Genomic DNA, 72089 nt, shown 5'->3' with positions numbered 1-72089 from the left:
TTGTTATTTTATTTTATTTATTTATTTATTTATTATAATTATTATTATTATTATTATTATTTTTTTTTTTTTTTTGAATGCCGAGAAAATGTGCGTGAAAGCATACGGTAATCAGGTTGTAGTGGAGTGAAGAGAACTTAATTCTGGCAATTGAATAAGTAAAGAATGGAGAAATAACGAAAAATAAAGCTCAAAAACTTTATCGAATGCCGTGGAAAATGATAAATCAGGTTTTACAGCTTCTGGAATATTTTCACTCAATCCTAATACTATTCGAAATCATTTCTTTGCTATATCTGATTTAGGTGAAGTAACTACTCCTGACATTCCTTTTGAAAGTGCCCCCAGCTCTGTCTCCACAAAACCCATCAACTTCCAGACAAACTTCCACTAGTATACTAGTAAAAAAAAATAAAATTGCAAAGATTCTTGAGAAATCATATCCAATCCCAAAACTACCTAGCTAGACAGTGAAGCGAAAACAAGTTGCTTGTGTGCGCGGAATGTTGGAAAAACTATTATTTAATTTAAAAAAAAAATGACTGGATTAAATGTTCCTTATGATTAAAATGGTTCAATGAGTCATGTAAAATGTACTGTAATAGTTGTGGTAGGGAAATAATCAGCAAAAAAGATCCTAAGCAAGGACTAATAACATAGATGGCATCTCTCCCACACTATATGACGTTTTCTCCACACGTTATGGAAGAGATGCCCTGTTATTAACTTACAATTTTTATTTTTTATTTCTTTTTTGTTTAAGTCTAAAGCTCGTTGATGGTAATTTTAGTACTTAATAATAGTGTAACTTCAAACGAAAACATAAAGGGTTGATTTATATTGCATTTTCATTGTTTTATCTAATTTCTACAAAAAGTATGGCGTCCTATTGCATAAATTAGTTTTCATGTAAATGTATTTATATTTATAATGGAACATAAATATTTTAGCACATCAAATTTTGTTTGATGGTCTCAACTAAAAAATCATTATTTTTTTTTAGTTTCTTCGCTTGTTTATTTTTCCAGTGCGTACTTAAATTATTATGATTGAAAATCATTACATAAATTAGTTACAGCTTGGCTTGTATTGTACAATTTATTCTTAAAAAAAAAAAAAAAAAACTATTAGCTGCTTAGCATATCTGTACGTTTTCTTAAAAAGTTAAAGATCAAAGTGAGAGTTTAGTTTAGAGTTTACTTAATTTTTTATTTAATTACTTATTAGTCTTACTGCTTCATTTAAATTGAAAAATATACAATTTAGTTCATAAACTAATTGATTTGTAATTGTCTTCATGTTTGTGAGTATATTTTTAACAATCCGCTTAATAAACAGTAAGTTCGTCAATAATTTATCTTCCAACTTAGAAAACAACTATCTCCAACATGACGCTGGCTATTGTTTTTCTGTCTGAAATCTATGAAAAAAGCTGTCTTCTTCTTCTTTTTTTTTTTGAAAATTTATTTTAATTAAGTTTAATTTTTCATTTTGTTCTCCTATGAATTGATGTAATGTCCCTTTTTGTCAATAAATCAAATGATTTAAAATGTTGCGTAATTTTCTTACAACTTCTTTCTTATTTTTGAAAGTGACTCGTATTAATTGTCCGCAGCTGTCTTGTACATTGAAAAACACACCAATAAAAACATGATAAATGCTGTTGGCAAATTCAATATTCTTTCTTTTTTAAGTGTCTATACATATTAATAATTTTTCATCTGAGTGCTTTGAGTTAGATAAAAAATACTCCAAAACATTGTATAAATTAATTGATTTGAAATTTTCTTCATAGTTTGGAAGACATTTCTTTCTAATATACTTACTCAATAACAATTAGTGTGCCTGTATCTTCCCTTATTTCCCGGGGGGGGGGGCTGTAGCCCCCCCTACAAGAAAGTCTATCATGTTAAATTTTGTCTTTTGGCCTCAAATCAAATAGTAATGTAATTTTTTATAAATAAAATTTATGTATCTAAGTTGTCCCTAAATATTTTACCTTAATTAATAAATAGCGCTACTGTAAACGTGTTCATAGTTTCGAATCCTTATATATTATTTTTGTAGCCTGTTTTTGGTTTCTACGCCAGATTTTCCTCAATTCTTGATCGATTTCTTTGATTTACACCTTATTTTAAAGCTTATGGTGCTGGCTACTGACGAAAAATAGACCCACGGTCTAAAAATTGTTTTTTTTTAGCCGAAAAACCTGTTTTAAAGAACCAGAATGAGTTTTTCGGTTAAACTTATAACTTTAATTTGCGCTATGACAGACAGAGCTGAATAGCTTGAGAGCGTTCTCTTCGTAACCAGGAGAATGCGTGTTCGGGCCCCCGTCCGGACAATCTGCAACAAAAAAATAGAGAAATATCGCGCATTACATGAACGCTTAATTAAGTGCGTAACGACTATGAAGGAATAGAATAATTGAGAAGGAAACGCTCCTTGCTGATATGAAAATTCGAAGTGACTTTGTGCTAAATTACTTCTGAATTGTACGTTTTTTTTTTTTTTTTAAAGCTTTGGCTCTGGTAAGAAAATTAAAGCATAATGTAAGCGAAAATATAAGTAACAGGTTTAAGATTTCAGACTACAAATTGTTTTTTGTTCAGAAAAAAATAATAAATGGTATATTGAACTATATATTCTTCTATATAATGAGTTTTTGACTCTTTGTACAAATAAAAAAATTACTACCTCAGTTTGAAGGGTAAAATATATATTTTTTCGTCTTTTTGCAAAAAATACAAATAGCTTATTACATTTTTACTACATTCGAAAAGCTACGCTTAAAAAAGAGCATAGTTCAATTTATTTTGTATTTTAACCGTGCTGTTAAATGATGAACACGTGCTGCCATCTAAGTTATAACGGTTCAAGCAGCCTGCGGTAACAAATTATAAAAATTTTCAAGAATAAAAAAATGTTTCTTCAATATCTTATCTTATATATTATTCTCTTCTCATTTTAAAACTTATCAGGCTGGCTAATGAAGAAAAATAGACTTACGGTCGAAAAATCAAGTTTTCGAAAACGCCCCTTGCTGATTCAAAACCTTGGTGCTGCCTGTAGTTCTTATGCATTTTTTAAAAGCAAAGTCCTAATGCAGTTTTGCATTTTTTACGTCGATTTCGGCAAAAAAAAATAATAAAAAAATAGCCTGTGTGTGTGTGTTCATATTTTAATAAAGCTTAAAAGCACTGGACTTAGTCGTTCGGTTAAAATGATAAGTTTTTTTCGGTAGAGCGTTCGGCTATAAACTATCTGAACTTCGGGCAAGTTTGGGCTGTCCGATATAATATCAAATTTATATTAGTATTACGCATTACATGTACTCATAACATACAAACGTAATAAAATAAATGCAGCGGGAATGCTACTTGGTGTTTCGACTCCTTTATGCAGGCTACAGTTATCATTCGGATAAATTGACTGTTAATCGAAGGGTGTTCTTCCTTTTTTTTAAGCTTTGACTACATCCAGACCACTCAGCATAATGTATTAGATTTACCTAAAGGAAATCCTTTTTGTGCAGAAAAACATTTTCATTGTATGCTGAAAGGTAGATGTTTCTAACAGCAGTGTTCGACCTTTTGTACAAATGAAAAAATACTACGTCAAATTAAAACTACGAGTTTCACCCAGTAAACCTTTAATTTTTTATTCGCGCGAATACGATATAAAGCATTAAAATTATTATCAACTTCATTAGCAAGAAATCATTTTCTACTCCTATGCTTTCTGCTGAAAAAAAAAAAACATTTTGTCTACGTTCGAAAAATTACACTTAAAAAACCTACTCAGTTCAACTGGTTTTGGTTTTGAATTTTAAGTGTTCTGTTAAAAGAGAAACATGTGCAGGCATTTAAGCCGTTACTGTTAAAGAAACCTTCTATGTGAAGTAGTTCAATATTCAAAGATAAAAACACTTATTTTCAATCTAATTTATTACTTTTCTAGAATGTTCGTTTCAATCGCTACGTGAGATCTTCGTCATTCTTGAATCAAATTCCATGCTTTTCGAATAATTTTAAATCGTATCATGCTGGTTAATGACAAAACATAGAAGCATGATCTTATTATTATTATTATTATTATTATTATTTTGGCAAAAAGCTTTTTTGCGGTTTTTTACTATGCATTCCTTCAATGAATAGCTTTCGAAAAGGAAGGCGCAATTGCTAGGTTTGTTGGGGTTTCGGGGTGTTAATCAGAATGGCGCCAATTCGAATCCGTGCGAATAAAAATCTCTTTAATGTTTCTTTTTTCCCGTCAGATGCTCATATGGGCAGGACTGTATTTGCCACAACCTGTTTTTTTACATGCACAATTATTGCTTTTTCACGAGTCACTCACTGCTCAGCCACACTTTTAATGATATTTATGTTTGAATTGAAAATATGTAGGACCAAAAGGTGAGCGATGATCAAGTTATCACAACGTTGTATTTAACGAGGTTTTGTTACTGATGTCTTTAAATTACATGCCTTCTCTTCTGCGCTTACTTTTTTTCGGTTCTTTTTCATATTGTTCTTCCTTTGAAATTCTTAAATAGCGAAATACCTTATGAAACGATTCGAAGCACAGTGCGGAGTTCCGCACGGGTCGACTAGTACAATACTTATTATCGAAGTAATTACAATAGGTATTTTCTCATAGGCTTTTCTCCGCATCACCCCACCTCTTAGCGTTGGGACATTCTTTAAAAAGTGTAACTTCTTTCACACGTCTTTTACAGTAAAAATTTTAAGGAACAATTCATTTAACAATGATTTTTTAATTCATCAAAAATATATCTATTTAAACCTGCCACCAATGTTTTAATAATAATTTTTATTTTAGTATATTTTTGGTTCACAACATGTGAATTCTCACCTCCGTGGCATGTCACACACTTTGTGTGGCAGTTTATGTTGCTTAATAACTTGTTTAACTAAAAGTATGTACTTATTTATTGATTGTTCCTTTCACAAGTGTCTCAAATACAAATTGTTTAAGTACATTTAACTTTTTAATATTGTGTTTTAGTTCGTTTTAGTAGGACAAGAAGTCATGTCACACAATAAAGTCTCACCTCCGTTACCTAAACCAAAATGCCATTCCTCGTTAACTCATGGCAGTAATGAAATCAAATTTTATTTTCCATGATACAGGGAAGCTCCCTTGTTTATTTTCAGCCGAAGTTGACGTTGTGAGATTTTTGTCGAAAAACAAAAAGGTAGATTTTGCTTCAAAAACTTAGTATGGTTATTCTGACTTCTCACCTCCGTTAACTTGAATTTCAGGGATGTAAATTAATGTTAAAAAAAGTGAACATGTTTTCATATGCCTATAATGTGCAGATTGTAGCAACGAAGAAAACGTTTTTCCCCTGAAAAATATATCTATTATACCTATATTAATGGAAAATTCCTCACTTCCGTGAATCTCACCTCCGTGAGACCTTATCAATGAAATTATTTCTGAGGTGAAAATAAATGATGGAGGAGAAATACATCAATAACAGGCATTCTACCAAAATTATAAACTGCCAGTATTTCCTCAAATTTACGAAATTACTATTCTTTTAACTTATATTTGAAACTACTAATTTAGCCGTACTTTAATTAAGAGAGCTGAATATTATGTTCCAAATAATCATTGAAATATCCGATTGTTTGCAAAATTAACAAAACTACTACTTTGATATTAAATTGGCCTCGATTTTTAAATATTAAAAGTTTTTTTTTTTTATTTCCATGAACAAGGCATTTTTTATTTATTTTTTTTTATTTATGAGTAAAATAATTGGAACTTAGCTGGGCCATTGTTTATGGTTACTTCTAGTAGGTAACACTTTCATGTAAGAAAGAAAAAAAAAGAAAACAAATTTCGAAATGGAGGAAGGTTTCGAAATGGAAAAATATTTGTGTTCAAAAGTTACGTTTTCTGCAGAATGACCCTGTTAGCTTCGTTTAATTTTCCTCATAGGCTAGAAAACATAAAAAAAAAGTATATCTAAATTTCTAACACGTTAAGCTTTGTTTATTGCTATCAAATCAAATGGAAAATAATGTTTTTCTTTATCTTGCGTTCTCCCCCCCCCCTCTCTTTCTTATTATTATTTTTAGTAAGTATGCCCTTTATTTATTTTTAGCCTACTTTCTCGTGATTTTTTTTAAGAAAGAAAAAACACACGAAACAAGGTTCAATTTATAGCTAAAATTAAGTTTAAAACAAAGGGTTTTAAACTTAAATTATTAAATACATTTTAATAAAATTTAAAATAAAATTACTTAATTAAAATACTTACTAAAAGTTATTAAATAAATTTTAAAAAATAAAAAAAGTAGAAAGCAAGGCATTGAGATGGAGAAATGCATGTCTATCAACATATGCTCTCTCGTTCTAATAACTTTAGAGTGAATAACCCGATTTGAAGGACTCATTTATGTATAGGACTAAAAAGTGGATTTGCTTTGAAGGATCTCCATTGGAAGGAACTTTTGATGGAATAACATGTAGTGGAGACCGGAGCATGATGACGAGCCGGACAAGATGACGAATGTCTTAATTTTTCCGTTTTTCACCATGAAGCAGGACCAACTGAATACTACTGGCTCTCCTATCGGCTGGCCGTTCAGCAATAATATAAAGACGTTGAAATAGCCATTTTTTTGTTACTTCTGAAGCTCTGATTGTTTACCGCTGCCACATTATAACTTTTATGCATATGTAAATAAGCTCTGCTACTGATAGAGGCATGATAGATCGTTTCACTTTAGTATTTTTTAGTAACTAGTAACTTAGTTAATATACTGCCTACTACCATGAATGAAAGTCAATTTATCGCCTTCCTTTATAGCAAAAAAGGCGAATCTTTTCAAACATACAGTCCGGGGCAAGATGGCGGGCCGAAACATGGGACAAAATGACAAGACTCTGAACGAGATTTGCTTGTAAAGAGGTGCATTGTGACTCTCCAGCAGAAAAATGGATCTAATGCTACAATGCTAAGAGTGGTAGCATGAGGAATGTTCCAATTAATGAAAATGGCATTTTTATTTGTAACAATTGGTAGCTACACAACTAAACGCTTCACCATTACGCTACAATGCATTACGCATAATTTGATACTTTGTAAGACGTAAAAACACAGTTATTATTTGTTAAACTATGTAATATATTCAAAAGATAAAATATGTTCAACCTTTTTAAGTGTTGTCATCTTGCCCCAAGGCCAAAGTCATCTTGCCCCAGTACTGGGGCAAGATGACGATTTGTTAAGGATATGAAAAAATAAAAATATCCTTCATTTATTTTATTCGAAAAATTAAATGGTAATATATTTAACACTACAAAGGACTATTCTAACAGCTCATGTAAAATTAGTTTTATTTTGCTTAAAAATAAATTAATAAACAACAAAAAATGTTAGCATAGTCATCTTGCTCCGGTCTCCCCTACTTTCTTTTTTCTGATTTGGCTTGTTGAAAAGATGTTTTGATCGATTCAAATTTTTTAACATTAACCACTTCGGGATAAATTAAAACATTTTAATCGAGGAAACGAACTGACATAAATATTTTTTTTATTGTGAAAAATTGAAAAAAAATATGTACATTTTGGATTTGTTCTTAATTTTTGGTTTCAAGAAAAAGAGAAACAAAAATTAATAATAAAAATCTAAACGCAATTATTCGTGGACTTAACAGTGACAAAAGTTAGATTTATTAATTCAAAATGAATTAAATTCAAAGCACGATAAATCAGCAACCCAATTTTAGTTGCGATGAAATTAATTTTATTGATTTGTATCAGTATTTTTATAATAAATTTCAAAATTGCTGATATTCACTTTTTGCCAACAATTAAAAAGTGAAAACAAAATATTTTTATGATTTTTTTTTAATTTTAATGCTTTCCCTCCCCCTCCCCAGCGATAAAAAAATAAACTTATTAAATAAATCATCAGTAATAAGGTGTTTCTTAAAAAAAAAAATTACCTCGTTAAGTTAGCTCTTTTGTAAAGCAAATAAATATAAATTGTTAAAGATTTTTTTTTGTTTCAACTCTTGCGTATAGTTTCTTTCTCCTTTCTCCCCCCCCCCCCCCTTCTTCCATCTTTCATGTTGAAACTGAAAAAGGTCCTTAATTATAAATAATTCTGCTTAAAAGAAATAAAATATTTGGAAATTTCTGAAAATTGACGACAAAGGATTTGAGAGAATGAATTTGGTGTCATTTTAATATTATATGTTTGGTTTCTCACTTAAGTCATACATAGTTGTAATTGTCGCTCTTAAAAAGATATACTTAAGAGAGTAGAGTCGTTAAGTTTAATACGAACGTCTTGTCTCTTTTAAGTAAAAAAAAAAAGAGTTTAATTTATAATTTAAAAAAAATGCCGTGAATTTGTCTTAACATTTTTGCAGGAAATTTTAACTCATCAATTTGATAACATTTAGATTGTTTCCAATGGAAAACAGAATGTAGCAAACACATTAAGTTTGATTTATTAACCTAAAATCAAATGAGATTTTTTTTTTAAAAGTTTAGAGTTGAAGTGTTTATTTTTTTCTCTTCTAAATGTTCTAGCTGGAAAAAAGGATTCAAAACCAGTTTATGCATTAGATGTCATGTTATTATCTTTATATTTTTAAAGGTAATGCCTAATTGTTGCGTAGCAACAATTCATTTCCCTGTGAGTTTCCTTAACTATAAAAAAAAACAAACGCAGTTAACAGCTTTTCCTGTTAATCTGAAGTCAAGTATAATTAAAGTATTCTTCATCTTTTTCAATTTCATGCAGCAATTGTATTTTCTGAAAGTACATAAATTTGAGCAAAAAGACACTGCATAACTTGGTCTTCATGTTTCGGAAGATAATATTTGGTACAGTATAGCCTCGTATGCCCCGCCCTTGTTTATCTGGATCTCCGTAAATCCGGATTAAATTCGTAGATTGAGAGAGAGTTTTATATTCATACAAATAATAATTTTAAATTATGATAGCTTAACTGTAAGTACGCCTAACATTTGCTTTTTATTTTGGTTAATTGTTCAACTCCTGCTTAGACCACGTAGTAAATAGCAATCAAACATCACGGCGTACTTGAGACGTCACTCCGACATCACTGCAGCTGAACTATAAATGATAGTGTTTGGAGTGAAAAATCTAAATGATAAAATGTAAATTGTGTGAAACAATTCTATGTAATTTTGTTACGAAACATTGCTTTTTATGTAATAATAGGTACTTCTGCTTATTTAAGGATTTGTTTTGCTAGTTATTAATACTACTCGGATTATCGGGATTTTTGTTTATCCGGATTACCTTTGGTTTCAAGGTTCTCCCGTAATTACTTTTTCTGAGAGATATTTTATATATTTTAGAGTCAGCTATCAGTCCATTGATTTTCATATATTAGGCTCAATTCAAATACGATTACATATTAAATATATTCGCATTAAAACATGAATTATTTTCTGAACACGTTTTTCTTTTACAGAATTCTGCTTTCTTGTGGACTTTGTATAGTTATTTTTTTTTCCTGCGAGTACTTCAGGGTATGCATAAATGATTCTAAAGCATTACATGAATTAGCCTTCATATTTTGGAAGACAATCCTGTACCACAGGAACAGACTAACTTAAGTCAAAAAATGGTTATTTTAAAGTTATTAATGCATTGTATGTTGAATCCTATTCCTCTTTGAGCCATATCAAAGTAATTATATTTAAAAAATACTTCAGAAATATTTACCAGGGTTAACGAGACCTAAGCTTTGTATGCCCGAGACAATCGTTTTTATGCTCTCCTGAAAAGTAGTGAAAAGGTACAGAATTTTTAGTTACTTATTTGCTTTAAAAATTTCTTACGTATTGAGAAACAAATATAATGAACAATCTGAATTTTATCCATTTGTTTCAAACAGAATGAAAAGCACACAGCGTTCATTTTATCCTTAGAATTGATGTATTCATTTATTTTATCTTAGCACGCCAGCTTTTATATAAATCATTCAAAAACTTTGCATGTATTAGTCTTCATATTTTAGAAGATAATTCTCACAAGACCGCCTAATAGCAATTAGTTTGCCTCAAAGTTTCCTCAGCTTTAGAGCAGTAACTGCGCCTCCAACAATAGCAGAGGCATCGGGACCGAGAAAACAGAACGTTGATGAAATAATCGTTGGGGCCCTCGACATCTGTTCCCAGCGAAACCGAGACGGAAATTCGCAAGGACGGAAGGACGGAATTAAATAGCCATTTGAAAACAATTTGCATCGGCTGTTCTATTGACACGGACATTAGAGCTCTTCGCCGATCGCTCGGTGAGCCAGGACGGATGCAGGGGTGGGTTCTTGGACCCACTGGTGGGTCATTAGTGGGGGTGAGCCGCCGCCTCCGTGATTCATCGCTCTTTCTTTCGCATTTTGCTCCCGTCTGAGTTGGCTTTACTCTACTGTCTTTTTTACCGTTATGCTTTTGTATTTATTTCTTATTTCTCAACCTTCTTGACCCCGAGGTTGACCAGACGGAACTTTATTTTCAAAGACTATGAATACCACTTGAACGGACAGGTTTTGAATTTTTCTTGCAGTTTAATGTTAAAACGGACATTTTCTCCATATGTAACAGGAGAAGTAATCAAAAGATTATGAAGATAATGGCTGAGGATAAGAAAATATTTCAGCTTCGTTTTAAAATTTAACACATAAAAGAAAAAAAATAGCACCTTTGAGTTTTTTGCCATAATGTTTTCGCAGTTTTGTAGTTCAACGTATGGACGTGACGCGTTAATCAAAATAAACTAAAGGGCATGAAGTATGAAGAACGGAGAGGTTTTATTTTATCTATCCAATTGTTTAATGCAAGAAGAGGGTGGGGGAGGAAGACGAATGTTTTCATAGATACACAAAATAAATCATTTATTCATTTATTTATCTGAGTTAGCTTACTCTGCTGTCTTTATTACCGTCAAGCTTTTGTATTTATTTCTTGTTTCTCAACCTTCTTGAACGCGAGTTTGACGGACGTACCTATACTTTCACAGATTAAGGAATACCGTTTAAACGTACTAGCTTTGACTTTTTCTTGGAGTTAAAACGGATATTTTCTCCATATATAAAAGAAGAAGTAGTTAAAAGTTTATGAAGTTGTTGAGAGAAAAAAAATAATATTTCATCTTCGTTTGAAAAATCTTAGCACCTTTAAACTTTTTCATCATACCATTTTTAAAGTTTTGCGGTTCAACCTTTTGACGTAATTATAATCTAAATAAGCTAAAAAGCATGAAGTATTAGGAATGAAGAGATTTGACTTTATGTATTTGTTTAATGCAACAGGAGGGGGAAGTGTCGGCGCTAGTAGTTTTACCGCCCCAGGTTATGTTTGCAAGTGCCGCCACTCCTGTTAAAAGTGATATATATTTTTTTTAAACCATCGAACATACTCTCGCGTAGTTCTGCAATTAGAACTGGAGAAAAAAAACAGCTGTGTCACAAGTTCGTTTTTTTTTCCTACTCTATTTGCAGTTTCATATCAAAATCGAAAACGGGAGAAATCGAGACGTAAATATTTTGCTTTTTTTTGTTGAAGAATATTTATTAATAATTTTAATAGCAGTAACTTATTGTTACTGTTATTAAAATAATAAAAAATTGACTTTTGCATTTATTTTTCAATAAATTAATTATTAAAATGCTTTTAACAATTTGAGCCTTTAAAGTTTTATTATTTTGTTCATTCGATCTACTAAATCTCCTATTTTACTTTTAAGGAGCACAATATCGCATAACGACAATCAATAGGCATCTTGAAAATGGATGACAAATATAGAATGCAATTTTACAAAAAAAAATATTAGGGTGATAAAATGCAGCGTTTTTTTCTTTATTTTTTGTTAAAATGCAGGTTTAAATGAAAAAAGGAAAGAGTTGATCTTTAAAATTGTTTGTGACACAGACAAGTTACACTATCTTTCTTTAGCTATTATACGTCTACATTTTTTAAATGATCCTTTTCAACTTGAGATCAGTGGAAAAATATAGCCTGTTTTGAAATATATTACCTGTTTCTTACAGAATGATTGGGTAATTAAATCAGCCACTTTTTAAAATTAAGTGTGAATATCAGAAGAATTACTGCAATGTCGAAAAAAGGAAGAAATTATGCGTATAAATTCAAGCTTTCGGCGACATATTGTTGAAATTCAAAAAGGAAAAATTATTATATGTTGAAAATTACAAAAGACACAATAAATTTCAAAGCTATTTCACACCAGTAAAGGGGATATCAGATGATGAGAATCTCGCAGTGCAAAATTTTCCCTCTTCTAAAGACGTTAGAAAAGCCCTTCATATGATACGATGCGTTTCAGAGCAAAGAGAAGGTAATGTTGAAAGTTACGAAAACTTTATGAACTTTTCAAACGATGTCTTTACTTTCAAGCTCTATTAATCGAACAAAAATATGCAACTATTTTGACCCTCGAGTACCAAAATATCCTTCATGTTTATTTAAAATATCAAACGTATTTTTTTTTCTTTTTTACATTTTGCAATTTTTATTTTGTATTTAGAGAAGGACAATGTTGCTCTTTTTAATAATCCGTTCATCAAAAGATCGTTCATTTTTTTTACCTATTCATTGAAATCGTTCATGTGAACGACTTCGTTCATTCAAAGCAAAATGCAGGTGACATATCTGCGAGAGTTACTCACGTACATTAAAGCTGTTTCACATGATCAGTAATATTACTTTAAGGAAAAGCAAGTAAAATTACCAAACAGTAAGAAACTATGCCAACAAAAAGTAAATCGAAAAATAATTTTTTTAGTTTAAGATGCATAAAGAACTTATGGCAAAGGTAAGATATTTCTTGGCTACCAAGTGGCAGTCAGGTAGGACGTGATATATGTTTTTCTGTCCAAAGGTCCCAGGTTTGATTGAAACAATGTAAAAAGAAGGATAATACAGTAGGATATAACTGCATTTAATTTGAAAAAATAATTAAGTTGACATGACGTCAGAAAATTTCTTTTTTAAATAATCACCGAATGACGTCCCATGGAATATTTTAAGTGTTAAATAAAAACAAAAAATGAACTTGCTTGACATAGTGTATTATTTGTAAATAGAAATATCTTATCTCCAAGTATTTGTAGTGAATTAAATGAACACAAAAAAAAATATTTTCGATGTGTATAAAAGAAAAGTTATATCAAAAGACATTTAAAAAAAATCCAAAAATTTAAATAACTGAAAGTGAACTATAAAGAAAATACCATTGTTCAGAAGAACGAGCGTTAATTTTTAGAAGGTCGTACTGAATCGTTCATTTTAAGGAATCAGTCTTTTGGACTCATTCGTTCGTGAACGACACATCCCTATTAATAATGTAAATTACAGATGTGCACAAATCGGTATACAGTCGAGCCCGCTTATTAGAATATCGGTTAATAGAATATCCCGCTTGTTGTAATACATTTTCAATGTACCAAGCCAATGTAATGTGTTAATTTTATCCGGTTAATGGAATATCCCGCTTATTAGAATATTTTTTCGTGGCAAAATGGCAATTCCATTAAGCGGGATCCACTGTATTTTCAATTGATAAAATCGTTTTTTCCCTCTAAACTGAAACAACTCTTCCTTAAACTGTTCTCTTGGTAGAATAAATTACAAACTAGTCGTAAAACTCTCATTGTTTTTTTCTATTTTTTGCAATCTTTAGCTCATCACGTAATTCATAGCTGTATGTACAGATTATAACATTTTATATTAATAAATGTTTATTTGTGTGCTTACGAACAACAAACAATTAACAGAAGCTGTTTTTACGTTTTCGACGGTAACGTTCCTTCTCTACTGCACCCCAGCTAGTGTGAAATGAAAATCCCTCATGTAACTTAGCCTATTGGACACAAGTTTAATTCAACAGCCTCAAAAAATGTCGTCATTATTACAGTGAAATGAAAATTTAACGTATTTTTCACAGAGAGGAACGTTTTTTTTTGTAATGTTTTTCATAGTTTTTTGAGGAGTGAAAGTATTAGCAAATTAATTTTTACTTGTATCTAATTTTGATAAATAAGCTTTATATAGATTAACTCAAATAAATGTTATTTTTAGTTTTAACACTTCTTGCAGTCAACGTCTGTTCATTATCCCATTTGAAATTCACTATCTACTCAAAAATCGATAATGCTTGCATTAAATTTCCGGCACATTTAATTTTCCGCCTGACAATAAAAGAAGCAGTTGACAAAAATTTAAAACTCTTCTTTCCAACATGATGTAGTGAAAGCGCCTTTTAAATTCGAAATTCTTACCAATTCTGGGCAATTGCTTCCTCACCATCTTTACGCAGATCACTAATGAAATTTTCATATGAAAGAGTCCCCTTGGGATCCGATACAGAAGATGATTGCCGCCGCCAAATATCATATGCGAATCGGGTGGGTTGAATGATTTGAATGAATTGATTTGACATAAGTAGGCCTCTCCAACCGTTTGATTACTGGGCCCGAGATGATTGCCAACGAGCAGGAGAGGGAGTTTTAATGTTATATTGGTCTCTGGAAGTAAAAGTACGAAATGATCGGAACCTAGACATTTGCTTCGGGGGAAAAAAGAAAAGATGAGTCTTAAACGTTTAATGACGTAGTTTGATGCTTTTTCAATTACTGAGCTGTAATAAAATTATGCTCTTTGTATGGTACTGATTGACGGAAAAGTTAAATTATTATGAACTGAAGGTAAAATCATTACTTTTAAATAAGAATCTAGTTAAAAATATTTTCTTTCGGGGAAAAAAACGAAATAAAAGATGAGTCAAAAACGCTTAATGACGCAACGAGCTTGATGTTTTTTGAATCACTGAGCTGTAATAAAGTTATATGCTTTGTATGGTCGTGATTGACAAGAAAGTTGAATTATTTGAACTGGAAGTGAAATTATTTCTTTTAAATAAGATTCCAAAACCAAGATATTTGCTTCTGGGGGTAAAAAAATATGAGTAATAAACGTTTAATGACGTAAAGAGCTTCATGCCTTTTCAATTACTGAGCTGTAATAAAATTATACGCTTTGCACGGTCTTAATCGACGAAAAATTGAAATTTTTTTGAATTAGAGGTAAAATTGCTTTCTTTCAATAAGAATCTAAAACAAGCACATTTGCTTTCGGAAAAAATAATATAAGATATCAGTCATAAACATTTAATGGTACAATGAGCTAAATACTTTTTCAATTACTGAGCTATAATGAAACTATCAGCTTTGTATGGTTATTGTTGACGAAAAAGTTGAAGTTTTTTGAAAAGGAGGTAATATTATTATTTTCAAAATGTAAAAATAAATTGCATAAAATAATAAATAATTTTTCCATTTTTTGAAATTGGGATAATTTTGAAAAAATATATAAATGCATAAATACATGTATTTATTTATATCTAACCTATCTATCGATCTATCTACATGTATATACATATATGTGTGGGAAGTGCAGAAGAAAAGTTTATTTCGAAATTATGCAACATTTGCCGCGTTTGAACCATTTATTCATTCCCTATCATAGTTAATGGAGCTTTTACTGTCAGTATTTCAAGATAAGTATTTCGAAACTCTTTGGTTCTTACAAGTTATTCTAAAAAAAATGATTATTTTTAGTTTCACAGTTGGGTTAAAAAAAAAAGACTCGGTCTACTTATACTCGATTTTTTTTTACCGCATTAAATCCAACTATAATTTAGGGGGTATAAAATAACGCAATAAAATTAACTTTAAAACATTTTTTATAAAAAATAATATTATGAAATTTTTAAAAAATCGTCATTTATCAAATGCAAATTTTTAATTTAACAAAATTTTGCTTATTTAAAAAACAAAGAAGCACATAAAAACCCTAGACTAATTGCGTACGGATATCATTTTTAATGGGTATTACGTTGCACAACTTCTGGATAAATGTGTACCGATTTTAAGAAAACTCTAATTATTGGAGGAATCTTTCTAATTTAATTTTATGCTTTCCGTTTACAACAAAAAAAAAGAGAAGTTATTACGCGATTTAATAGCTTTTTATTATTAAAATCATCGAATAGTTAATTTGAAATACAAGTCAACTTACACTTAAAAAAAGGTAACGTTTCTAGAGAGTCTGGTGAAAGCTTATTTTTTGCTTAAGTGCAAACTTTCAAACAATTTCTCTGTAAGATTACAGAGCACTTTGGCCTAACCTTGCACATAAATTAGTGACACGTTAAAACATTGTAACATTACTAGTGTGTTATTTTTCTAAAGTTTTGCGTTACTTCACACCAATATATCAGTTAAATTACTCTAGAAAATTGGAGGCAGCAATGATATCACCAATTTTATGGAGTATCATGTTCTTTATTGCCATTATACTCCTTTTGGAACTTCACTTTGCCTGATGTTGCTTTGAAGTGGTACAGTGGCCACCGCTTATATGAATCACGTTTGTTCAAAACCGTTTTGATTCCACCTAGCGACTGATTCCATAAAGCGGTTAGTTCAATAAAGCTGGACTTTTTCTGCTTTTGACGATTTCATTCATTAAAAATGTTGATTCAATTAACCACTGATTCAAATAACCAGTGTCCACTGTAATGACTTTTAAATGCTTGGGTGAAAAGGTGGGGTGGAAGAAAGTAATGAAATCATATACGTTTCTCTAATATCGGTTACAAGGCGCCTTAAATTGTAGAGTTGTTTTTGTTTTACTGATGGGCAATGACGATCAATTTCTACCATTTCTTTTCTTTTTTTTACGTTGATTTCTTAAATGGAGGAAAATAACCTGCTGTGTGGTCATAATATATGAAAAATGTGTGTCCTTGTCTTAATTCGTTGAATAATCAAACAATTTACGGGATCCTTGTTCATATTTAACTTTCTATTAAAGATGGAGTTCTTCTATGAGAAAAAATTACCTATTTAATGCTCAAGTACCTTACTCGAATTTATTCTAAAAGTAAAAATGCAACAATCAAAGCTAGTCCGGTTCTTCAATTCACCAATTAATGCTGATGATAATGAAAATGATAAGTATTCAAAGAAATGTTTTCACAGCCTCTTGTTTGATAGAAGTATCAGATTGACAATTGATAAATGTAAGAATATTTTTCTAATAATCTGCTGCATGCATATTTTCATAGAATCTTTAGTTGTTTCTGATAAATTCTTGTTTATGGAGCCGGAAATAAGAGTTTGCAGTGGCGGCGATTCGGGGGAGGGGCAAGGGGGGGGGGGAGGCGATTGCCCCCGCACTTTTTTCATCAAAGAGTGCCTCAACGTTAAGATTTAAACGTCACCAAATATTGTTTAAAATTTCAGTTTTATAACTGAACCGGGAGAAAACACCCAAGCGCACTCCTTCCCTGCTTTAAATTTAAACATGACCTAAATTTGCGTTATTAAGACTCCAATTTGAGGAAAAAAATTCAGGAGAATCCCCCTAGATAGCAAAAAACTGCGTTTTTAAAACTTCAATTTAGAAAAAAAATCCGGAGGTCTTATTCTGAAGTCCCCAAAGAAAGTTTAAGACTGAGGTTTTAGGATTTCAACAGTTAGAAAAAAAAATACTACCTCCGAACCCTTTCGTTCCTCCTTAAGTCAATAAAAGCGAAGTCTGAAATAACGTTTTAAAAGATGTTTGAAAAATGTTTTAATGTTATTATTATTATTAACAAGACTTTATTTAAAAAAAAAAAAAAAACATTGCGAGGACAACCCTGGAAACTCCTCCTCATTCCCCAAACGTTGACAAAACTCTACTAAAACGGCGTTTTTAAAACTACTATTCCAAAACACTTACTCGAGAGAACATCAGAAGCCCCCCCCCCCCCCCCCCCCCACCCTTCACTCAAGATAGCCTTAAATAGTCTTCAACTTCCTAAAAAAAATTGCCCCCGCACTTATAAGCTCCATTTGCCGCCTCTGAGAGTTTGTATAAACTTGAACAAATAACGATTTATTCTTTTCAAACTATTTCATTCATCAAATACTAAGTATGTATATAATAAATAAATTTAACAAAACGAAATCAATGTATATGTTACAAGATTTTATGAAGTAGATTATCTTACTTTTTATTTGTTTTTGATGTTAAGAAACTCAAAAAAATTCCCTATTTTATGTTCCCTATTTTATGTTCTTTTTAGTTATTGAAAGCATGTTTTTAACTTCAATGAAGATTTGCTGAAAAACAACTACAAAGGCTTTAAATGAGCTATGGGATTGTAATAGTCCAGAGATCACAGTTCAGTGTTGATTTGCGATGTTAGAAAACTCGACGTATTCAGAAAGTAGTAAGAAACACATAATCAGAAAGTAACTTAAACAAACAGAAACTTTATTCGAAGAACAGAAAACATAAAAGCTCTGACAGAAAAAAAGGGAGACGAGAAAGTCAACAGGGTCGTTTAGGGAGATTTAGACATTTTAAGGTGGAGGGGAGAGAAATTACGAATAACTAGTTAATGTTTGACTTGGTTTTTTTGGAAACTATTTGTTAGTGTTATATTGTAAAAATTGTTTTCTCTTGAAAACACCACAAATCATATCAGCACTGATATGGAAAATAAAAACAGCCAAATAAACATTTCTCCCTGAACTGCGATAGACCTTAACAAGTATGAACATGACAAAATCCTATAGAAATCTAAAACCGGATAAAGATATTTAATAAATGTCTCATCTTACTTGACACCAGTCACTTGAAAATCTCCAAAAGCTGATGATTTTCTTATCGTTTGTAAACTATGAATAACTTGCCTCAAACAGCTATTTTCTTCAACAATCGATAATTTTCAAGAGCTTGGATTCACAACAACAGACAATTCTTTTAGGTTACTTAAATACAAGGGTTTTCATACGCTTCTAAAGGGCTTTTTATTTTAAACATGTCAAGAGATCTCGAAATGACCCTATCATCAGAAAATAACAAGAAAAATATATATATATATATATATATACCGTCAAAAATGCACTGAATTTTAAGTCATAAGAAATTACGAAATAAATCAGAATCTAAAATAACTGTGATGAACATAGAGTCTTAATTTAAAATCATCAAAAAAGAAAAAAGAAACTCAACACTTTAACATTATCGGAAAGAACAAAGAGAAAAAGAGCATGAAATCATCGAAAAAGAAATGATTTTTTTTTAAATAGCGTCTAGATAGCGAAAGTCAAAATATGACTGCGATAATTGAGTTATCTCTTGATTATAGCAGTTCCATTTCAGAAAGATAAAAAATGAATAATTATACATGTTTAAATTAAACATAAAGTTACCACTCGCTTCACCCTAAAACATATGCAAAAGCATTGGTGAATAAAACTATAAACTTTTTATCAAAGCCACAGCAGTTAATGTTTGGTAAAAAGCTGCGTGACTATTTGAATTCGCTTTATAAAATGATTTTTAATGCTATGCTATAAAAGGATTTGTTTGGTTGCAAAAGTATGTAAAGGATACTATCAACGTTTTTAAGTTTTGCTAATACTTCTCAAATTCATGAAATTTCTCTCCAGGATGTTAGAAAAGATGTTACTGGGGCATTTAAAATTTCGATCTGGTAATAATCTCTGTTTCCACTGTATCTCATCAGAAAAATCATTCCCAACACCAATCGACAAAAATAGTTCTAACAGTACAATAACATACTCTTCATTCGAATTTCTAATCGTAAATTGATTCTTCTCAGTTTTAAAGAGAGAACAGCATCGAATGTCCGCTCTAAATATTCGGGCAATTTTTATACTTCACTGTACACTAAAGATCAAGGTGTATGGATTATAGCACAAATCTGTTTTTGAAACTCGATTTTTGGGGCCATCATATATTATTCAACGTTTCTTCCGTGGCATTGCGAATGGCTCTCAACGGGCTGAATATTTTTCTTTCCTTTTTTTTTTCAGAAGCACTCTTTCTTATGTTTTGTTGAAGAGGTGGGGAAAATTCAGAAAGAAAGAACAAACGAAAAGGCAGAAGAAGAAAAATTCACCTCGACAGAATAAGTTTATAAATCGTCCATCTCATCAGAATCGGCAAATAAAATACAAAGAAGAAACTTCTTCGCGTTGCTCGGAAAAACGGAAAACTAACATATTCAGCTTGAAGAATAAAACACTTCCTTCAAGTGCATTTGTAAGTCTCGCCGATGAACATAGGTTATACTCCTCCCCACACTCCTACCAGTAAACGACACATTTCGCAAGTTTAAAAACAGAGTCTTTTCCACTCCTCCGCTCCAGAATCTGTTTCTCCTACCCCGCTGCGAAAGCCGGCGACATAGAATTGGATTTTATAATGTGCCCGTCGCCAGATGTTGTCTTTCGCACTTTTAAACGAGGGATTTATCCCAAAGCCTTCACCGATTTCTCCCTCCGCCTCCTCCTCCAAACCCCTGATGACGCTTTACTTCTCCCCTTTCCCCATCTGACGTCACGGGTTAAATGTAGATATAAAGATGAACGCGGACAGTCTCGGTCACTTACAGCATGGATGGTCAGATTTTCATACTTCTTATTGTGGATATCCGGGGCAAAGGTTCAAAAAATACTTTTGTTTCTGACACCTGTTTTCCGCGGCTTCAAAACGTCTGCTATGGTTCAGATTTTGCCTCTTCCCCGACAGTTCTTTTTCTTTTTTTCACAAAAATATCCTACAGAACAAATTTATCAATTTTCATTTTCACCTCATTTTTGCTTTACTTTCCTTTTTTGTTCTTTTTCTGTCTGTTTTTTCTTTTTTTTTTCACCTTTTTTTGTCTCTTTTTTTTTTCATCTTTTTTTTGATATTATTTTTGTTAGGCACACTGCTGCTGCCGTGGGAAGGTAAAGCGCAGTATCTGCAAATTTTTCGTTTCTTTCTTTCTTTCTTTTTTTTTTTTTGTCATCTATTGTACTTTGATTTCATTGTACAAGCCTGCCTATTTGGTTTCAGCTGAAAGTTAGGCACGAAAAAAACTTCCAATTCCAGATTTCGCTATTGTTACAAGGATTCCAAATTGCGTTTCTTCAACTATACAAAACCTTATTTTTGCAGATACTGCTCTTTAGCTTCCCACGGCAGACTGCACTTAAGCAGCAAAACGTGTACACTTACGCAGAAAAAACTAATGGTCAAACTAATGTAGTTATAGAAAATTAAAAATAACATTGCTACACATATTTCGGCGTTACAAGTAAAGAAAATGCTTTGTCAATGGATAAAGTTTGAAACTTCAGGGTGTAAGTTGGCGTGACGTTGGTTATTTATGTCGCAAAGCTCACTATTTAATGCATTAATGAAAAGTTTCCCTTAAAATCGTGTGTGCAATATTTTTTGCGACTGGGTTTGTTCATTCATTCACGCTGTGATCTTCCCCTTTCAAAATTATATGGCAACATTAATCCGAAATTGAAATTTTAGATTTGTTAAAAGCACAAATTTAGTATGTTCTCACTGATATTTTTGGAAATGTCCTTATTTTTATCGACTGATAGCACACGTATATATTATAGTATCCCACTCTCATTTGCTGTTTATACTTTTTTCAATCGATTGAAAATATTGCTCCTCTTAACATAGCTACAGCTGTTGAGTTTTGGTAAGGCGAATGAATAGCCTGGTCATCATTTTATAACTTCCGAGAAACAGTTAAAACAAAATATTAATTTGCGCATTCAATTTCATAGTATCAAATGCAACTGAATACCTTTTCACTGCAACAGTTTGATTTTAAAAGTCGGTTTTATCTCTCTTTAATGCATTCAGTAAATAAATTTTGCTTTAAATTTGGCCTCAGCAAATTTCTAAGCATTTTTCATAAACATTTTTTCTAACTAAATTATGATCTTATAGGAGAAACTTAGTATTTCTCAACTCAATAAAAGCATCATATTAAACTATAATAATGAAAAACTACATCGAACAAGAAATAAAATGCTTAATGAAGCAATAACAAGTGCTATTAATTATAAAATAGATAACTATAAAATAACAGAAATAAGCAGTAGAATTTTAATTAGCATATTTTAAAAAAGAAAAACTCAATAGTGTTTGAAAAATTTGTATCAACAGTTATCAGTAATATTTTCACTGAAGAGCAATTATGCTTTCACATCAAATTAACCTTCTAAAAACGTTACAAATTCTAATTTATTAAATTTTCACACTTAACTAAATTGTATATGAACAAACAATTAAGTTTAATTAGCTTGAATTGCCATCCTGAAAACTACCATTAATTAGAAAATTATATGAGGGCTAAACAGCGTTAATTGATGAACAAATCTTTGACCCAGTCGCTTTTAGTCTTGTGTTAAACCTCCCTTTAAGGCCCCAGTGGTTTTAAGAACACTCAGCACATTTTATCCTACTTCTCTCAAAAATAAGAAAATAGCAGGAATAGAGAACAGCTACTAGGTGTTACTGCTGCGACATCGATGAAAAAGCATCGATGTTTCTAAAACAACCGATGTTCAAAATTTAAACATCTACGATATCGATACATCGACTCCAAAATATCGATGCTTTGAAACATCGATGTTCTGAGACATTGAATTTTTCTGCATAATGAATTCTAACGAATGTTTTAATGCTAGAACTAAATTCACTACTAGTATTGATTAATTAATAACTGAGATTTTCAACTTTCAATGAAAAGTTGATAATAATAAGTAAATTAAATTATTAACATTTCCCACAAGAAAATATATAACTTTCAAAAAACACGAAACACCAATACGAGTTAATAGGAATGATTTCGTAATATCTTTTAATTTTCCTCCTGAATGATTAAAAACTGAAAGTAAGTTATTTAGTAATTAATGCAAATCAATTATAAAATGTTGCATTTTTTTTTCAAACTGGATAACACACACAAAAAAATAAAGAGAGATAGATTGAAAGAAAAGAAAGAAAAAGAAATTTTCATAATAAAATATTATTTTGATAATTATATAATACTCTTTTAGTAAAATATAATTTTAATATTTTTTTTAATTTATAAATACTGATTTAAAAGTTTTAAATATTAAACTTATGAGGTGAAAACATTTGTGTATTTCGGTTAGTTATTCTGTCTTTCTGTCTGTTAGTGGGGGAAGTCGTTCATTACTAACCTTTTAAGAACTATTTCGATTCGAAAAAAAAAATTTTTTTCTTACCTTTTTTTTCGACCCGATACATCAATCTGTGCTCTGTAAAAAACAAAATGTGCGACCATAATCCATAAAATTGGTGGAGGCTTAGCTGCCTCCACTACTCTGGAGTAACTTAACTGATATAACTGGCGTAAAGTTACATATCGTTTGTGGAAGGTTACACCATGGTTATGTATATAACTATAGCGTAACGTCTCACTAACTTCTGTGTAAGGTTACACCAGAATTTTCTGTATGCTTACAGAGAAATTGCTAGAGAGGTTACACATCAGCAGAAATTAAGCTATCATAAGACTTTTTTGAAAGGGTACTCATTTTGAATAGTAAGTAGACTTAAGCTTCAAGTTAACTATTTCATGGTTGAGATTATCCAGATATATTAAATGATTAAGTAATAATTTCTTTTTTACACGTTTTAAATTGAAAGTACAAAAATATATTAGTGGGTTGATGTACTTGAAAATTTCTTATATCAGTTATAAAAAAATCACCCTAAAAACTTTCGTAGAATTTCTTTACAGCTTTTGCTTTTGATTAGTCGTTAATTCAATATTTATCAAGTTCCTGATTTTCACAACCAATACATACCAATTATTTATTTGTTTTAATATACATAAAGGACATTTTCTAAACTTAGGTAAGAAATAAGATGAGTGGTGTCCGAACCCACAACGCAATTCTCACTGAAAGATCGAAAGCAAGAGCTTTTACCTCTCTTCCATAAAGACTGGTTTCATTTCGTTAATAATATTTTACCTGCTCTGCGGTGATTCTGATTTTTATGCATTTTTACTTGATTTCTACTGAAACCACAGTGCAAGGTTTTTCCAACAATTTGAGTTTTTAAAACAATCATACTACACTTCAGAATTCGTGTAATGTTGATAGTCCAGTCATTTAAGTTTAAATTAGGTAAGAATCTCGGAATTCGAGATACCCAGCTGTAAGTCTGTAAATACTTGTATATTGATACCCTAAAAGTTGTCTCAAAACCTACATATGGTAGGGTGTACGCAACTATTAAATTTCCAGGTCAAAGATCACAAAAATCGTTTTTTTTTTGCGCTTTTTTTGTAAATATCTCATTTCCTATGGGTTTTTTGCTATTTGTATTTATTATCAATATTGTAGAAAACAAAATTTTCTACAAATTTTGTTTAAAATTTTTTTTTTATACGGTGAACCGTTTTCGAGATAGAGGGTGGAGAGCGAGCGGTCACAGGATCACTTCAGGTCAACCGGTGCCTCGGTCGAAAACGCACCATATATATAGTTGATGAACTATCGATAAATCAATAATTATAAATATTTGTCAATTTTTAATTAATATGTTAATTGAAAAATTAAAGCTGCAAATATTACTACTAAAAAAGCAAGAAATGATGCGGATGTTCTTATTGTTGAAACTGCAATTGAAGAATCAAAGTCTGAAAAAACTGCAGTTATAATAAGACATGATATTGATTTACTTGTCATTTTAATTGGGCGTACACTGTCTTACGAACAAGAAATTTTCTTTAAAAAAGTTGGGAAAGGAAAAGTAAAAACGGAGACATACTCCACTAAAAGTTTTGATAATTATCCTCCCTCCAAAACACATATTTTATTTCTGGACGCATTAAGTGGCTGTGACACAACTTCTGCGCTTTTTGAAAAGGATAAAAAATCATTTTTAAAAGTTTTTGAGAAACTGACAAATTTGGATGAACTAGCTGCAGCATTTGAAGAAGAAAATTGTTCGGCCCAGAGATTAGTAGAGAGTGGAACTTAAACTTTATTGGCAGTCTATAATGCATCGAAATCTGCGAAAAGTCTCGATCATCTCTTTGTTACATGCATTACGTCAAGTCTACAAAACTTTATAAACCTGTGCAGCTTTCAAATATTCCACCAACAAGTGCAGCTGCTCATCAACACTTCAAAAACGTGTATATTATCAAGTTCAAACTTGGTTAGGGCATGATTTGGAACCCCAGGTATGGGGTTGGGCAATTCGAAACGATTTTCTGGAGCCTATCATGACAATTTTACCACCTGCTCCAGAAGATTTGCTAAATACAATTTTCTGCAACTGCAAGAGTGGTTGTGGTTCGCAATGCGGATGAAGAAAAGCGGGCTTTCAATGCTCTTTAGCTTGTGGCCAATGTAATGGGCAAGCTTGTCTCAATGCTCTACCATATCAGAGCGACATTAACGAAGATGGAACCTTTGACCCCGAAATCATGGAAGAACTTGAGACAAATGTGGTTGAAGACTATAATGAAGACCAGTTTGAAATTTACCAGCAGCCGGAAGACGACAATGAAGAGGAAGAAGATGATTAAAATTATAAACTGTAGTTTTTATACTCTTTATTCCATTTTTTTACTTTTAATAAAAATAAATGTATTGAATGATATTTTTTAATAAAAAGATCAATTCATAATTTATTTGTTTTTTTTCATCATGTAAGAAGTTATTAATATTAATTAGGTTAAAATTCAAATATAATTCCTATATTTTCATTAACAATTCTGCAATTACATGGGCAGGTAAGTGTTGTTAAGTAAATTAATACTGAAATAGTTAATAAAAATTGACAAATATTTAAAATCATTGATTTATCGATAGTTCATCAACTATATATGGCGCGTTTTCGACCGGAGGCTCTCTTTCTATCTCGAAAACGGTTCACCATATAAAAAAAAAATTTAAACAAAATTTGTAGAGAATTTTGTATTCTACTATATTGATAATAAATACAAGTAGCAAAAAATCCATAGGAAATGAGATATTTAAAACAAAAAAGCGCAAAAAAAAAAAAAAAAAAAAAAAAAAAACGATGTTTGTGACCTTTGACCTTGAAATTTAATAGTTGCGTACACCCTACTATATGTAGGTTTTGAGACAACTTTTAGAGTGTCAATATACAAGTACTTACAGACTTACAGCTGGGTATCTCGAATTCCGAGGTGAACTTACTATAATGACTGGACTATGAACCCATTAATGCTGGTAACCTTTTACACATTTTTTTTTACAGTATGTGAAGTTCAAAACATTTCTCGTTAAAATTCGAGTAGTTCAAGAGAATTAATTCGGATTTTCGGAGAAAGTTAAATTCTATATAAATTTTGCATAACAGTGGGTTTGCTTTGAACAAACTTGATTGGAACGAGCCTCTGACGCATTTACAGAACAGGATTCTTGGATTTCCTCATTTTGAGCCTATTTTTAAACACTATAAAACGCTTGAATATCGTCGTCTACCAGGGAAATTCTGACATTTTATTGAAAAACAACTAATTCATTTTTGTGGTATGATTGTTTTTAGCAATAAAGATAGAAAAAAGATTATTGGTAGATTGTTTTTTTTTAAGAAAAACTCTTATTAAATCTAAACATTCCCCATATAGACATAATATTTAAGCAGATAGTTTCTTAATTATTTCAATAAAGTGAAAGTATTTTAGCTTTCATTCAAAATAAAGAACTCCGTACTCTGTTATCCTTTTATTTAAAATGTTTATATTATCATTATTATTAAAATTGTTCCTATTTTGTTTCACAATAATTAAAAAAATAAAATACTTTCTTGTATCTTTGCTTAAAGTTAGAATCTTCCACAGGGTACTGTAAACACCGTTTTCTTTTATTTGTTAATTATTTTCTATCACCAGTTTATATGTGTAATTTTCTATTGAGGAGAACTTTTGTCATGATTCATTTCTAAAATTCATTTCTGAAACTTTGCAGCTCTAAAAGATTTAGGAAAAACAGCAATGAAATATAATTTATTCCGACAAATATTCCTTGATTTGAAGTTTACTAAATATAATGCCCAGAAGCTCGAAAGAAGGAATTCCATATCGTCTTTATAGGAACGAGCAGCTAACTTTTTTTTGTCAGAAAGTTTTTGTTGTCAAAAAGAAATGCTTCAAATTATTATATTCATAGATATTTCATAGTTTAAAATAACGGGGAAAGATTTACCTAACATTAGAAAATCTATGTTGATATACCGAAAAACAAGCTTGGTTAGTTCTGAATGGACTTCTTGGTTAAATAACACTGTCGTGAGACAATCAGAGCGGTTGAGTCATCTAACTTATTCTACATATTTTTATGCATTTTGTACTGTCAGTTTGTTTATAAATTAAGTCAAAGTTTATAATTTAAGTTTAATTAGTGTCCACCACCAAGAATACATTCTAGAATTTTTGGTCAAAAGTTAAAATTTAGGCTTTTTCCAATTTTATGATTGATTTAGTCAGTCTTAAAACACATAAATATAAAAAGTTAAATGCCTGAGACTCATATAGCGAAGAAAGAGTACTTTCAAAAACTTCCAAAAATAGCTTCCAAACAGTAACTTCGGAATGATGCAATTAGTAGTGTATAATATTCGTTTTTGAAATTAATTACGTTGAATACTAATTTTTAATAAACGGTTCTGTAATTTAAATTTACTACTACTTTTAATTTCACTAACATGAGTGCCAAAATAGCATAATTACAGATTACTTATCGTTTGCAAATGGAACTAATTAATTTCGTTTTATATTAATCCTCTGCAAGTAAAAAGTATTCATCGTTTGCTAATAAAAACATTTACTTTAACTGGATATTTATCGTCTGTTATCAAAGGTATCCCACATTGATAAGCAAAAAATGGGAGAAGAGAAAAAGCTCTGATTTATTGCACATGGCACACAAAAGTACAAAAATACAAGATCGTTTCGACTTTTCAAATAACCTAGATAATGCCCATAAATAAATACGTGTTCTCCGTTATACTCAATTTACATACAAAAGATGCCAAAAGTGTTGGGAGATCGAACATAATGTCGAATTCTGAAATTCCAATGGAAACGCCATTGCATTTCTGGGGCCAATCTAGCAAATTTGAACCCTCGTTGCAGCGAAACTAGGGCCTATGCAGTCAAACCGCTTTATCGGCGCTCATATCTAGTAGGAATGGACCTATAGCTAGAATTTTGTCCAAACCCGTGACCCTCAAGGTCGTGCCGTTTGGTCGTAAGTTTTTTAAGAGTTTTTAACCAAAAAGTCTTAAATAAAAGACTATTCTTCCTATTCAGACTTTTTAGTAAAAAAAAAGTTTTCAGATTTTTTTACTAAAAAGCTTGAAGTGGTGCAAAGTTAACCGGCATGGCTTAAATCTACCCTGCATAAATCATTCATTGTCATGCGTTTAATCCTTCAAAAACAGACTTTTTGTCTAAATGCTTTTAACTGCCTTTTAAAAAAGCATCCATGCGAGCTCAACGCGTAAAGGCCCCTGCTCACACCATAAAATCACTAAAGTTTTCGCACCTAATTAACCCTCTATGTACGCTCTGAGTTTAATTAGTGAGATTTTCCTTCTCGATTTTAGTGTACTCCATCAAATAACACAAGATGTTTAACTCTGCTTAACTAAATAGTGAATTTATCGAAACCCGGCGTTTTGGACGATCTCAACAAATCATCGGATAGCAGACTATCCAAGAATGAGAATCGCTGAGCTTTAATTAGTTTAACACGAGTAGAGTGCGATTAATTCTCTTGCCCGACTCGTTAATCGAATTGGTCCCGTTGGGTAGGGAGGGAGTATTTAATTAATTGTCAGTTTCACACCCCTTGCCCCCACTTTTAGCGCCGGAATAGGGGGATTCCGGACAATCGATGAGTCCCGGGAAACGAGTGCCATGGGATAGGATAGGATAGAAATTAGAGCGATCTCTCCCTATGAGCAGAGCTGAATATTACGAGTTCAAACAAACTGAGTATCAAGTCATGCTGAATATTAATGGGGAGTGCCTATTACGGGATAGCTGACAGTTAGGGGCCCTAATATTAATGTTTCCTCCACATGCGCATAGTGTACTTGATGAGGCATCTTGGCATGATTGAATTTGGAGAAGATTTGCTGTGGGATTTGATTCACCATTACGTGTTACCCCACTTTAAATTAACCATGAGTATTGTTGTAAAGATTGGTTTTAGGTTACTTTTTTTTTATTAGAAGGAGGAAGAAAAGATATTAATCTGGACTGAAAAGCGGTAAATGTTACACTCTACCTAACCTATTTTTTTTCAACTGATTTAAACTAACATTGAACTGATGTAGAAAAGTTTTTTTTTTCAGTCAGTTTAAGTTTATGTTTTAAATACAAATATATTTGCTGTGTATAAACATTAAAGCACAAAATTATTTAGAACTGGTGATGTACCCGATAGTCAACGCTAAAAATGTATTCAATTTACTTTCCAAAGTTGAAATTGATTGAAACCCATAAGTCATAATATCAACCATGTACCAACTCTAAAATCGGATGAAATGATTATATAGTCTGAGCTTTAATCATTTACTTCGTCAATTTTATTTTAGTGCAGGGATTTACAACATGAATTTTAGATAATTTCAAATTAACGCACATCACATTTGCTATATTAAAACATAAATTTAAACTAACTTACTGTTTTATTAAATGTAGACTAAAGTATTCATACATCATCTAACATTTGCAAACAAATGCTTCTTGATTTTTTTCGAAAGCGAATTTGAATTCTGAAAAAACATTTGTATTGATTGTGTTTATGATTTTATTACAACTGAGAAAATTATTTTTAAAGGAACAATTATTTTAAGCTCATTCTTTCAGCTACCGTGTTTCTTTAGTTGACGGTTTAGCTATAATTTTGCAACAAACACCAATTTAAAAAACTACTTCACTCAAAGGTAGATATTTCAACTATCTAAAGAATCTGGTGATTGTGGTCAGAAACGCTTTCATATGTCAGCAGCCTAGCATAAACCCTCTTGATCCGGCTCAACTCATTTTAGACGTAATTTCAAAAGAAATATATATTTTTAAGTTGTAATGTCAGGCTCGCTTTGGAAACACTTAAAAAGCATCTGAGACTGTTGCAAGAACATTTTTGAGATGTAGAGTGTCAAAACGTAATTTTAAGGGGGTCGGGACACAAAAATGGTCGAATTTTGCAATTTTATCATTTAAAAAAACTACCTTTTTTTCTGCTCAAAAGGACGTTTGAATCTTGTTTCCTTCTTAATTTGAATGAAAGATATATATGGTTTTTTATTTTTATTTTTTGCATGCATTTAACTAATATTATACTTAACTTTAAACCTTTAAACGCTTGTTTATCCATGATGCAATTTTTCCCGATTTTTTGTATTCAAACTCTTATAAGTCAAGAACTGATAAAGATAAAGCAATGAAATTCGGAGCATATCTTTTTCAAACAGTTTACTTTAAATTTTTATTTGGCGAATTTGAAAAAAAAAAAAAAAAAAAAACGTTTATAGCAAAAAATATGATTTAAAAAAAATCTTCGAATTTTTTTGAGTTTTTTCTTCAAATATTTTCTATTTTTTATTAAATTAATATTTTTAAAATCTCCGAATAAAAATTAAAGCTTAGATATTTGTGCATAATTTTTGGAAAAAAAATATTTGAAATTTGACGAAGAATATTTTGAGTTATATCGATTTAAAGCAACATCCTTAAAAAAAATAAATTTAAATAAAAAAATTGTTTTTTAAACATTTATGTTATGATTTTGCTTATTGAATGGATAATGAATCAGTGCAAAAATTTCAAAACTCTAAACTATTAAAAAAAACTCAAAATGTGTCCCGGATCCCCTTAAGCTACATGTTATAACGTCTGGGGAGAAAGTGGAGGCTCTCTCTGGAAAATATTTCAAAGTTATAAGTGACGGTAGGGGAAAGAGGGGCTTTCAAATTTTTGACAATAAGGCTCTGAAAACGCAATTTTGAACTTTCTTTTCAGATGTAAGAGGAAGTAGATGAACATTTAGAACAGTACTTCCTAATAAAAACACATTTTAAAGTTATCTTTCGTAACGTTGGGTAAGGGTTCCTGCCGAATGTTGTTTGCAATCCAAGTTCCAAAAACATCTTTTTCGGTTATGTTTGCCAAAGGACTCGAAAAGCAGCGGATGATTTCCGACAATTTTTCGAAACTGAAATTCTAAACATTTAATTATCTTTGGTGACATTGGTTAGAATGAGACGATCAGAAATTTTCCAAATCTGGAAGTTTTCCAAAATTAAGGGCCTAAAACAATTTTAGGCTCTCCTTATTCCTGTTAAAGAGGGTAATGATCCTGTATTGGATCGGTGTTAAAAAGCCACACAGGGGTTCTGACCCGCCTCTGGCTTTAGATGTGAGAGCGAGCTATGTAAGGACCATAAATTCGTTTTCGAAAAAGAGTTTCAAAAAAAGATAAAAGATAAAAATTTAAATATTATTATTCTTCGAGCCGCTTTAATATTACTTTTGCAAATACATTAATGATGTTATTTTGCAGATATTGTAAAATACAGGTATATCTCGTATAACACGGTTAATTCGTTCCGTGTAGTATCGAAACCGTGCTATACGAGACTTTGAAATAATGTAAATCAAGGGATGTGTACCGTGTTATATCGAAACCAAGTTTTATAAAAACAAAGTGAAAACTTATTAGTGTTATCAAACATTAACAGGATGTTTTTAACAAAAATTTAGTTCCATCTTTTTTAAATATAACTTTTGTGTTTTATTAAAACCGTGTAGTATTTAATTCAAATTTCGAACCGTGTAATATGGAAACCGTGTTGTAATAATAGCAAAAATGGTACCGTGTAATATCAAAACCGTGTTGCAGAAGTACCGTGTTATACGTGGGACGCCTGTAAATATGTTTAGTTTGAACAAGCCACTATAGTATCACAGTTAAAACCTTCCAAAGAACGTGGTTAAAAAAAAATATAAGTTGTCAAAGATGTTGCGCTTGCGCACTCTTTCTCTCTGTATCTTGCCAGGAGACTACAAAAAAGCAGTCTGAACTATTTTTTGAACTAATTATTCCTCTGAACTTTTTTTTTATGTAAAAAAAAGCTAGATTGAAAAGTATTTTGGTGTTAGACTACTTCATTGTAATTAATTGAAATTAATTTCTGTAAACCGATTTTTTAATATTCTCTCCGAGAGAGCCTGACTGCTCTATATTTTTTCTCTCCCACATAAAGCTGCAATGAATGCCACCCCCTTTCCGGAATAAAAGCCCATCATGGGTACTGTGTGCCTAATTGATGTTAGATTTGTGAAGTATGTTGGTGAAAAAAATAAATAAATGGAAAGAAAGAAGTTGCTTCAAACAATCTGTACTAAGTGTTTCTGAAAGTACATTTTTGTATATTTTTTTAAACAAGGAAGAATTCAATAAAATCATTCTATAAATATATATTAATGGGGCTAGAAAGTTATTTTACAGATTATAAATACAATGGAATACGTTTTTTTTACAATTTTTTTATCAATGATATTGTCAAATTTTCTCTGATATAATTACCCTCATTATGAACATTCTTTTACTATCTAGTGTAAAATTTTCAATCTCAAATCGAAGTAAACAATTGATTTTGGTGGAAAATATATGTAAAAAGTATTTTGAGCATGAGCCGAATAAATACATATAGAAAGTGTTGTGGCTTTTGGAATATAAGGAAATTAGATGTTGCAATGTCGAGTGAGAAAAGCAGGTGAGGCAACGAAACTATTTTTCGAAGATTCGACTTGAACAGAATCTTGCCTATTCCATTTATAATCGCTAAAATATGCTTTCGATCACAAAATATTCTATGTGACAAAGCCTTGGAAAATTTAGCAGAAGTCAATAGCGCCATCCCCACATATTGAACCAAAACTACTTCCTTTTTGTCGATTCAGGGTTCAAAAGTTGAACACTAGGAGGCAAAAGTGTTTTTGATAACGCTGGTAATTACATAATTAGTTTTCATATTATATGGTACGCTGCACCACGTAGCAAGAAAATGTTTTAAATCATAAAATAATATTCCTTTAAAACTATACATTTTGAATAAGGTTTTTTTACAAGAAGCTTCACACTACATGTGCAATGTGCATATAACACGAAAAGTAAAGTGTATGTAAGTATAGCTTTCAGAGAAGAGAGAAGCTTAGTGCTCCATCTTTCCCATATCTGTGAAGTTAAAGATGGTACATTTTTATATTGTAACAATTTCATCGGTTGGTACAGTTTTATGTTATAACAATTTCATCGTTTTTTACATTTTTATGTTACAACAATTTCATCGCAGTTCTTATAAAAAGGTTTTGTCAGTGATTCTTTTTAGTAAAAAAAAATCCTCCATCTTATTTTGGTACTTTAAAAACTAATTAAATTGAAAAATAATGAATAAATAAATAAACAGAGCGGAGAAAAATACTGTTGTATGAATAAAACTTAAATGATCCTGAGAATTTATTTTACTTAAGGCTATATTAATGTAACGAAAATGAAGTAAGTTTAAAGATTTACTGCTCTAATTGTGTGAACAGTGCACAAACAAATAATGATGTTGGTGAGACAAATGTGGCCGTGTTCTTAAGGTATACCATTCCCAAAAAAATGAATAACTTTTATTTTTTATCACAAAATGTCAAAACTGCATTTTAAATCATGTATCCGCGGTGTAAATGGTAGAATTTGAGAAAATTACTTTGATCGTTCAGCATTGTATACAATGGTTTCCCTTTTGAGAAGGAACCGTTCTAATTTCCAGATTAGAATGTAATTTAATAATTTAATACATGTGCTTAAATTCTTATAATTTTGAGTTAAGATACGTTTTCTGAAGCATTAGTTGTTTCTTCTTAACCACTTTTACTTTAATAAACGTGAACTGTAATAAATTTAGCAGAGTAATTGCTTTAAGTTTTGCAAATGCTGATCATATTCATGCTTCCAAGGTGGTCTCCGTAAAAAGAAAACTATGTAAACTAATTGTATCAAGGAAATCTTTGGTACTCCATTTTATTGTTTTTTATAATAAAATATCGTTCTGCATTCATTTTTTTTTAATTTAATCCAAAACAAGTGAAGCCATGATAGAGAAGAGTCGAAAATATTTTCGTTGTAATTTTTTTCTCTTGTAATTGAACTTATTATTTTAATTGAACGTAGTATTATTATTCTTCTAGACGAAAAAAAAAGTTTACCGATCATTTCTTTCCCCAAATTTAAAGGGATTTCAGTTGAACACATGGATTTCCTTTGGTACACTATGCTTCCAAGATGGTATATAAGCTACTTTTGAAATCGTATCATAAAAAAATAAAGTTTATCTAACAAAAAAAATTAAGTAAGAGTAAATTTCAGCATTGAAAAAATCTGTCAAATTTTTGTAACCAGGAAAATATGAAAAATTCATCAGAGCTTAACTGTAGCCACCTTTGACTCACTTACTTTATCATTTAATAAATAATAAAAAACAGGAAAAACACTGCGATAGTTGAAAAGGAAATGAATTAAAATTCTAAACTAAAGAAACTGTCTTTGAACTGTAACGAAAGTTTAGGAATTAAAGCTTATTGCAACGAATATGATCAAAGTTAATTGCTTTTAATGTAGCAAAGTTTAGTTTCAATAGAAATTGTATGTTGTTGGTTAAGGTATTAAAACAGGTATCTAAGTTTATTATTTTCTTTTAATTGCATAACGGTTGTGTTTTCCACATCTCTCTCATCATCGTATTAACTTAGTACTTGTACAAACTAATGCAGAAAATATTTGTTACCTTTAAACTTTCAAAATGTTATGGTGCTGTGTTTTTTAACTTATTTGAAAAATGCGTACAAGCATCAAAATATAAAGTTATATATTTCAAATATTTCTATTGAATTGATAATTAAACATTTTTAATAATTATAAAACAGCTAATTGTTGAATTGTAGCTGTTTCTTTTTCAAATTGAAATAATATATTAGCATGACTTTAGATTTTAAAATAATTCCTAATGAATATCTGCAATCAAATATTTACCCCTTCAGAATTAATTTAAGTGACATTGTATCCTATGACAAAAGCGAGAAGCGATGAATTCCAATTTCTCACATATCAAGTTTCGCTTTAAAATTCATAAACTTTGACAACAATAACTAATGTTTCCCGACTTATATTCAGCGCTTAACCTCCGTCATGTGTAATACCAAGAGATTCCCCCACTCCTCAGTCGCATTTTGTTTTTCAACTATCTTTATGCTGTCCTCTGAAGATTCAAAATGAAACATTCCTGGCACTCACCTACATCTCCCTATCCTGCGTTGTTCCAGAGAACACATTTCAGTTTCGTCCCATCACCACTTGCATCTACAGCAAACCTGAAGTCCATGGCACATCCGGATGCTGAGCAAAGGCACCGCCCACGAACAATTGTCCTATGAGAGAAGTATGTAAACCCCCGCCCACTAAAAACAATCACGCCCATCCTCTTCGGATGAGGATGCCGCGGCCTTCAAACTGTTCCCCCGCTGCGACTTGGAATGTGATGATTCTTTCTGTACAGCATTCCCGTGGGCTCAAATGATCTCAGTGATTCAAAATATCTGCTATTGGAATATTACCAATTGTTCCAAGTCATGACAAGGAGTCTAATCTTTGTACAACTATCTTTATTCTACTAAAATATGAACAGAATCCAATCTACGAATATATGACGAAAAAAAAATAAATATTTCACACGTGTTTACCATTAAATTCATTTGAGAATGAAGTGGAAATTGTCTTTTTAATGAAATCTTTGAGTTATTAAATGTAAATGACTATAACTTTGTGAACTTATTTTCTTCCACATTCTTTTTCTCTACATAAGTATGAAAGAGAAGTTCCCAGGATTAAAAAAGCTGTTTCAAGAAGAATTGTCACTTCAAATTTATTACAAAATAAATGTATTAATTTTACAGCTTCTGCTTCTGATCTTCAGTTCGAAATATTGTGGCATTAATTATGTCTGAAAATGTTTGACAATTACTTTAAATGAAAAGTCAGTTGTGGATGTATTGCTAAAAGGTTTTTCTCTATGATAAACATGCTTTGAAAACTCGATAGGGGAAAAAAGGCAGAAGTAAGAGAAGCTGTTATACTTAATGGAACAAAGTATACACAAAGATGATTTTCACACAAAAATCTTCAAACTCGTTTATTATATATTTATATAAAGTACATTGCTGAGTTCTGCAACAGTATTTTCTCTTCTCTTTATTAAAAACTTTGACAAAAGTGGTAAATGCTGCTTTTTAGGAATTAAAAGTTCATTCAGAGTTTGATGTTTGGTCACTTTCCCTTTCTTATTTCGCATTCAAATCGCAAACAGTTAAAAGGTCATAACACATTTTCAAAAGACAAAGAGAAATATCAGAAGGATGTGTTTCCCAAAGTGATTATTTTTTGATATAAATTTCAAAAATTTCAAACATGTTGGAATTCAACCCTCCAACTACAACAGCTAGTGCAAGTTCAATGCTGTCTATGCTCAATCTCAACATGGAAGCTGTGTCAAGACAGAACTTCTTACTTGGCACCAGCCCACCACTAGCAGCTTTGCATACCATGGCGGAAATTAAAGCGTCAGCTCTCGGACCTTATGGTGGAACTACAGCTCAATCATCCCCACTAAAATCGACAGCTGTTATTCCTGCATCTTCTGCCACTCCTCATGGCATTAATGACATTCTTAGTCGCCCAACTATGACTTCTCCACCAACCTTAGGAGCATTAGGAGCTACTTTACCCAGGTTTAGTCTCGGGGTTGGACCTAGTATGTACTTTTCTCCAGCGAATCCTAGTTTGCACAAGCTAGGATTAGGAGATATCTCGGGAAGACCTTCCCATGTTTACTGGCCTACGGTAAATCCACTTTGGAGAGATCGATTGACAGCTCCACAAGGTAAGATATTTCAAATAGCATTAATTTAAGTTGAGATTTTCACGAATGAGTATGAATCTAGTTTTGCAACATAGCTGTAAAATTTTGCTGAAACTAGAGCATGGCAGTATTGCAAATAATTTGAAAAAGTCACATAGTTATATCGTTTAAAAACCTTTTTTCACATCTTTTAACATCATTTAAAAAGACCAAAGAACATCTGTAGAATGATAACTGCGAAACATTTTGAAAGAATTTTACTAACATACATGCACTATTAGTACATAAGTCAACAAACACATTTATAAGTTTGTATTGCTTTTGTTCACTTTGTGAAATACATCCTCGAGAGACTACAATAGTGCTTGATGCTTCCACAAAATGCCCCTAAATCATATGCGTCGCTATGCAGATGACTCAGCAAACTAAATGTAAGTACTTTCATCAATATTCATTGATAACAGCTATTTTGAAACTCTCGGTAAAATCTATTTGAATGGCAACTGTTTAATAACGCAAATAGGTGGCAATATGTCTTTTCATTAATATTGCAGGATAATTTACTATTAGAAGTTATTTCTCCAGCTCAGATATTGTGCAATCAAGGAAAAGGAAATCTTCTCACATAGTCATATTGTTTTCGCTGGATGAATATCAATGCACAAGAGCTTAACATACAATGTTCAATCCGTATGAAAAGACTAGAGTACAACATTTAAATTCTTAATACAAAGGAACTCCTGAACAGTTCTATGGACTGAATAACTAGTCTATAACTGAAATATTTCACTACAAACACACAACACAAGAAGATAATATACTGTTAACTCATACTCAACTCATAAGTCATAAAATATGCAGCGAACATTTTCTAGAGCACTTAACATTTTACTGTAAAAATTGAAAGAACAAAAATGATCAATTCAACAAGCAAATATGCATTCTAATTAACTTAAAACATTAAAATTAACTTAAACAAATATAAATCTTTATCAAATAATTCGGTATTGCACACAAAAGCATAAGAGAAGGGGAAAAAAGGTTTAAGATTCAAAAATTGAGAATATTCCTCGTATATTTCTTTTCAAAACCTTAGCTAATGTTTGTCAAGTATAAAAGTTACTCTTGCAAAGCATTCCTTACAAAGTACTAATAGAAAAATAGTAGCACCCCCCAAACCCCTAGCCTTTTGAGAGGTAGGTTTTTTCTGAGCTATTCCTTTTAAGATAAATACACACTGGATCAGAGAAGGGACAAAATTTACAAGGTAATCCATGTAAAATTTATTAAAAAAACTAAACTACGGAGATCCAAAAAAAAAACACGTAAATTACGAAATAACATTGCATGTGTATGCACTATATTACACGTAATACATATAAATACATATAATGTTACACGTTTCATGGCATACTGACCATTTTAAGGAAACTTTCACGGCATATATTTAGAGAAACATCACAATATACAATGTTGTACTTCAAAAGCTCATAAGTATAAAGTAATTGAGGCGAATATCAATACATTTTTAAAGGGATTATTACTGATTAGTTCTTGCAGATTGAAATGCTTGGCAACACGATCTAATTTTCAGATATATTATTCTTTCGATGAAGCAAATAAGAATTCATTCAAGTGTTTTGCAAGTATGTCTCGTTACTTTCATGTAAGAGTTTCATACATAAACTGTACAGTGGAATGTAAATAATAACTTTTTTAAAGAAAAAAGCTAAAATATTCATAGCTAAAGCTTTTTACATAAAACTAGTGTTTTGTAAGAGTTCCAGTGCTAAGCCTAGCAGGATTGCATTCAAAAATGTCGCTGTGGTATGGCGCACATTGTGAGAGGTAGACCTTAGGACGAAAGATATGTCTAGCTAACTGGAATCAAAGTATAGAAAACAAAATATTATTGCTCTCAAATATGTATATATTTTTACATTTCATCACATATCATTGTCAATAGTTTTTTTTTTGCAAATCAAGGAGTCAAGGAGATGAATTACTACTGCGTTAAATATTAATACTTTATTTTAACCACAATGTAAAACATTAATATTTTCATTAATAAATAGTTCCATGTTTATTGTAATGCAAGTAAACTCCTCCCATCTATTTTAACAGTTCAAAGGTGCCCTCCCAGATGCTCCATCTAAAGACAAAGAATATGTTAACTAAAAATTTTCTTTAAAAAAAATTCTTTAATAGATATAAGATTGAAACTTAGTAAACAATGCAGGCAAAAGTTAAAAGAATCCTAGATAAATTTTTGACAATAATTGATCAATATCGAAAGTAAATAAATGAATAAATAAGGACAACATAAAAAAATGTCTCAAGGCGAGTCACTCTCCTCTACTTAAATTTGAAATAATCAAGTAAACACAAATGGAATTAAATTGTAAATGACAAACTTAGCACATACTGCACAGTTCAACAAATTCAGCATGAAAAGGCACACATTTGAAACGAAAACACTGCATGAAAGTCTTAAGAGCGTCAGTCAATCAGCTATTTAGTGCAAGGAAATGGAGTGGAGCTACAAAAATAACCCTGATGCAAACTTTTTTTAACACAAGTATTGCAATTTTGTTTTCCTGAAAAGCTTATTCTAACTTTTTTTCACTATGACTTACTACTTTATTACGTTGGATTTCTTGAACTGAAGATGTGTTTTGAGATATTTTATAAAAGGGTTCTTGTGGTGATAATATTTAGAATTCGAAGTATCAAAAAAGCTAAAAAAGGCGGCTTTCTTAAAAAAAGTAATAATAAGTACATAAATAAATAGCTAAAAAGTTGTTATTGTATATGAATATATGAGAAAATAAAAGTTTAAACCAAGGAGAAAATATACAAATAAGTTCGAATAAATGTTAAAAATGAATTTTGAAAGTTGGCATGAGATTAAGAAAGCGTGAGATTGGATTGTCTGTCGTTCTGTCCCTCTTTCTACTGTAAAAACTTTTGCTGAAATAAGTATTTTCTGCTTCTAGCAAAACTTTTTTCTTTTGTAACTCCATTATCTGTTTCCTCTGTATGCGCAATCGATTTACTTTACGTCACAGGTGAAACAAGTATTGTCTCGTTGATATAAATTGCGCAAGATACACAGATCGAAAAATGTAGTTGAAATTTAAAAAAAAAACAGAGGGATAAATTGTGCGAATTATATCAGAAATTGATGACCAAGAAAATACATTACCTGAAAAGTCAAAATTGCTTTTTGTTCTTCTTTTATTCGTCGCAAATAAAAAAAAACCATCCGCAGTCTCTACTCAACTAGGAAAGCTTTTATAACAATGAAAATGTGAAAGTCCGGGCTTTATTCCTATGGTTGAAAATTTTACAGTTCTTTAATTTAAAGATATGTTATCGATGACGGAACATCAATGCTTCAAAACATCGATATTAAAAATTAGTTTATCGAAGGAATCGGTACATACGAAGTCGGGGTGTTTTGAAATAACGATGTACTGAATGTTTTAAAGTCATACTAAGTAAACTCTAAAAAATACATAGATAAGAGAAATGAGATGGATCATTTCTCTCAAATAATTTGTCAAAGATTTTTTGTATCATCAAAGATTTTTTGAACTGTGAGAAATAAAATCAATAACAATTTATATAGTAATATTACTGAACTACTTAAAAATGAATCGTTATCAAGTTAAGTAACACAAAGAAAGAAGTAATTCATTCAAATATATAAAAATTTTAAACATTGAAACTTCAATGTAAACAAATACATCTCCGTACTATACTATCAATCTATAGTATCAATACTATCTATACTATCAATATGATGTCACAGTATAGAGTGAAAAATTTGTCTTTTAATTATTTTTAGCAAACGCGCAAATGAACTTCTGCGTTTTAATCTGAGAAATATAGCTTATTTGTTTCCTCATTAAAGTATACGGATCTCTTCTTTTGAAAATTGTAGTAAGAATGCTATGATTAAAGGGGTCCGGGACGCAAAAATCATCAAATGCTGTTTTTTTTTATTATTATTAACATTTAAAAAAAAAACTTGTCCGTTGTTTTCTGCTTAAAAGGACGTTTGAATCTTGTTTCCATCTTAACTAAAACGAGAGATATAATTATTTTTGTTGCATGCATTTAACTAACATTATACTTAACTTTAAAACTTTAAACGCGTTTTTCTCCGTGATGCAATTTTTCCCGATTTTTTGCATTTAAACTCTTATAAATCAAGAACTGATAAAGATAAAGTAATGAAATTTGGAGCATATATTTTTCAAGCAGTTTACTTAAATTCTTTTCTGTAAATTAAAAAAATATTAATAATAACGTCTTCTGCAAAAAATATGATATTAAAAAAATCTGTGAATTTTTCGAATTTTTTTAAAAATATTTTTTTCTTTCTATTGAATAAATATTTATTAAATCGCCCATTAAAATTTAAAGCTTAAAAGTTTGTGCATAGTTTTTTTTTTTTTTTTTTTGAAAAAAATTTGAAAATTGACTAAGAATAGCGGTTAAAGCAACCCCATTTAAAAAAAAAATAATAATTTTGCTGATTTAATAGATGGTGAATCAGTGAAAAAATTTTCAAAACTCTAAACTGTTTAATAAATTTTATTCAAAATGTGTCCCGGACCCCCTTAAAGTAAGTTGTCCAGTCTGAAATCCTCTTTAACTGTGTCAATTATTTATTTAGCTAGTTACGTATTTTATTTAATATTATTCATTTATTTCTTCATTCAGTTATTTATTTTTAATGTGTTTCAAAATGTCTTTCAAGAACAGTTTACCAGAGTCGGAATAAAACTACGTATAATTTGAAGCTCCTATTTTTAATATCAATTTTGAAAATTAAAAAAAATATATTATTTCCAACATCTTCCTCTCTCCCATGGAAGGAAACTAAAATTTGTTTAAAACTCTTTACGGGATCCATCCCTAAAGTTTCTGTCTTGCGAACGAATGCATATTGATTGAAAATTTGTCGCTAGTAGCAGCCCCGTTTCTTTAGAATTCTTCAATGTTCATCACTGATGCGAGGTTTTGACACTCTTGTGCTAACACGCATCGTATCTATTTATCAACTAGAAAGACCAAATTTATATTCAACTAGCTGCGTGCCCGGCGTTGCACGGGCTACTTAAAAAATGAAAAAGATGTCCAATTGATGTTTTTGTATTACTCTGACATCAGTTTCTAAAGCGCTAAGGAGTAAATAAATACGCGTAATGCAAGGTTTGCAAAACACCAGTAGAGCATATTTTTGTCAAAAATCTCTTTAACGTTAATCATAGTTATCAATGATACAAGTTATGAGTATTTTCAATTAGCACAAAAGATGAAAATATATGCATTACCAACTATAATCTGTGCTCACGTTAAAATGAATTACATTTGATAGACTATATCTGAACTATTTATGTACAATTACAATCAGCTTTTTACATAAAATGACACACACTTTTTGGTTGATTACATGAAACTAAAGCACCAAGACTAAATAACTACCAATAAGCATTAATTTAATACCAAGTCATCAGATTCCAATTTAGCTTTAGTTAAAATCCTTAAAAACAATCTTTTTTGTTCAACTCTGTTTCACAAAGAAATCCAAATAATCTTAATTTAACATGTTCTTTTAACGATATAAACTGTATTTTAAAAATAGAAACAGGGAGGAAAAAGAGAGTTATTACAATTCGAAAACTCACTCATGTGACGGGAAAAAGTTCAACAAAATAAACATAATTAGTCGCACATCCTAAGCGTACCAAAATATGAGGCCAGTGAATGATAAACTTACACTACAATCAATAAACATAGCTAAAGAAACAACTTTCATATGCTGAAAAGAGTTAAGAACGTTGAATGTAAAAAATAAAAAAAGGACAGACGATAAAATAAAGGCTATGTCCGAATAGGGCAACCAATTTTAAACTAATTTAAAATGAAATTCTAGATGGAAACGTTGTTTTAAGATTTGGACAGCAGCCAAAAAAAATCTCTTTTAAAACAATTATTAGAATTTTACTTGCTCACGCATATGTAAAATGGCAACAGGAAAGAAATAAAAATTCCTGAATAACGTTATGTTAATTAACGTTTTAATTAATATCTCCGCTAATTAAAGTCGCACAATTACGAGATTTGTCCTATTGTTTTCTTTGGAAAATTTCGAATTGATCGGTATCTTGTTTGACTCTCGATTCGCAGCGGTTCTCGAGAAGATCGATCTTCAGACAGACAGACAGACGGACGCGAACAGATTTTAATATTATAGTGGATGCTTTTTATAAAAAAGCTATCACGTTTGAATAATTATACTCTCCGAATTGAAAAGTAAAACTTTTTCTTAGGTCACTTCTTAGCATAGGGGACTGGTGCACCAAAACAGGAGGGAGGGTAACACAGCTATGTGTGGAGGGTTCCAAACCCCTAAAGCTTATATTTTTTGTAAAAGTTTGCTATATTATCGGATTTCAACATTATTATTGACTAAACATTCTCTAAAATATTTGCTAAATTGCCAAAAAAAATTTTTTTTTTTCAATCTATCGTCATTTTTAACTGAAAATTAGAGGGCAAAGACCCATTTACCGTCAAAAGGGAGACGTGTGTTTACCCCATGTCCATTCCCCTTCCTCCTCCGTAGGAGCCACTTACGCTTCTTGATACATTTATGATCTCCTCAATTTAATCATTCCATTTTCCCGCAGAAGGGCATAAATTTACTTTCCACAGCGAAAAGAGCATAACGGATTCTGGCTGAATTTTTAGGATTATGGTTTAAAAAAATGTTTTATGTAAAGGAATGTTTTCAGATTTTCAATTAAAAAACGCTGTCATTTCCTTCTTAATTTCAATTAACGTGTAACATGTATTTCCACTAACTTTTATTTTAAATGTTTGCAACAATAACTATTTTGCCGTGCGCAGGTAAAGGGCAAAATTTTCACAAAAACAAGCTTACTAGTTGCAAAATTCAGCAAATATTTTAAATAAAGCAAATAATAAATTGCCTTTGTGTGTTACATTTAATTAAAGCTTTTCATATAAAAATATTGATCCATTTATCAGTTGTAAAGAAATGCTTTGATCAAACCTTTTTAAAGATATTTTCGGGCTTAATTAGTTTCGTATACGTTCTTACAACAAAAGTGTTATTTGTATTCTGTAACAAATTAAAACCTAATGTATTTAGAGGGGCATAATACTGATGGACTAGATTCAACTCAAAAGTATTTTGTTTTGTGTTAATCATTACGTGACTCAGTTTAACGTTTTTTCATTAAATTTTGATGAATGATAGGGACTCCTTCTATGTTTTGTATGACTCGTCAATAATATAAAATAATTGACGTAAAAAAAAATGTGCAACCTTAATGTTTTATCATTATGTAGAACCTAGACAAAAGTTTAAACTGAAAGGTAAAAAACCCTGGACTACTGCAAAATTTGGTTCTAATCGGTAAATTTAAAGCCTTAGTAAAAGTAAATGTTTCATTTACTGCTTGTTAAGGGTCATTCTTCAAAAAGTGTAACTTTTCTGTCACACGGCTTTTACAGTAAAAACTTTAAGGAACAATTCATTTATCAATGATTTATAATTTCATCAGAAATATACCTATTTAAACTTGCCAAAAAATTTTTAATAATAACTTTTATTTTAGTATATTTTTGGTTCACAACATGCAAGATATTTTTGGTCACAACATGACCTCCGTGGCATGTCACACACTTTGTGTGGCAGTTTATGTTGCTTAATAACTTGTTTAACTAAAAGTATGTACTTATTTATTGATTGTTCCTTTCACAAGTGTCTCAAATACAAATTGTTTAAGTACATTTAACTTTTTAATATTGTGTTTTAATTCATTTTAGTAGGACAAGGAGTCATGTCACACAATAAAGTCTCACGTCCGTTACCTAAACACGAAATGCCATTCCTCGTTAACACGTGGCAGTAATGACATAAAATGTTGTTTTCCATGATACAAGGGAGCCTCCTTGTTTATTTTCAGCCGAAGTTGAAGTTGTGAGATTTTTGTCGAAATACAAGAAGATAGACTTTGCTTTAAAAACTTAATGTGGTTAGTCTGACTTCTCACCTCCATGAACTTGAATTTCAGAGATGTAAATTAATGCAAAAAAAAAAGAAGTGAACATGTTTTCATATGCTTAACATGTGCATTGTGCAGATTGTAGCAACGAAGAAAAAAAAATTCCCTGAAAAATTTATCTATTAGGCCTATATTAATGGAAAATTCCTCACCTCCGTGACTGACCTTATCAATGTCATTATTTCTGAGGTGAAAATAAACGATGGAGGGAAAATGCATCAATAATAGGCATTCTGCGAAAATTATAAATTGCCAGTATATCCTCAAATTTACTAAATACTACGTTTTAACATACGTTTGAAACTACTTATAAAGCCGTACTTTAATTAAGAGAGCTTTACATTATGTTCCCAATAATCATTAAAATGGCTGATTGTTTGCACAATTATCAAAATTACTTCTTTGATATTAATCTTGTCTCGATTTCTAAATATTAAAAGTTTTTATTTATTTATTTATTTTTTTTTTAATTTCCGCGAACAAGGTATTTTTCAATTATTTTTATTTGTGAGTAAAATAATTGGAACTTAGCTGGGTCATTGTTTATGGTTACTTCTAGTAGATAACACTTTCATGCAAGAATAAAAAAAAAGAAAACAAAATGTTTCGAAATTGAAAAATATTTGCTTTCAAAACTTACGTTTTCTTGAGAATGACCCTTAAATGCTTTTTTTTCCTTCAAACTTATGAGAAATTTAAATTACACTGCTGGTCAAAATTATAAGCTCAAAAACTTTAACCATTGTTTTCTCATAACTTAACTCAGTTTAATGTTACTTTTTAAAAGATGAATAACGACCAAAATAGACCTGTAATCAATGTAACTCTTAAATTGTATGAAAAATTAATATCATTTAAACGACGGGCAACTTAAATCATTACTTGAAACCTGGACAAAAGAATAACGTTGAAAGGGAAATGTTCTTATAGTACAGTAAAATTTGTTTGCATGAGTAAATTTAAAGCTCTAATACGATTCAATGTTGGAATTAGTGGTTATTAGTTTCTATATTTTTCATAATTAATGACAAACAATAAAACTGAGTTAATAATGAAAATATTTATGTATAAAGTTCTAAATGTCTAGTTTTTTCCACATAAATGCATTTTATGGAGAGAAAATAAAGCAAACAATTGATATCTCCATTTGATATTGCTATTTTCGTTTAAAAGATATCGTCAAAAGGTTGAATTCGACTTTGAAAAACATTGCTATTTTTTGTACAACTGTCATTTTTCCATTTTTTGGAATGTTTAGGGAAAAAATTTTTATTGACTGATTTATGTTCAGAATGATTTGAGGCTTTTAAATGCATGTTTTCTATTTTGTTCAGTTGTCAGATAGTAATATTCTTATTTTGAAATCCTTCGGATTTTGTTACACCTAAAGTTTAAATTCTTTGCAGAACCATTAGTTGTCAAAAGTTATTAACTCCAGATTTCAAATGTACTTAAATAAACTCAAATTCAATTTGCTGCGTTAGATAAATGCTCCCCAAGAGTGGGAAAAAATGTGCTGCATTAGCATCTTGCTAAAATTTTGGCATTGTTTTTTTTTTTTTTTTCAATATCTCATCAGGTCATATTTTTTAAAACTTAAAACTCTAAGTAAATAAAAATCACTTGAATTTCAAAAAATAGCAGTATCTAATGACTTAACAAAAGAAAAAATATGCATTTAAAAACCTCAAACTATTCTAAACAAGAAATAGTCAATATCAATATTTTTATGTTAAATAATCCAAAAATGGTAAATTAACAGTTGTGTTGAAAATAGAAATTTTTGTTATATATATTATAGATATTTGTTTCGAATTTAAGTCGAATTTAATCGTTTGATACATTTTTTTAAAAACGAAAACAGCAATATCTAATGACGAAACTACTTTGTTTTATTTTTCAACTATAAAATTTATTTATTTTTCAAAATAAAATTTCAGCATTTCTGAATAAATAATATTTTTGGGATATTATACTAAGAGTTGAATGCCTCAGGAACATGAGAAAAATAATTTCATTTCGATTGTTTGTTTTCGATAATTTAAAAAATAAATCTTTAACTCAGAGGGCAAATATGTCCTATAAGCTTTAAAAGAAAAATGTGGAAAAAATGATACTGTTGATTTTTTTAACATAAAAATAGCCAGTAGAAAGTACTATTAAACTGTTTTTAACCTTTCACAAGAGAGATAAACTGTAATGTTTTACTACCACTTTTTCCGTTCAATAAATCTATTTAGTGAAATTTGCTTGATTTAAATTCATCCATTTACAGGATATGTAAACGGTTTAATTTTCCCATTTGAATATGTAATTTTTTTTCAGAACATTTCAAAACAACTAAAAGTTCTCCATTGATTGTTATTCTTTGTCAAAAAAATTCAATAAATCAAAACATTTAGCACGTAAGATATCATTTCTAAGGTTTTTAGAATAGCAAACATTTTATCGTTGTTCTTATTAACTTGGCTTCAATTGCATGTGAGTAAATGTTGTATACTTCCTGCACACTGTCATTTATTGGTGACATTTTAAATAAAATTTTACTTTCTTTCAAACTTTCATTTTTAATTCTTTGTTTTAAGATATTTTTATTTATTTATTCATTTATTTATTTACTTCCAATATTTTTGTTTATTTGACGAAATATGTTCGAGAAATTTTTTGTTAACACCACATCATTTTGCCTAACTAATAATCAACATTTTTGTTTTTCATAACTAAAAAAAATGGCTACGTATATTTCTGTTCGTTCGTTAGAAGTTACAAATGCATAATTTTAATGAACTTTTATTTTCCCTCTGGATCCTCCAACACTTTTCCACATCTATAAATTGTAGTAAATGTAGAGAATACTTAAACCTTCCAAAATTAAGGAAATTTTATTCATATTTATTTATTTTACTCACTTACCAGTTTTATTTATTTAATAATATTATTTATTTATTTTTTTTTCTTATTTATAAATTTATTTATTTATTTATTTTTCTTAATTATAAATTTTACTTATTTTTTTTTCTTTCTTACTAATTTTATTTATTTATTTGTTAGTGTCTAAAATCGTTAATTTCAATTGATAACTTAATAGAAAGCGGAAAATCAGCAAAAGCGCGACGTACAATTTCCATTAGAATAGCGAAAAGAACATTTCAAACAGTACTAACCTTACACTTTCTTGCACGTTAGGAAACGATGCAGCGAAGATAGTTTTACAGAGATTCTCGCGAGAGAGACATCGATTCTATGTGAATCTTACCAAATATGAAGCGTTTTTTATGCAATATTGCGCTAATACCTTCAGAGAAATAAAGAAAAGAAGTAAAAACTTGTTTTTGACATAAAATCAAAGTGTTAATTGCCCTCACATGAAAACTTAAAAGCTGCTCTGAAAGTTGAAGTTATTTGAGGAATTGAAGAGAAAACGAAAGAATGTTCTGTCTGTAGTTCATTAGCAAACATAAATAAACAATGGAACTTAATAAATAACTATTTCTGCACAATTTAGTAACAAAATTTCAGTACGCATCAGTTTTGTGCTGATGCAGGAAATGATAAATGAATTGCAGCTTTCGGCTATTAACTTTTAAAAGAAAAATAAATAATTTAAATTTGTCATACCAATGATATAAATGATTTAATGAAAATAAATTACTATAAAGTAATACGTACAGTAATAATTCGTAAAAAATATGCAGTAATACTAGATAAAATATCAATTTCTGCTGATCAGAATTCATTTTTTTCATTGATAAAAAGCTTTTGTTTATTTTCTTTAAAAAAATAGTGTACAACAGATATTTTTTTCTCCTACTGTATCTTTTTGCTAATGAGTTTTATTGAGCTTTAACTCACGCTTTAACTACTTTAATTACACTTTCAAAAGAAAATCATCTCTGATGGACTTCTGCATTGTTTTCATAAATAAAAATGGTCTTGGTGTGAGAAAATAAACTGTGGCTCTGAATGATTTTCTAAGTAGTATTTCGTCCGTGTCCCCTTTATGTCCACTTTTTTTTTAATCTACGCAATTAATGTTACATTTTTTTTCTTCTTATTTTACGATATCTAGTATGCTTGTATAACTGTATTGTTAATGTGTCAAAGAAAGTTGTGTTTTGGATAGTGAAATTTAACAAGAAAATGCCTTAAGCTCACTACGTATTAGATTGTATAGACATATACATGTAGCATATAATTTATGTGAATGCAGGCAGGGAGGTTACCTTCATAATCTCGGGGGGGGGGGGGGGGGTTAATAATAAAAAAAACAAAATTTTAAGTGGTCTGTTTAAAAAAAATCCAAAAAGTGAACTTAAAAAAAATTAATTATTAAATTTAAAAAAAAAAGCCCGACTGCGTAAAAACCAAAAAAACTAAAAGGAAAAAATGTAAGCCCAGCAGTTTAGAATGTTATTAAGTACTACTGAATAACTACACCATTGAAATAGTTTTATAATCGATACACACATAAGACAAATCATAAATTTAAAAGCAGAGTAGAAGAATAAACAGTCGGGGCCCATTCATATTTCACGGGGTTCCTTGATTGGTTAAAAAGAAAAGGGCAAAACTGTTGATCCTTCTATTCATCTTTTGAATTTATGATTTGTCTTATGTGTGTATCGATTATAAAACTATTTCAATGGTGTAGTTATTTAGTAGTACTTAATAACATTCTAAATTGCTGGGCTTACATTTTTTCCTTTTAGTTTTTTTGGTTTTTATGCAGTCGGACTTTTTTTTTTTTTCATTTAATAATTAATTTTTTTAAGTTCACTTTTTGGTTTTTTTTTAAACAGACCACTTAAAATTTTGTTGTTCTTACGCCTGAGTTTAACAGATTCTGAAGACAGATGAAAAAAAATAGTGTTTTTCAAGAACTGTTTATGCAAAAGTAGACTAGAAAATTTAAAACATTATTTAGTTGCAAATGACTAAAATACACTTTTTATTTAGTTATATAGTTGCATTTGCATTTATTGTTGCCGCTTTATCCAGGGGTTTTTTTAAATAAAAGAACGCAGTCTTTATCCCAATTTTCCGTCTGTTATTCCTTCGTACAGAAAAGTGAAAGAAAATATGAAAACATTAACTCTCAAAGATTGGCAGAGAACCTGTAGAGACGTGTTTCAGGTTTTCAGTGACCGTTTTTTTCAATGACGAAAAGTTATCATTAATCCAAAAAAAACATCCGATAAAAGTGATGAGAATGAGCAGTAAACAGCTTAAATGGTTATAGTAGCAAATTAACAAAACAACTTAGAAACAGAAAACTTAAAGCCGAAATTTATTGCATGATTTCCTGCAAGAAAAAACCGTTAAGCAAACTTTACTTAAAATATTCCATATCAATAAATTTTGCGGTCCACATGAAATCACTCATTATTAAATTAGCACTCAGCTTTATGCCAGAAAAAAATTTGTAACGAATCAATTATTACAGAACAATTGTTTCGAATCATTGTAAAAAGAACCAACTGGCAAAAACAGTTAAGCAAACTTTACTTAAAATATTACATATCAATAAATTTTGCGGTCCACATGAAATCACTCATTATTAAATTAGCACTCAGCTTTATGCCAGAAAAAAAATTTGTAACGAATCAATTATTACAGAACAATTGTTTCGAATCATTGTAAAAAGAACCAACTGCCAAAAACAATAGACTTTTTTGGGAGGGGGGGGGGGGAATTTTACAAAATAAAAATAATAAAGGGAAATTTAAAGAAGGACAAAAATAATTTGAAATGACAGACAAATAACCATATATATCGCAAAAATTACAAACGTAAATTTATCCAAATATTTTTTTACTGCACCTACAATAATTTGAAATTAATACTAATAATAATAAAAAATGAATAAATAAAATAGTATTATTAGTACACGTATTGAGAAACACTTTATTGTTTCACTCCACGTGAATCAAAACGGTATAGGCCACCAAAACTGCAGATGAGAGAGACGTGAAAATAATATCAATAAATTAATTCCTTTTCAATTCACAAAGGTTTCTGAATAAATGCATGCACTTTTCCTGTTTAGAAAAGGTACCTGTAAAAGTAGAACCTGTTAAGAAAAGTAGATGTAAAGTCATACCAATCCAGGCAAGGGTTTACCTTTATAGCCTCGGAAGTTCTTTAATTTGTTGAAACTCAGAAAAAATATAAGGTTTACTTTTTTTCCCTAAAAATATTCTTGGCCTGAGAGAAACTCGCCAAAGGATCTTGGGTGTCATTCCTTACTAGCGATTTTCAACGCAATTTTTAAACTGCTTTATCTCCGACACGGGTTTGCTGCAGTTTTTTGGAATGTTTTTTTTTCTATTTAAAGGATCATTTTTACTTCAAAAAGATATGCATCATTTGGAAATATGTGTTCAATGTTTCTTGCTACATACTTTTAAAAAATAAATTTTTGATTTTTTTTTTTTTTCAACATTGTTCATTTTTAAAAATTCTGCTTTTTCTTTTACTGTTGACCAGAATCATTTACTTCGTTTCCTAAAAAGTAGAGCTTCCACTTTTCAGTTTGACAGAGTTTAGAAACGTTTGGAAAAAAATAAGGGTTTTTACCCGACTACGGCAAAGCAAAAAGAAAGGATTATGATTTTGGCAGTCTATGTATGTTTGTATTTACATAAGTTCCACCATAGCGTCTAAACTATTCATCCGATTTTGATAAATAAGGTGTCAATCGATTCGTTTTTTGTGACCTAGCTAACATAGATTACATTTAATACGATGGGAGAAGTCGATTTTATATGATAAAGCATGATTTGGAACAATTTCATTCCTTTCTCTTTTTCATTTTTTAGCACGGGTTTAAATAAATGTATTGAAACTGTAACCGGACTACTCTTAAAACACAAGAAGGTAAGAAACAAGTTAGGTGTTGATTATTATTATAGTCGTATTAAGTAAGATCAATCTTTTATAATCTAAAAGTTTTCTACCAGTTTTATATAGTAACATTACAATTTAATTTACCATTTTTGTGTATCAAACTAACATGCTTGCTTGTTAAGTGTGTAGTACTCACGCTATTTTATCACTCGGTTTTTTCTTGTTGCGTCACAGGTTGATTACCCGACTGCGGCAAAGCCGTAAGGAAGGGTTATGATTTTGGCAGTCTATGTACGTATGTTTGTATTTACTTATGTTACACCGTAGCGCCTAAATTATTCATCTGATTTTGATAAATAAAGTGTCAATCGATTTGTTATTGTCACCCGAGTAACATAGGCTACAATTTACCCCATAGAAGAAGTCGATTTTACCTGAAAAATCCTGTTTTTAACTTGTTTCATTCCTTTCTCTTTTTATCCGGCTACGGCGAAGCAAAAAGGAAAAGTTGTGATTTTATATCGGTTTATCTATATTTGTATTTACGTATGTTCCACCGTAGTACCTAAACTATTTATCAGATTTTGATGAATGAGGTGTCAATCGATTTGTTATTATAGCTTGAGTAACATAGGTTGCATTTTAACCGACTTCAACAACCGTAGGAGACTTTTTTTTAAATTTATTATTATTTATTTTTATTTTAGCAGTCTTTTTGTATTTACCTATGCTCTACCGCAGCGATCGGCAGCCTAAATTAACTGACGATCTACTTTCCAAGTTTGGTAAACACCAGGATCGACTTCATTGGGTGGTGGTGGCGGGAGAAGGTGGAGGGGATGATCTCCCATTGCTGCGCCACTGGTAAAATTCTGTTCAAAACAATGTTCTCCTTGCTAAAAAAATATGAAACATTCATACCACGTTTTATTTGTCAACCCATACTAACTTTTGCGGACATTACTTTTCAAGAACAAAAGGCAAAAATGATCTTTTTCTTAAATATTGAAAACGGTGGCCCTTTCAGCAATTTTAAAAAGTCCTAAAAAATCTTCAAAACTCTTTTGATTTAGAAGTTGAGCCTGAGAAATTAATGCTAAAAAGATAGTTCTAACAAAAAACAAACAAGGTCCAGAATGTCGCCGGGATCGACTGAAAACAGACTCGGGATCGACCGGTCGATCGCGATCGACGGGTTGCCTGCCGCTGCGTCTACCGCAACGCCTAAGCTATTTGTCTGATTTTTATGAATAAGGTGTCAATAGCTTCGTTGTTATAACCCTAGCAAAATTGGCTACATTTTAACCGCCTCCAAAAATAGAAGGAGTCGATGTTACCTTGTAAATCTCAATTTTTACCGATTTTTTTAGAGCCGGTTTTAAATAAATTTATCAAAAACTCCACTAAGGGAACAAAAGGTAAGAAACAAAGTTTAGTGTTAATTACTGTTATAGTCTTATTAATTAAAATCAATCTTTTATAATTAAAATTTGATTTTAAAGCAGTTTGATTTTTTAAAGCAATAAATTAAAATTACCATTCTTGTATATCAAACTAAAATGCTTGCTTGTTAAGTGTGAATTACACACGCTCTTTTTTTTTGTTATCTATCACAGGTTAAAACGGAAAATAATAAATGTTTAAAAAGTTTAAAAAACTGAAACCCGACTACAGCAATAAACAACAAAAAGTAAGAAACAAGGTAGGTACTGTTTGATATCATCATCGTATTGAGTAAAACAAGTCATTTAATACGTTAGACATTCCTATTTATTTAATTCGATATACGTACATGTAACTTCTCTGCCACTTTCACATTATTAACATTATAATTCAATTCAAATTCCGTTGTCGTGTGTTGTCAACTACAGTTTTTCTTTATCAACTCATGACAACGGCATTTGAATTGAGTTATAATGTGATTAATGCGAAAGTGACAGAACTAAAATTGACTTCAATCGAACTAAATACATAGGAATGTCTAACGTAACAAATGACTTGTTTTACTCAATAAGACAATGATATCAAACAGCACCTACCTTGTTCCTTACCTTTTAGTGTTTTTTGTCGTAGTCGGGTTTTAGTTTTTTAAACTATTTTCTATTGAGAAGATGTACATGTAAAAGTAGAATAAAAAATACAAATTTTTGTTTAGTTGCAAGTGGTTAGAAGACACTTTTAATTCAGTTATATTACCACATTTTTAATTTTGGTTACCACTTTGTCCAGAATATTTGTTTTTGTGAAACAAGAGACACAAAGCTAAACGAATCTGTTGGTACTACACTAAAAATTTGTGTGGGGAGAAAGGTTTGAACCGGCAAATCGGCTCAAGACTGCGTTTTGTTTTCATTAAAAATATAACTCCTGGAAGAATATTCCACTAAAAATCAAAATGGTGCTAGCAACTAAATTAAAAATGTTTTCTATTACAAAATAAAATTTAGAATTTTCAAGAACTACGTTATATGAGTGATGTTTTTTAAAGTAAGTATCGTTTTGAAAAAAAACACGAACAAGTACAGGGGATACAGCAAAGAAATTTAATGCACAAAAATCTACGTGTATTTCGACATTGCTCCCGTAACTTTCGTAGCATTTGTCATAGCGTGGCACTGGTTTTTGTGCACCTATTCGTAGAAAGTTGCCGCCTGTGTAGTCAACCATGGGGTAAAATGTTATTTAAGCTCATCATTGATGTTGTGCCAGCGACCGAAAAGGAAAGACCCTAGATGCGAAAACAAATTTTAAAAAATTTCTTGCTTGCTTGAATTGACTTTTATATGCCATGGAATATTGTGCTAATAGGGGAATATCACACGAACGTGCTACACATTTTCCAAAAGTAAAAAACATTAACGATCACAAATCCCACCTGTCATTATTAGGATGTTTACTAATAGCTTTAAGCATTTTAAGATTTTTTTTTAATCTTCCGCTAAATGACACTCATTTAGATCACTATGCACTATGTCTTGAACTGTTACAGTACTCAATAAGCTTATACAAAAATTATTTTTATCTCCAAAAAAAATATTTAATATTCAGATTTATTACTTTGGAACACTTTGTATCTTGTTTAAATGGTCTTAAACTGCTTTCAGGGAACTGGTATTTGGTACCATATTTAAATATTTTAAAAATTATTAATGCTATTGCACAAACTAGCATTATAAAAAGTTTTATTCATGAAAATCTAATTCAGTGCTCAGCATGTAGTTATGTAAGGGCCCAAAGTATCCTATTTTAACAAAGAAAAACATTAGACTCATAACTTAAGGGACATTCATTAAATGTTTGATTCTGATTCGTTGAGCAAGCTCTGTAGGGCTATATCAGAAGGGTTCTCAACCTGCGGAGCACATCCCTAAATGATTCTAATACCCGTAAACGTGAGGCGCTAGCATAAAGAAAAAATGGATGTTAAAAATTGATTTATTTACTAACAAAAAAGCAAAACAAAATGCTTTCTTACATAATAAAAGTTAAGACACATATCAATCTATCCAAGAAGCGTAAGGCTAAAAGTATAGGAATCTCCAAAAAAATGTTTTAGGAAAAATTCATATATCTGTCGCGACAAAAAGTTAAAGTTACAATACATTTCTTTATTTTGTCTAAACCATTTGGGGGTACATTTTTAATCTCGTGTTGTTGGTATATATTGCAATATCTGCGAAAATAAACACATTTGCGAAACAACTGGAGATACCTAGTTTTACAGGTATCAGCACATAATATGCTTATTAAAAGCTGTGTTTCTGAATTTTGTATATTAAAATAACAAATACCTTATGAACGACAATCAGTTTTACCTTCTTATCTTATCGTTATTGATTGTTGTTAATATTTTTATACAAGCATTATGAGTTTTACAAGTAAATTTTTGAATGTTTTTGGTAATGAAATTCAAATTGCCATTGACATGAAAGCAAGAAAAAGGATCTAAAGTGAATCACCGATTTTATCAACGTAAATTTGTAACATCATAACTACTTATGACAAGTATTTTTAATAATTAAGGTTTTATGAATGGATGGATGTTCACGCATTTAGCTATATGATTGAGTAAAAAAGCATTGAAAAAATCTATCACTTAAAGAAAGCAACCGGACTATATTATTTAAAAAGGAAAAACCAATTTCTGTAGATCAAGTGTAAGTTTTTCGTTAAAATCGCTGTGTAGTTTTATCATCAGAATACTCAACCAATTATCATTTATGTTGCTACTTTTTGAAAAAGGCATCATGAAAATTATGATCAAATGCTGAGTCGTGAATACTAAAAAGTGGAGAACAGCAGAGCAACATAATAATTGAATTTCAGTTATTTTTTTATTACCTTATTGCTATAATGAACTTTAATTAAATTAGCAGTTAAAATAATCCGAGTTTAATTATCTCAAAATGATCACCTTTAAAGGAGTCTCTTAACTTTAAAATGTGTCGGAGGGTTGTTCCACAGTATTCAGTGTTACGTACTGGACACTATACAGCCAATTTCAGAAATACGTACTTGTACTTTTTTATTTCGAAATTTAGCTGTGAAATGCTTCGTATATATTCGTATACACGTAACACTGAATGCTTTGACATTACCATTGACTCTAATTCCTAAATATTTTCGTTTCAGTATCCGCCCAAGGCTGCACGGACAAAGATGGCAAGAAAAAACACACCAGACCAACTTTTTCCGGACACCAAATTTATGTTTTAGAAAAGACATTTGAACAAACTAAATATCTTGCTGGACCTGAGAGAGCTAAACTTGCATATGCCCTAGGAATGTCAGAAAGCCAAGTCAAGGTAATCTATTTCTTTTAGTTTTCTGCTTTTTTTTATCTCTGTAACTCGCCCAAAACTAAGACGTTTGGTTGTTGTTGTTTTTTTTTTTTTCTTTTTGAAATTCAGCTCAAGGCAAGCGTTTGGAACACGAGGGTGCACACACACTTTTAAGCACTTTTTCTTAACTTCGATATTGTTCCTTTATTTCAATGTTACACCACAAAATAGAAAAAAAAACTTTCTGTGCGAATTAATAATCGTATCGTTTCGAGCTTAAAATCAATGGACAGTAAGGTGTCCCGAAAAAAATATAAGTTGGAATCTCGATTTGCAATTCCCCCCAAAAGTTGGGTATTGGTTTGTACAAAACAGATATAAAATATTAACCAGTTTGAACAACTCCTTGGGTGTTCTACCAAGGCTTGAAATTCTCCAAAATAGGATAAAATGGTCAATTTTTAATTTTTTTAATGAAAAATAAAGTTTTTATTTTATTTTTTCTAATGTTATTCAAATGCTTCCCTCTAACACTTTTCACATATCTTTACAACTATTTATGTTCTTTACAGTTTCTAATTCTTACGTAAGCCTTAAAATTTCGCATAATTAACCAAAAATTGAATTTTTTATAGCTTTTTTGCACATTGTCATATTTTTTCTTTTGTACTCCAGTTATTATTATTATTTTTTTTTGCAATGAATGTGCACAGTTCAGTTTTTAGATGGAAATGCAATTATAATTATCACGGAAACAGCCCAGAACTTAGCACAAAAAGGTGGCTGCAATTTGTGTTCCATTTTGTCCTTTCCATCCATCAAGCCACGTTACAAAAAAATAACAATTACTATATGATTTTAAACAGGTTTCTACTTTTAAATCAAGATTTGAAATTGGACTTCGGACTCAGTTTTGACACTGATGATCGCGAGTATAAGTTTCCACATAAATCCATAGCTTGCTTTTTCCATAAATACTCATCTACTGACTCACTAACCTGTTTTGTAACACTTACAATACCTGCACTGTGAAAGAGTAAAATTTAAGTTATTATTGGTAAATATTTAACTGATTTGAAAATCAACTGTTTTTAACTTTGCCCGAACTTGATTAGAGGGTATCGAAATTTTAATAACTGAATTAAAAGACGATAAAAAGTATTTGATGCATATTGTCAATGAAATGCAAAAAGGAAATGTGGCCCTGAATTTGTTCTATGAACTTTTAGTCATTAGCGTTCGTTAACATGTGCTAATGGAGTTATGGAGCTGTATGTTTTTTTAAAGCTGAACTGCTAATGAATTTAACATAATCGTAAGTTATATCTTGAAACATTATATTTCAATTTGGTGTGAGAGAATAGAATTAAACAGAATAAAAATTACGAATAAAATAGAAAATAAGGATATTTTAGCATTTCTGGAAAGTTGTATGCTTTCTAAAAATGAAAAAACTATCCCCCTTTTTTTTACTCATCATTTAAACGGAGGAAAGTGCATTGGCACACACTGTTAAAACTACAGGTTGCATTTGGCACGTTTCAAAGGTAAAAAGCTTGTTCACCAGCGGCACCTTATACGGTGTCGAAATTGCACCCTTAACACGGGCGAAAAACTGGCACTCTCAACCCAGCGTGCATCGCGGTAAAAAATAGAACCGTATGGCAGAACATTGGCACCCTTTCTGGTTCCTGTAACTGACCCCCCCCCCCTTTCCCTTCCGTGTTGTGTGTATTTTTGGATAAAATTGTGTAAATTATTATTTATGGTTTTCAGTTATAAAAAACTAAGTCTTGGTACATTTTCCACATTGAATAGCTCTGAAAATGATTAAAACTTACAATTTCAGGCATTTGATCACATTTCAACCTTTCAACATAGTTAAGAAGTGTTCATCACTTTAATTTATCTGTTCGTGCACTAATTTTCGTACATCCACTTGAATTGCTCAGTAATTTTAAAATGTTATTGACATTTACTGCAGCATGATCGTACCGAAAGTGAAGAGCGTAGGTATTTGTAAATCATTTACAGGAGCAACGATAAGTATTAAATTATATTGCAATCATTGTAAAATAGAATCAATTCATAAACGTTCAAAATTTTAATCAAGAGCCATACGTATATATGATTCGACATTTGAATATCCGTACGGATGATAAATAAGCACTTTTTTTCCCAATGTGAAGTTTTTCGACAGATTAAAAGCTGAAACAAATTCTAGAGTGACGAAAAAAGTTCAGTCATTCGCTTTAAGCAATAACGCCGAGGAAAGCTAGCTAACTTATACACGAGATAATAAATTAAAAAAAAAAATCGAGACGGAGAAAGAATTTCTTTTCCAAACCGCTTTTTTTTTTTTTTTTTTTTTTTATCCGAGCTCTTATGTTTTGTTTATAAGCAGCATCGTTAAAATTTCCCTTCACTTGCTGAGTGCATCACATTGTTAACAATAAATCTTTTAGTTAAAAATCCACAAGATCCATGACAATACAAGCAAGTAAAAAACCACATATTCAAAATTAATAGTTGAAATAACTTTTCAAATATCATCTAATTTAAACCTTTTGAGTATTAAATGTTACTTATCCAGTGCTGATAGCTATTTTTAGGTATAATTTATGAATGATAGAAATAGCAAATGTACATAACGGCTAACTGAAGAATTAAAGTACTTTGAAACACTTATAAATATGTTCGGAAGCCTTCAAAGCTACGCTATGATCAAATTCCTATACTCACGCGAAATTTTGAAGAGTAAATTGCAGAAAGCTTTAGTTTTAATCCAATTTCGTACTTCATTCAATGTGGAAGGGCATTCGTCCGCCATTGATTGTGGTGGATGAAAGATGTCATCAGAGCGCATGCACCGACGTTTCATTCTTGCTTGTAGGAGGTTCGTCTTCACATTTATTAGCGTCATTCACCTTGTTCACAATTCCTAGCCTGCATTGCACCCTGAGGCACCGTGTTTTCACCCCAGATAGCCAAATAGCTATTCAAAGGAACCTGTAGTTTTGACAGTGCATTGACCAGTCATTTAACTTTTACAGTTCAAAGCTTTAAAATTTAATATTGGAGGAAGGAATTCTCTAAAAGTTACAGAAGCGTTGCCTGATTGATAATCTTTTGCCTTTTATGCCCTTTTGTAATTCACCTTCAATTGACTTTCATCCACAGCCATGGCTAATAAAAAGTTCTCAAAATTTCCAAAGTAGGTGTCTCCTTGAATCACTGAATCCACGAAGTTTAGGACATTAATCAGATTAACTAACTATAGATTGTGTGACTTTCAGTATGTGCACTGTGGCCAATGTTTCACGCATGTTTTCTTTTCTTTTTTAAAATTTTGGATCTCGAATCCCACTGAAGCATAATTTTTTAAGCTATAACTTACGAATATCTACATATCATTAGTAGTAGTTCAAATTGAAAAAATATACAACTACATAACGCCATTAACACACATTAACGAACTATTATGACTGAAAGGTCTTGGATTTTTGGCAGCAAGTTCAGGGTCACATTGTCTTTTCTATATTACATTGTCAATACATGTATGCATCAAATACGTTTTCTCCATTTTTAGTTAGTTTTTAAAAATTTAGGCACAGTTAATAACAGTTGGTTATTCAAAAGGAATTAAAAGTTTACCAATAATTCATTAAATGTTTTTCTTTAACAGTCTGGCTGTTGAAAGGGTTTCCACATAGGTTAGTGAATCTGTAGGTGAGTATTTAAGGTATAGGCAAGATATGGATTTATAAGGAAACTTATACTCGCGATCATCAATGCCATAACAGTGTCTCAAGTTCAATTTTTAAACCTTGATTCAAAAGTAAAAACCTGTTAAAATCATAGAGTAATTGTAAGTATGTGCACATTCATTATAAAAAAAAAGTACCTGGAACATAAAAGAAAAAATATGTCAATATGCAAAAAAAGTTACAAAAATGTAAAATTTTGGTTCTTTTTTCGATATCTTAAGACTTACGTACGAACTAAAAACTATAACGAATATATACAATTTCAAAGCCATATGAAAAGAGTGTTAAAAGGAAGCGTTTGAATTGTATTAGAAAAAATGTTAAAAATTTTAATTTTCATAAAAAATTTTGAAAAAGGACCATTTTTTCCTATTTTTGGAGAAATTCAAGACTTGGTAGAACCCCCAAGGAGTTTTTCAAACTAGATAATATATTACAGCTGTTTTTTACTAACCAATACGCAACTTTTGGGGGGTATTGCAAATCGAGATTCCAACTTTTATTTTTTTCGGGACACCGTAATGGACAGTTCGTAAAAAATATCCGATCAAAAGCATTCCCGTCTAGCTGGAACTCTATGTGCCTAATTAAGTAAGAAAATATATATGAGCATTTTTAAGTTTGTGAAACCTAACTTTAAATTGTCTTCCTTTTTTTCTTTGTCAGCGCTACACTGCAAAAAATAATTGTTGTTTTTAAAGTAATATACTGTATTTTCCTACAGTTTAATACTGCTCTCTCTTTGCTAAATAACAGAGAAAAACTGTAAAACTGTTTTAAATTGCGCAAAACGATGCGCAAAAGGTGTTTCCTTTCATACGGGAAGATAAACGAATGAATTCGAGGTATCGATAGCCATGTTAATAATTTTTCGGGGGTGTGCTGAGACAGGACTGATCAGCTGTAATTCAAGTTAAAGGTAAGTAATAGTTATATTATTCATCCCCTTTTCCTCAAAATGTAGTTTTCTTTATCATCGATAATGTATGTAAAATAATAGCGTGTGTTTTGAAATCATAATTCGTATTCCAATATTCGTTGATGTTGACTTTGCAGTTTCTTTTAGTTGCTAAGTTGTAGCGATTGCTTTATAGCAAAAGTCCGAGTAGTTGTTGTGATCCTGAATATTTTATTGCACGTATGATAGTTTTTAAACATTTTCTGAAATTCAAATTTGATTTAAAAATAAATCAATTTTTCTTGATCGTATTTAAAGTTATTAGAACATTAGACTTTGTTTACGATTATATTTTGTGTTATATAGGATGTGAGTACTTAAAATTTAAATTCTTATGACTTTAGCGTATCGTGATTGACTTCTTTCTTCTTTTTTTCTTTTTCTTTCTTATGTTCAGTTTTAAATTCTTTAACAGTTTGCATTTAAATATTTTATTGATGAACTTGACGCTATAGCGTAAGTAACTTTTATATCCTGTAAATAATTCGATGAATAAAATGTAAATAAATAAAGTAACAACGTAACCGAGAATCATGCAAACAGTATCAAGTTTACTGATATTTTTTGTTGAAGACTTTGCCCCTCTGGAAATACAATACTCTGATTTCTGAACGACTCAAAATTCTCTGAAATCTGGAGCCAGCTTTTATACTTATCGAACAAAACTAAAATAACAATAATAATACAAAATCATCAATGAAGCACTCCAAAAAAAAAAAAAAAAAAACTAATAAAAATAAGCATTTTTAGATACAAACACGAAACCCTTGTGTTTTAAAAGTTTTATATTTGCGTCAGTAGGAAATTAAAGTTTTACTTCAGGAAAAATGCACTAGTACCATTGAAACTTGTGAACCTAAAAATAATTGTAGAAACTATATTCAAAGGCACTCGATGGGAGGTCACGGGAAGTCTCTATGACTTCCCCAAAATTGCCAAATTGGGAAAACTTTGCCAATTCGGCAAATTTGGGGACACAATTGTAATATTAAAAGGCACTCGATGAGAGGTCACGGGAAGTCTCTATGACCTCCCCGAAATTGCCATATTGGGAAAACTTTGCCGATTCGGCAAATTTGGGGACATAATTGTAATGTTGCAATTTTTGAATTCTCGAATGTCCAAATTTCATTAGATATTGTACTTAATTATGCGTACTTAATGTGTGCATGCACCAGTATTTTATTAATCGACAAATATGCAAGTTCCGTTCCACAAATTGAGATTATACGCCTTCCCAACATATTTAAGTTCAGACCGTGCCTGGCTATATTTTAAAATTTTCAGCCTTTCATTTCTGATCAGGCAGTGTTGCGTTCTCGTCAAAAGCACAGCTTTTTAGTTAAAAGTAGAAAATTTACATTATTATGCATTCTTTGTCATATTTTATTTACCTTGAAGCACATGCTCGTTTAGAAAAGTAGATGCTCGAGAACTACAATAGAATTTGAAACTCTTGTAACCTTGAACTCGTCAGTTTCCTTACATTTTAACTTTAAGAACCCTTTGAGGCTTAAAGTTTGGCGTCAACGTGCTCATGCTGAAGAAAAAAAAACTATATTATAAATACTGAAAAGTATCATTTTGTACTTCACTGTCTTTCACTGCATATAAAAAGTAAAAATATGTCAGAGTGTTATCCGTGTAAAATGAAAAAATCGGGGAATTTCGTTTAAACCTGTAACGGAGATTCAAGCCAATGCCGGGTAAGATCTTTTGCATTTAAATGCGATGAGTTCCTTAGCAGTTGAGTTCTTTAGGGGGAGGGGGATTATTTTCACAATAATAGACAATTTTTCAAAAAAGTGAGGTTTTCGAATATTTTATCAGGTTTCAAAAAAAGAACAGAGAGATTTGCGGGAAAGATCCGATTACGGAAAGGAAATTCTGAACTCCCGGTTTGAAATTTACCTTAGCGACCAAAGCATAAGAATCGAAAAAACCAACAAATCCTCCAGATAACAAAGTAGCGTCATAGAACACTATAACTCAACATTAATGAATGGAATTAGGACACTTTTAAATGAATCGGGTTTGCCTAAGCAGTTTTGAGCCGAAGCAGCTATATGCTTCCACTACTTACGGACTAGAGCGGTTTTAAAAAGAAAAACCAAAACCTTTTTTGAGCTATTTGAGGGAAGAAAGTCATCTATTAAACACTAACCTGTTTTTTGGCTTATTTCGTATATTAGAATTCCAAAACAGAAAATAAACAAATTGGATATGAAAGTTAAACAGGTAGTCATGGTAGGATATGCGTTTCATACGAAAGGTAATAGAATTTGGGATCCCGAAAATAGCGAAGTGACAGAAACTCTGAATGTTTAATTCGATGAAAATAAATTCTGGGCGGGGAAAAAAAAAACAGGAACGGGAAACAGAGATATACAGTTCTTTTTTACTTCTGAGTAAATCTGAAGTAGAAGAAGAATATCCTGAAAATCATAAAATAGCATGTTGTGAGAATTAAATGTGTTAAAGAAATACCAAGGCAAAGTATATATTGACACGACGGTTCTAAAGTCCGAATCGCGAAGTCGAGGTTTATTGTTCTGAAAATAACATTGAATATGACCCAAAATATTTTGATTTCACTTGTGATGATAATTCAAGAAAAGTATCAGATTCTGATGAAGATAGGGGGGATAATTCAAGTAAGCTAGAAGCTAACATTTCCAAAGATGTAATTCCTTCAAATTTGAAACAAAATTTGAAAACGCCAGAAAGTGAAGATTGGCAAAACAGAACAGATGAGAAGAACGAAATAATGCGCTTCAAGGCCAGACTAGCAATTTTAGGTAACCACCAGCTATGGGGGGGGGGGATACTTTTCGCAAGTGTTCTCTCCAGTAATTTCCTTTCCTTTGGTTGAGGCTTTCTTTTCAATTTTTGTGTAAAAGCTACATTGGGTCCATTTCCAAGCAGATGTTTGCAATGCGTATCTATATGCGGATTTAAAGGGGGAGATTTGTAAGACAACCGAAGGGTTTGACGATCCCTGAAATCTAAATTTTGTCTGTAAATTGAATAAATCATTGTTATTCTGATACAGATTACGCCTCAAATTACGACGACCGGATTCCAATGCCGGGGGGGGGGGCGCTTGTAGTGTCTTTGGATAGGGTACGAATAATATGGTGTACATTCAAACAAAAATGCGTAGCACTGTCAACGATGGAAGCGGAGTATATTTCAATTAGTGAACAATCTAAGGAAGTTATGTGGATCAAAAAAAATTTAGATAAATTAATTGGCCACGAAAAGAGTTCAGAATTTTAGATTGATTAATAGTACTCTGCACTGTGACAATCTAGTTGCGATTGATTTTTCCAGTTCTGCAATAGAAAATTGCAGAACGAAGCAAATTAATGTGGGGTACCATTTCCTAAGGAATACGATTGACAAAAACGAATTTGAAATAAAATTTGTTGAGAAACTAAAAGTAATTTAGCTGATTGCTTCACAAAACCTTTGTGTAGGGAAAATTTACGTAAAGCTTGAATTGCAATGACATATTTTTCTTGAGTTTTTTTTTTTTTTTTTTTTTTTTCTGAAATGTTTCAATTATTCCATTATGTTTAAACTATAATTTGTGCACACAATCGGATGGCCTATAATATATTTTTTATTCATTTCTTATAGTATATTTCATTTTTTGCGTGTGCTGGCTTGCCAAGAAGGAGGGTATTTGCTAGCGAATATTTTGTTCCTGTCACTCCAGCGCACGGAAAAAAAACCCAATTGTAGTTGATTTCATTTTGAATTTATGCCCGGTGATATGGTTGCGGTTAGGTATTTCGGAAAAATTAACTATAAATTTCATTCTAGCCGCCTGAATTTACTTCATTTAAATTTATTTACTAATGCAATATCATTTCTTTTAGTTTAGTGGTGTGCAAATGTAAAGAACTACGTAACTTGTGACCAGAACTGAATGGCAGCCTTTATCAAGATGGCAGTTCGCATTTGTGTTCCGCTTGGAATTTCAAAGAAGCCTCTAGTCTGAATGATGTTGCGATGATTCACTTTGTGACATGAATGCCGGCAACGGAAAACAGAAGTTTTTAAGTGTCTTTTCATTTATATTTTTGTGTTTTCGGATGTAATTTGTAATCACCAATGCTTTTGAGTTTTAGAGCGTTCTTAGCCACTGAAGCCTATCCTACAGTCTGCGTGCCGTATTGGGGCCCCTGAAGCTGATTTTTGTGGCCCGTTGTCAGGTTCTATGTTACAATCAAGAACTATGTATTGGAACAAGATAAACTAAATTTTATTTTGTTTTGATTGAAATGTGATCGGTCATACAATTCATCTAAGTCTGATTTTTTTAAATTTGTAATTTAATATTAGATTTTAAGGGTAGTTGAATATTATCACTTCAAGAATCACCGGAATATAGAAATTTTTCTTACTAGAGCTAAGTTAGACGTACATTTCTTTCATTATTTTTTTTTAAATTTTCCAGTAAATTTTGAAACACTGATTCTTTGTTTTTACATGTTATTAAAATCAAGGGAACCAAAACAGCATGCTAAAAGTACGATGTATTACAGCGTATGAAACTTTCTTCGTATATTCAGACTTGTGTGACACTTATCAAACAAAATTATAGATTATTTTTATTGTAATACAAATAAAAAGCAGTTATTTTGTAAATGTGAGCATGTTTAAATCTACAGTTAAAAGTGGTGCTGTCTTCTGGCAAAATATTTTCAAGAAGGGTAGCATTATTTACAAGAAAGACGGCGGGCCAATTTCTCAATGATTAGAACTGGCCCTACCAGATTTACTCTTTTTTGACATGTTTGACGATTTATTCTTTTGTTAAAAACTTTCAACTTTTCTGACCGATTTTCATTTTTTACTGAATTGACTTTAACTAAGCCATCTTGATTTTGGGAATATAGAATTGTTTCTTCCAGATTTCAGGTAAACTCTGAAAAACTTAAAGATAAATTGTCTAAATCCTCTCTAAAGAAGTGCCCCTTAAAAAAAAGTCGCTGGTGGCTTAAATGGGAACATCGATAGCTCTTCAAAACGGGGTTCGGGGCGGGGGGGCGTCCCCATTTTGAAAGACATAGAATATAAATGAAACATTTTAAATTATGCTTAAATATTAAGAGATATATAAGATAGAACGTTTTTACGGTATTATTTTATTTCAACTGAAATGACTCTTTTATTTGATTCCTTAGTACTTAGTAGTAAAAGCTCCAAAAAAATAAATTTTAATAATATAATAACCCAATTATGGAATAAAATGCATGAAATTGTTTTTTAAAAAATTTAAAATATTTCACATTAAGTACAGACAGAGTTCTAAATAATTATTTTACGTCACACTTTGTTTCATGTTCAGATTTCAATAATGGGCAGCTGTCAAAGAAAAAGAAGATGAAGCTGGTATCAGTTGAACATAGCTCGAGCTGTTAACAAGTGTTGGAGAGGAATATGGGTTACCAAAAAAAAAAAAAAAAAAAGAAAGAAAGAAAGAAAAACCATCTATATACGGTTTTCAGTGCTACGATAGTAACTCGGGGGGGAGGAATTAAAAGAGGCTAGATACAGTATTCATTGTTTTAAATGAATACCTAAATATTTCCCAATTGGTGGTCCTAAACGTCGACCTTGCTCCATTTTCTGAAAAAATAATTCTCTACCTCATCCTAATTATTGTTTTGCAGTAAACATATTGCAATCCGATAATCTGGAGCCTATTATAAGAAGAAACTAGTTTCAAGTTTTATCATTTTTAAAACATTTTAATTTTTTTTCTTTAGGCCAAGATGTTAGCTTTCCCATTTTGGACAACTTTCCGTTGCTTTTTTTTGGAATTCTTGACTTATAAAAGGAGTTATTCTCCCGATCACTTCAGTTATCCGATCGAAAAAAAAAAAAACATTATTCTTAATCAACAGTCTCATTTGTATTACGAAATCCTTCAAAAATACCGAAAATTACAAGATTTTTTTTTTTAAATTGTACTTCAAAAACCAGTATAAGTGCATTTCTTTACATGGAAGATAAAATGTAAGATATTATTTTCTTTATTTTTTTCTTTTTTGAGTTCTTATGTAAAGCATCCAGATTAGGTCTACTTTAACTAGACATTAATAACTACCGTTACAAATGCGTAATTTGCAAATTGCTGCCAAACAGTTTTTTTCTCCTTAAAACAACATATTTACGCTTAACTGGTTCCTGAAATAAACGGTTCAATTACAATTTAGGTATATGTTAAGCAGTTTCAAAATAAAAACAACTCTCAAGGCAACCTTAATTTCAGATCATTCAGAGTCATAATTTTAATCATTTCAGGGCGTATTTTTATACCTACGTAATTTGATTTTTCCATGTATGTTTTTTGGTGTTCAAAAGTTTTATGAGATTCTAACAATTTTTATTTTGACAAATACTTTCATAATATAAGTTCTAATGATGGCAACTAAGTCGGCAAAGATGTCACAAAGAAGAATCAAGTTCGTGATGTAAAACTGATGATCTTGAAAAAATTAGCATTCGATTTTAAATGAATTTTTTCAATTCAACTGTAAAAATGACTAATCTATATTTCTAGGTAATGTATACGAAATAAAATAATTTGGCAATTTTTAATGGTGTAAATGTTTCGTTTTTTCTCATGAAAACAGTATAACAGAATATAAAGTTACATAATTTTTGGAGTAGTAAAACAAAGTTTTAACTTTTAATACAAGTACTCATAAACGTAACAGAATTTATTATAACGAGTGAAAAATTGTTTCTTTTTAGTAGCTTTGGAAATTTCAACCGTCACATATTTATTGTTTTCATGTATTTAAATGGTTAATAGGATAAATTATTATCTAATCTATAATAATAAGTTTACAATAATAACCATTCTGTTCATTCTAAATACTGAATACTGCTCATATGGTGTGAAATAAATTTTGTCGGTAGTACTTCTCAAATAAAGTATAGGTCCAAGTACAACTTATAACATTAAAGAAAGAGGAAAACTATGAAAATAATCTGTTTTACCTGAAAAGAAAATAAATCCACATAACTGCATGCATAAAGTTAAAATAAACTTAAAGGTATAAATGGATTGCATGCTGAAAAACATTTCCCACATTATGCTGCACATTTAACAACACAATAATGCTGGAAGTGAAAAAAGTACTTTTACTGAAGATACAATGTAGTCTTTTCAGTTATATATAAAAAACCTCATTTTTACTACCTTCATTTATCAAAAAGTTTTGTTTTATGAAAAGGCAATAGCTGTTCTTAAAATAAAGCTTCAGACCATATTTTCCAATTTCCTTCTATTTGTAAATTTTTAAGTTTGCAGTAGAGCTAAAAGTTTTTGTAGAAATGAAAATGCGCCACTTTTTCTTCTTTAACAGGTGTTTATAAAATATAGAGATTGGAGGGGGGGGGGCATTGATTTATTTTGCGTACAATGAAATTAATATCAATAAAACAAATTTAGCAGCAGTTATCTATTTTTATGTAAAAGGCTTTTATATGTATTTACTTGTCGCTTTTCATAGCCTAAAACATTATTTTTGTTGTTGAAAAACTTTAGAAAAGGAACAGATTTCGTATGTAGACTGATTTCTACAACGTACATACAGAATCAATTGCTTTACTTTTCTATATTGTTCTTCAGCTGTAAAAGCAGTGATTTCGGCTATGAAAAGAGACAACGATACGTTTTGCATAAAAATTGATAACTATTTATTTTATGGTTTACTGCTGTTAATTTTACTGTACAAATCATTTATAAAACCGTATACTACTGCTGTTTTTATGGTGCAATTCAGCTGATTTCGCAGCATAATACTGCTAAATTTACAGATTGATACTGCTAATTTTGCAAGGCAATTCCGTTAAAAAACAGTATATTACTGTTAATTTTACATATTATCTCTGTTAAATTTACAGGTCAAGTCATTCCTTAAACAGTATATTACTGCTAATTTTACAGTTTGACACTGTAAGTTTTACAGGGCAGTTCCATTAAAAAACAGTATATTACTGCTAATTTTACAGTTAATCATTGTTAATTTCGCAGGGAAATTCCATTGAAAGACAGTATATTACTGCAAATTTTACAGTTTAGAACTGTAAATTTTACAGTTTTTCTTTGGAATGTGAGCTGCCAGTATTATACTGTAAAAACAACAGTTTATTTTTTGCAGTGTAGACAATTAGCGGAAATACTAAAATAACTGACTAAAACATCCCCTGAAAATACCTGACTTAAAGCCTGATTTAATTTGAAATATTTCTCCAGTTAAATGTCTTTTTTTTTCTCTCTCACATTTTACTTAGAACTGTATTGTCTTGCAGAAATTCAATTACATTTTTTATTATTAAAAAACACAGAAATCAATGTTTCTCAAATGGCACAATATTTGTCATTGTAATAGATTTTTTTTCAAATGGATCTAGAAAAAACTGAGAATTTACGCAAATGAAAAAATAAAAATAAAAACAAAATAAAATTTTGTCTAACTATTCCTCCAGTAAGTGGGAACACTGAGACACACGTTTTTTGAACTAGTAAACTTTGAAATAATCTAAATTCACATGGAAAATTATGAATGAGTTTTGTCGTTTAATTTTGGTAAGAGCTATTGCCTTTGGTAAAATAAGTTTCATGTCGTATTGACACACCGTACACTGTTAAACATTTTCCTGAAATTCTACGGTTATAAGTACTGGCATTATGTTACCCGTACGTTTCACTATGAAATCCTAGTTTTCTGTAAAATTTTAAGGCAAAAAAGCAAGAACAAGACGGCTAGTTGAACTGAATAAAAATGAGGAAAATTGAGTAGCGGGATTCGAATCCAGATCATTTTGTTCGGAGTCGGCTATCTTAACCATTGCCGTGAATAAGCTCACGAGGATGATGGGAATGAGGAACTAAATGCTTTGCTCTGTAAATCATGTTGTACAACATTTGCCGCTGCAACCGTTTGCTTTTTCCAGTACAAATTACTATAAAATTTTCTCTGTAGTGCAAATTCTCTATTTTACAGAAAATTTACCTTAAAACTTTCCTGAATTGTTAACAGTGGAGTGACATCTAATGCGTATTTGTTTGGGACTGAGTTCAAATGATTTAGATGATTCCGGATTAGTAAATTGGCTACAAGTGTCCTCTTGTTAATGTAGCATTTGATAAGGATAGAATGCTTTCGCTGCAGTCTTTGTCTATCACTAGTATAAGAGCTTCTCTCCTGTCAATTTCAGAAAATCTGCAAAATAGCTTTTCTGACTCTTTTTTATAGGCATGTTGAAAGTTTGAAGTGTGGATAGATAGTATTACATTTATCATATTGAAATGAAACAATAAAAGAAATATCTTGACTATTATAAGGGTGAAACGGAAATATTTATGTGATATTAAATAGTTATAAAAGTCATAATTCCATTCCAGTATCCTTATTTTGTTGGTGTCGGACTTTCAAACTTATTTTATTATTATTTGCATCAACAGGATAGTTGTAATTAAATTTAATTCATTATATAATTTTTCCACTTTTAATATAAATGTGCCATGGTAGCAGTGAGACATGAATTAGTTGTGTCCCACTGTTCCTGTCTCACTGTTCCTTCATTGGAATGTATAAACTTAGTTGGTGCCATTTTCTGTCAAAAAAGGCTAATGTAGGATTAACACCAGTATATAAAATCATAATGACTGTTATTTTTCGAATACCAAATTTCAAAGCAACCTCTTTTCCATAACACTGGTCGCCATATATCAACTAGACTTTTGAAAATTTTTATCAGGCTAGAATTATCCAAACAGATAATGAATTGCTATAGTCTCACTGCCCTTCCTGTCTCACTGTACCCACTCCTTTCCTACACACTCTTTAAACTTACTTTCACCATTAATCTTCAGTTCGTCAAACTAACACCTTGTTCTGAGTATAACAGCTTAGAAGAAAACTTAAAGGGTCTGATGTTATTCAGTTTAAATAATTTTTAGATGGCAGTACAAAGTTGTACATATTTTGATTTTATTATATTTAAAACATAGTGTCTGCTTTTTCAGGTGTGGTTTCAAAACAGGAGGACAAAGTGGAGGAAAAAACACGCTGCAGAAATGGCCACTGCCAAACGAAAACACGATTCGGAAGCTGAGCACTATCGTCATGAGGACATAGTTGAACGAGACGACTTCGATTCCAAAAGGTTGAAAATGAATGTCATTAGGTCCAACTGCAGACATGATGACTCTTCAGAGAGTATTCTTTGACACCTGATGGCGAACTGTGATAACGTGGTCACAGAAGAAAATAATTGTCCTAAACCATGGATTGTTCCTCTAAATACAGTTTCTTCTTCTCCAACGCTGAGAAGGCTTCGAGAGTTACTAGATCCTAAAATTATTCGTTGTCTTCCAGTTCACGCGCAAAGCGATAATATTTTCTGATGGTTTACAATTCACGATTTCATTAAATGAGAGAAATCTTTGAACGCTACTTCAATGAATAAAATGCAAATGAACAAAATAAGAAATTTTTTCAACGTTACAACTAAGTTCTTACCAAAAACGGTTTTAGCAATTCCGCTTCTAATCGCTCTCGGAATTTGTGTGTTGAGCCATTGTTGATGTTTCGAAAAAACTGTTCCTGCTTCAAAAACTACAAAATTTTTATTACTAAACATTTTCTGAAAGATTTTAATCTGCATAAATTAGTAAATATCTTCTAAAAAT

The 72089-nt window shown here is 30.7% G+C and overlaps 1 protein-coding gene across 1 annotated transcript; it reads left to right on the top strand.

Moving 5' to 3' along the window:
- The first annotated feature begins 36455 nt into the window (after positions 1 to 36455).
- LOC129219030 (homeobox protein Nkx-6.2-like) lies at positions 36456 to 71627 on the top strand. The gene is made up of 3 exons (XM_054853350.1): positions 36456 to 36927; positions 56493 to 56665; positions 71424 to 71627. Exons 1-3 carry the CDS (start codon positions 36456 to 36458, stop codon positions 71625 to 71627), a joined length of 849 nt encoding a protein of 282 aa, XP_054709325.1.
- Positions 71628 to 72089: the final 462 nt, after the last annotated feature.

Source organism: Uloborus diversus, chromosome 3, assembly GCF_026930045.1.
Source record: "Uloborus diversus isolate 005 chromosome 3, Udiv.v.3.1, whole genome shotgun sequence".
In the NCBI taxonomy this organism is placed as follows: domain Eukaryota; kingdom Metazoa; phylum Arthropoda; class Arachnida; order Araneae; family Uloboridae; genus Uloborus; species Uloborus diversus.
The sequence above is the reverse complement of the archived record's forward strand: the minus strand, read 5'-3'. Positions and strand labels throughout refer to the sequence as shown.

Bases quoted from the DNA above. Each gene is read 5' to 3' on its own strand.
- LOC129219030 (XM_054853350.1), top strand. From the start codon at position 36,456: ATGTTGGAATTCAACCCTCCAACTACAACAGCTAGTGCAAGTTCAATG. The intron at 36,928-56,492 runs GTAAGATATTTC...TTTTCGTTTCAG, and splicing joins TCGATTGACAGCTCCACAAG to TATCCGCCCAAGGCTGCACG. The intron at 56,666-71,423 runs GTAATCTATTTC...CTGCTTTTTCAG, and splicing joins TGTCAGAAAGCCAAGTCAAG to GTGTGGTTTCAAAACAGGAG.